This window comes from Muscardinus avellanarius (assembly GCF_963383645.1).
Source record: "Muscardinus avellanarius genome assembly, chromosome: 10".
NCBI classification, from domain to species: Eukaryota; Metazoa; Chordata; class Mammalia; order Rodentia; family Gliridae; genus Muscardinus; species Muscardinus avellanarius.
This window is the reverse complement of record NC_137796.1, coordinates 34960051-35032139: the sequence shown is the minus strand read 5'-3', so window position 1 is coordinate 35032139 and position 72089 is coordinate 34960051. Positions and strand designations below refer to the sequence as shown.

At 37.8% G+C, this 72089-nt stretch overlaps 1 protein-coding gene across 3 annotated transcripts; it reads left to right on the top strand.

Moving 5' to 3' along the window:
- Positions 1–13375: 13375 nt before the first annotated feature.
- Positions 13376–70352, top strand: CYLD (CYLD lysine 63 deubiquitinase; the record flags this gene model as incomplete). Of its 3 annotated transcripts, none has more annotated exons than XM_080704384.1 (16): positions 13376–13879; positions 15427–15729; positions 18052–18157; positions 39374–39472; positions 41329–41445; positions 46880–47229; positions 48254–48419; positions 49520–49661; positions 54488–54610; positions 56636–56727; positions 57977–58043; positions 62995–63127; positions 66742–66850; positions 67821–67939; positions 68207–68423; positions 70168–70352. In XM_080704384.1, 16 exons carry the CDS (start codon positions 13376–13378, stop codon positions 70350–70352), a joined length of 2832 nt encoding a protein of 943 aa, XP_080560510.1. The 3 variants fall into 3 exon arrangements, with proteins under 3 accessions (XP_080560510.1, XP_080560509.1, XP_080560511.1); XM_080704383.1 differs by having other exon boundaries at positions 46850–47229; XM_080704385.1 differs by lacking the exons at positions 46880–47229; positions 48254–48419.
- Positions 70353–72089: the final 1737 nt, after the last annotated feature.

The window sequence follows — 72089 nt, the reverse complement described above, 5'->3', positions numbered from 1 at the left end:
GCTGAGATGAGAGGGCTGAGGGAAAGGGAAGAATCAAGAATGACTCTTAGATTTCTGACTTGGGTACCTAGGGACCAGGGACAATGGGTGGGAAACCAGTTTGGAAATGAGACGGACTTCTGGAGTTTGAGACACTTAAGTAGTGAAGTCAAGTGGAGATGTAAGGTATGGCGTGAGTCTGGAGCCCTGGAAGTAATTGCTGAAGGTAATGGCATGGACATTCTCAGCATCACAAAGGCCATGGGGTCTTTGGGCTTGGATTATATAACCCAGGGAGAGATTACAGAGAAAGAGGAGGATGAAAGGACCTAGGTGAGGGTGGCATTGATATCTTAGAGGTGAATACTATCAGAGTTCAGAGCAGAAGAAATTTTACAGCTTTCAGAAGTCCAGCAGAAACCACCAAAAGCATTCTGGGCCTGTGTAGGTACCAGTGAGCTGAGATTTGTAATCTTACATTTCTCTGATAAGAAAGTTACCTCAAAGGTATGTGCTTGCTGCCAGTGGCTTACATAGGAGCTGGCAGATTCCAGATTTGTGTCTAAGAATACATAATTCTCTGTGCAGAAAAACAAGGTATTAATGCAGGAGAATTTTCCAAAGAGCCTCAGGTTTTAATTATATTTGCTATCATTCTGAAAGAGAAAAAGTGTCAGTCTGAGTGTTTTTGTTAGTGTTCCAGCCCTCGCTAGAGTGCCCAAACAGGATACTGGAATAAACACACCCCACTGAAATGTGAGAGGTGGGATCACATCCCAGCAGGCTGAGCTGAGTCTACAGCATCGTCTCATTGACGTATCAACACATATTCAAGCCTCTCTCCCCACTCAGGCGATTGGTCCAGCCCAGTGGGGAAAGCACACAGAAATCAGAGCAACACCCCCGGCAGAGTGTGGGCAGGAGGAAGTGCAGCCTTGGGCCCTGGGTAGCCATGACAGGTGAACAGTGAAGTCATCCAGAACCCTAGGACTGACCTAAGTCGTTTCCCCTTGGAGAGTTACATTCCAAGAGACTGCAGCTGTTCGGGCTGGAAATCTAAGATCTTTAGCTTATTATTCCTCAAGATTACATCCTCTTGCTCTAAATTTAATCCCAAACTCATCAGTTCCCAACCAATCTACTAAGCCAATCCTCTAAGCATCAAGTTCCCCCCATCATTCTCTTTGAAAATCCTTCCTCTCAGGAGCACTGCACCTGTTTCCGCTTGGGAAGACTCCTTTCTTGACATCTTAAGTTTCACATCCCCTTCCACTCTCTCTTCTCACCTGTTCCATTCCCACTCTCAGGAAATGAGGACCCTGAGAGCCCCCTAGCCCGTTGCCTGGATACCTCAGCAATCTCTTGACTGGCCTTCCAGCCTCTGCCCTGACCTGTAAGCTGGATCAGCCACTAGGTTGCATGCTGGCTGGGCACCCTGTGTCCTCTCTGGCTGACGCTGGCCACTCACGCGCTCTCGTCTCTATGTGCCAGTCACCTCGCCTCTTTGCCACTCCCTGCTGGTGCCAAGCAGCGTGTTGTTTCTGGACCTCTGTGCTTGCCTGATTCCTCTTATGGAGATGCGGTTCCCCTAGGCAGTACTGAGGCTTGCTTCATTTCTTTCAGGCCTTGGTTCAAATACCATCTCATTGAGGGAGTTTTCCTGAATGGATCTACCTAAACCCAGCCACTCTTTTTTCTCTTCTACCCAGCTTAATTGTGTCTTCTTGGTGTGCACTACCAGGTATACATTGGTTTGATTTTGGTCCTGGGGATTGAATACAGGGGCATTCTACTTTCAAATCATCCCATCATCTCTTTAAATATTTATTTATTTATGTACTGGAGATTGAACCCAGGGCTATTCTACCTTCGGATTACAAGCTATTTATTTGATACTTGGAATTGAATCCAGGTGCATTCTAACTCAGGGAGATACTCCCAGTCCTTTTAATTTTTTTTTTTTTGGTGGTACTGGGGTTCCTGGAAGCCCTTCTATCTCTGGGCTACCCAGATCTATTTTATATTTGGAAATAGGGTCTCTTAAGCCAGCGAGGCTGGCTTTGAACCAGCACGATCCTCCTGTCTCTGCCTCCCAAGCATGGGGATTACAAGTGTGCGCAACGCCCAGCCCAGCCCTTTTAATTTTGAAACAGGTTATCACTAAGTTGGTGAGGGTTTCAACAAGTTGCTGAGGTTGGCCTCAAATCTAAGATCCTCCTATCTCAGCCTCCAAAGAAACATTTGTTTCTTTGTGCTATAGTTTGATTTTGAATGTCCCCAAAGGGCCATATACTAAAAGGCTCGTTGCTACCCTCTGGCACTAGTGGGAGGTAGTGGACCCTTTAGGAGGTGGGGCCTAGGGGAACAGGCTTCTTCTACCATATAGTCCCACTATGATGTACTGCCACAGACCCAGAGCAACAGGGCCAAGTAACCATGGACTTAAGTCTTTGAAACTGTGAGCCCAAATAAATTTTCTTCCCTATATGTTGATTTCTTTCAGGCATTTTGTCATAGTGACAGAAAGCTGATTATCAAATTTCCCCTTCAGAACAGGGGCCATGCTCACTGTCGTGTCTTCAAGAGTCTAGAAAGGTGCTTAGTACATAGTAGATACTTACTGAATATTTATTAACTAAGTGAATAATCTATTCTACCTAGAGGGAGCAGAAAAACAAAATTGGGACAACTTGTAAGAGTGATTCACTTCTTCCTGACACTGCTGGTGCCTCCTTCCTAAGGGAGGAAGGTTTTGCTAGACACGAAACCATTCCTAATGCATTCACTGCCCCAAATGGGATTCCAGGTGTACCACAAAGGTCTCAGTGGTAAGCATTAAGCCTTTTCCTCTGTGTTTTTGAAATCACGTGAAGAAATAATTTATTGTCAATAACAAAGAATAGCTCAAACAGGAGAGCATGGGTTTAGTTTAGCTGGCTTAAGTTAAAGATGATTAAAGTAATCCCTTTTATCTCATCATAAAGAGCTTTTAGGTGACCTGAGTAAAAGCCCAGACAGGCTGCCCAGTTGCATCAGGAGTTTCCCTCCCTGAAAGATAATATATCTCTGAGATGGAAGACTATCAGCTCTTCATCCACTGATAGAGATTCCAGGCTGGGCTACTATGGAGAAAGCATTGGTACCTTATCCTTGCCTGTGGGGATACCTAGTGCAGGTAACCCCTTGGCTGAGAGCTCTGAATGGCCACACTCACAGGATTGCTGGGAAAATGCCTGGAAGCCCCCAGCCTGGGTGAACAACTGCAATGGGGAGGGCAAAAAAATTGCAGTGGGGCTGGGGGAGATGTGGAGTAGGCAGAAAACTAGAAATGAACGTGAGATTTGACAAGACTGAAAGGAGAAGCCTGTGGTTGCCATTGGGAGTTCAGGGCATGGCCTGTTCAGTGACCATGGCTAGTGCTATGGATAAGGTTTCTGGGAGCCTTGACTCTGTGTTACCGTGCATCATAGGCTTCTATGATATTACCTGGAATTCCAACTCCTACAGGACCCTCTTGCTGGTTTGTGTTCTGCCTTCTTTAGTTCCTTATCCTCAGCCACAACTGCCAGTCATCTTTCCTGCCTTATCCTCAAATAGGCCTTCCTGGAGCACACCATCACCCTGCATGTGTGCTCAGAGCAGCTCTCCTCCTGCACCTAGTGTAATTGTAATTAAGTTATGTGACTGTGTAGTTAGCTGTTTAGAGTTACCTTCCTTGTTAGAAGGAGGTTGACCATCTCTCTGGTTCATTGCTGTGTTTCCTGTCCCTGCTCAGTGACAACCACCATTTGTATGAATCTTTGGGTCAGGCTGGATGGAACAGGTGGTCAGAGGTGATCAGTAGAGGCTGGAGTTATCTACAAAGATCCTTGGAAGAGGCTGAACTTGGCAAGGTCTTACATGAAGGTATGATTTGGAAGACATATATGAGAATTTAGGTTAGAAAATACATTTAAAAGGAGATGGGTGGAACCCTGGGTTGGACTCAGCGGAATCTGGGTCTTAGCCCATCTCCTGCATTGCTGGAGGAAGTTATTTTCCCTCTCTGGATCTTAATCTCCCGTCTGTAAAATGAGAGGCTTGTTGACGAAGGCCTGCAAACAATAATAGCATGATGACTCTATTCTCCCATCCCACCCACTGGCAAACTTCTTTCTTGCTTGTGAGTCTCAATATACAGCTTCAAGATTGTCAACACACAGCCGGGCATGGTGGTGCACACTTGTAATTCCAGTACTTGGGAGGCTGAGACAGGAAAATCACAGATTTGCAGCCAGCCTCAGCTACTTAGTGAGGCCCTCTGCAGCTTAGTAAAACCCTGTTTCAAAATAGAGAATATAAAACAGAGCTGGGGTGTACCTCAGAGGTAGAATTCCCCTAGGTTCAGCTCCTAGTACTGCAAGAAAAAAAGATTGTCAAAACACAGTTCTAGGCAGTCATCACCCATTAATAGGAGATGGTAACTGAGATAAGCCTGACAAACAGGCTTAGTGATGATTTCTTGGATGAAGGCAGGCCCTTACACTGATTCAGTGAACATGTGACAGGAGGGCCGAGCAAGGTATCTGGCCCCTGCTACTGGGAATGAAAGCCCTACTGAAGCAAAGAGGTCAGCAGCACCAGACACCATCATCAGAAAGGACATGAGGATGCTCTAGTTCAGGCATAGCAAATGCGAATGCCTTCAGTGGCCCACAGATAATGCAAACGAGAGAAGTGTTCCAGGAGCACTAAATAGGGAATGATGAGGAGTATGGCAAACTGGAGAAAGTGTGAGTGCTTGATTTGTCCAAAGGATTCAGAGCCTCCCACTCCACTTGTTGAAAATTTCTCTCAGACAACCAGACTGAGACTGATTACTTCTTAAACTATCCCATCTTTACTGGAGAATGTATAGATCTATAGGGGAGTGGGCTGTCACCTAGGCTTACACTGCAAGCCAGGCTTGTGGACTCCCACCATATTGCTTCTTTCTGGAGTGTGCTTATAAAGCCTGGGAAACAGGAAAGAGAAAAGGAAAGAAAGGAGTGGGTGGAGGCTTAGGTTTTCAAAAATGTCTATGTCATTCTGTGTTATTATGATAAGAGAGAGGAGTGGCCTGTTTAGGGTTACTATTAGTAATCACTCATGAGACTGCTTATAGGTAGTGGTTGGTTTGAATTCCCCAGATTCTCAGAAACATGTCACTTTCCACTAGGGAAATTTGTAATGATTAAACACACACACACACACACACACACACACACACACACACACACACACCCTCCCCCTTTCTCAGTATTAATCACCTTCTCCCATAATTAGTACTTAAAATGTCAGAGGAGAAGAAATTAATTAACAGGAGTATCCAGTGCAGCAAGGCCTGCTGCAAGGCTCTGGGACTGAGTATAAAAAGCATTTCCTTAAATATTTTGAGTACTTTGGGGAATAGAAAGCCTCCTTTCTAATTGAAAGATTCTTAACTACACCCGAAGTCCTGCTTGGTGGCCAGGGGTACAGTGCTGAACGGTACTGCATGCGGAAATCCCTTCTTCACTACTCACAGGAGACCTCCCATCAAACTGGATGGGTGGCAACCGAAGTTCTGACGCAGCATGGGATCCTGGGCGCCTCTGAGGGGAAAGCAAGAGCTTCCAGCTTTACTGAGCACCTACTGCGTGGCATGAACTTTAACAGGGCATTTCACAATAGTCCTAGGAAATTGAGGCTCAGCCTGGTTGTGTTTCCCATGTCAGACGTCGACTAATTGAGAGAGAAAAGGATTAAATCTTAGGTATGAGTCTAAAACTTTGCTCTTTCATGAAATTCTGGAAAAGTATTCCCAGCTGTTGCCTGGAGTGCTTCCCACCCCAGTTTTGACAGCTAGAGCTGTAGCGAAGACCCGACCCCGGGAGGTAGAGCTGGAGAAGAACGCCCCGCCCCGGTTCCGCCATCAGCCAATAGTAATGCGGCATCCGCAGCCTGTCGTCCAATCCGCCGGAGCATCCCGCCCCCATCTCCGCTCTTCCCCGCCCCTTTCCTCCGCTTTCCCTTTGGCTCCACCGAGCTTGATGGAGCGGAAAGTCCCTTTAGCCGGAGCCGCTCCGGCAGCCATTGGAGGAAGGTCTGTCACTGGGAGACCCAATCGGGGCGCGCGCAGGAACGCAACTCGGGTTATGATTGGCTAATGTGGCTGTAGTCCTCCGCCCCCGCTCCCCCCCACGGCTCGGAGGCGGGGCAGGTGGGGGCGGGCCCAGGTAGCAGGTTCGGCTGAGCGGGGGCCCGCGCTTCGGAGGTAAATACTGGGCAGTGGGTGTGGGGAGCCTGGCAGCCCTAGGCTCGGGCCGGGGCGGAGCGAGTGGCGACGCCTGGCCGCCCGAGGTGGTGAGTGAGCGGGCGGCCAGCGGCGGGAGGCTGGGTCCCTCGGGCGCCCCTCCCGGGCCTCAGGGCGCCTCCAGCCGCCTCGGCGTTGGCCGTTAGTTGCCCCGGCCCGCCGAGCCGGCCAGGCCCGAGGGGTGCCGAGGCCGCTGACGTCAGCCCGGCTCCTCCTCACCACCTCGAGTCTTCCCCCGAAGGCTCCCGAGTCGCAGGTGCGGGTGGCCGTCGCCCGGACCGCGGGAGGAGAGAGGACTTGGGGTAGGGGCAGCGCAGGACTCAGCCTCCCGCTTTGCCTCTCTCCATTTACAGATGGGGAAACCGAGGCACGGGCCTCTCGGTCGCTCGCGATGGCCCCAGCCGGGAGCCCGGGGTTGTGGGGCATATGGATCAATGGTTGTGGGAGATTTGTGGTTCTGGTCTGGGGAGTGCGATCGGGGTTCTGGCCTTCTCAATGGCGTGCTCTGCATTTTTCTTTCAGTTTCCTCCTATCCAGGGTGAGGATGGTTTTATACAACTCGCAGTTCTTTAGTTGAGAGGTGTGCCCTGTGGAGACAGGTATTCTTAATTCCTTTCTGTTTTTACTGTCATATTAATGATCTTTGGGGAAATTGTGAACTCTTGGGGGAAGATGGTGTTCCTGAGTTTGGTGCTCAGCTGGGTCATTTGCCAGGTTATTCATGTCCATGGTATCCCTTTTTTTCTACCCCTTGTCATTTGCATGTTTTAGGATGGTTGTCAGCTTCCAACCACCAAGCGCTTGGCCTTACAGTTTCCCAACCCCTACCATCCCTGCCATCTTCCTCTCCCTAATTTTTCCTGGAAAGTTGGCTCTTAAAGCATAGTTAAGGAGCATTCATACCTTTCTTTTGAATTGGGCTTGATTAGGGAATCTTAATAAGACTGCTCAGTTTGCAATCATTGGCTCCCAGAGAAAAGCCCAGGCTTCAAGAGGGTGTGCATTTAAGTGTTGATTTTTCTGCACACCCCCTCATTCCCTAAGTAGGTTGAATGGTCCTAAGAATTTAGCCTGCTGGCCCCCACTGGGTAGTGGGTGGATTTGAACTAGAACAGTATTAGGAGAAAATGATTTGCTGGAAATTCTCATTCAAGCTCTTGTATTCTGAGTGTTGATAATACACAGAACATTCTCTAATGTTCTGCTGAAAAAATTTTAAGGTATTCTTGGCAAAGAAGCCTGATTTTGAGTGGTAACTTTTGTGAGGAGCCGATAAGGCCAAGGCACTTGTTACATAAAACAACAGACATCAAGCAACAGTGATTTCTGTGGTATGGAACGCCTAAGCTGTGATTCTGTTTGATTTAAGGAAGCCTCTTATACAAAAAGAGAGCAGCGTTTATGATATTCATTAAATCATACTAGTACTTTGTTCCTTATTTTCACACTGTGATCTTGCATTTGTCAGGGGGTTTTACATTTATGCAGGATGTAGAAGAGTCATGCACACTGTGAAGTTTGAGGAAGCTAATTTCAAGTAAACCTCAATACAGTTTGGTTTCATAATCGAAATTTTTTAATTTGCCTCTCTTTATGTGTAATAATGAAATAGTGTAAAAGTTGGTCATGGTTTTATTTGTTCAGAAAATTAGTGACATTTTAGGCAAAAATCATTAAATACTCCTAATTCTTCAGTGCACCTCCCCAACCCCCCCCCCCCCACACTTGAAAGAAACTTTGAATCATTTAATCAGTGAAGATGGAGAAATGGCATTTTGGCTTGCACTGTGGTCACTTGTGTTGGCTAGGTTTCCTTTTTGGGCCCTGGGGATACAAAGCCAAGAGAATGAGGGAGTCCACAGTTGAGAGTGCAGTGGCTAGGTTTAACTCTAGTGAGACAGCCGTGTTCCTTGTCCTTCTGACAGGAACATGCAGATGCAAGAGCCAGCCCCCCCCCCAACCTTCTAAGTCCCACTCATTTTAGGGTCGGTGCACTTGGAACACAAATTAATCTATGAGGAAAATTAAAACCTAAGACTCTATTCTGGTTCCAGCATAATTCATTCCTATTTAGATGTTTAGGAATATAACAACTTGTTCCTTTAGTGAGAGATGTTCTTTCTTAAAATGGTAATAGTTCTAACTATGTAGAAGCATTTGGAAAAATGCTCCTGTGTCTTCTTTCTTGGATATTCATGCTGACCTTCCCATCTCTTTGCCATTTATAATTAGAGGCAGTATTTTAGTATTGTAATTTCTGATTTAGGTAGCCTTCTGTGTTTTTTTTTTAAACAAGCAAGATATCTTAGGAGATGCTAGAAGTTCTTATATTACACTTGTCTTTGTGAGGTTCCTATGAATGGTGTAACCTGATAACTTGAGCATCAACATGACATTTTATCTCCGAGATAAACTAACCATTGACAATTTTATGTAGGTAATGATCATTTGTACTATGTATTGTCTTTTAGAACTTGTGATTCTGATCTTTTTCTGTGTATAAAACTTATTTCTTGATCATCTCTTTTCCATTTCATTCATGGCAAACTGATGAGCATTTGTGCTTTGCAGCCCCCATCTTGGTTTCATGATTTTATCTTAATACAGTTGAATCCCCTTTTAACCCAAATGCAGATCAACAAGCTCACATAACCAGATATGATTTCAGATCCATTTGACACCGAATTGTTCCTTTATCTAAAGCATCCTCAAAAGAAAGGGCCTTCTGATCAGCATGGTTTTGGGTTTAATATGTTATTGTATTCCGGCTCTTTGGTAATCTTCATTAAAAACTTAGAGTAATTATCAAAATATTTAGGATATGATCACTCAATTATCCAGCCTGAAATAAGTTAGTATTTGGATGAGTCATATGTGATTTACTCACCTTCAAAGTAATTCCACCTGCAAAGTAATAAGAGCATATAGAAAGCATACAAATAAGAGCATACAAATTCCTTTACACCGGTCCCTCCCATTTTAAATTTGTCTGTGTTGCTGCTTCCTTGTTTTGTCTCACTGCTCCTGTGACCTTTACTCAAAGGCAGAAGTTGAGTGAAGTGGGATGACTTGTTGAAGCGGTCATCCGATCTTAAATCTCTGTACTTTTCAGTGTCTTAACACTGTATTCCGTGACTCAAAATACTAAACCCACAAACCAGCTTTCCTGATTGATAGAGAACTCATTTACAGTATGATTTAAATCTCTCCCTTCATTGTGTGTTGAGTCAATTTTTATTGTTTGAGGTTGTTCTTAAACTTTATATAACTATTGTGCGTAGCCCAGTAAAAGAAAAATGTTAGCATTATGTTCATATTGCAGTGGGAGGAAATATGTGTGAGCATATTTCTCTTATAATGCTAGTGTTTTGAGAATATTAATGATAATTTATCATCATGAGCTCTGGCATGGTGACTTATGCCTAAAATCCCAGTGTATGGGAGACAGAGGCAGAAGGATCACAGGTTCGAGGCCAGCCTCAGTGACTTAGTGAAACTCTTTTTCAAAATAAAAATAAATAAAAAGGGCTGGGGGTGTAGCTTAGAGGAAGAACAACCCTGGTTTTAATCTGTAGTACATAAAAAAGCTTAAAAATTACAATTACTTTTGTTTCTAGAGCCATAAAATTTCCCATTCAACTCTCAGTTGCAATGAAGAGAATTTTTAATACAATAGTTTCAAATCTTTTTTTTTTCCTAAAAGAGGGAGGGCCACAGGCTTTTTTATTTGGGGCTAATGCTTTTGGAATATTTTATAACTTTAGCTTTGCTAATTGTTTTACCATGCTATTATTGAGTCTAAGTTCATCCCACTTGTGCTGTTACTAATTCACAAAAGTTACCACTGTATGTGTACTTAATTTTAAATAATGATACTTGAAAACTATTTATTGCCCTTAGAATTGTTTATAAACAATGATATAGTTCTATCAGTTTATATTGTAGACTACCTCTCTTAAATGAGTTGTAAAATGTAACATTGTATTCATTGTATTTAAGTTTATTTAAAATAATGTGTCCTAATGCCTTGATAATTTTTTATTGGTACTAATTTTTAAATTTTAGGTTGTGACATGGATTGTTAAGCTAGAGAACCAAGAGAGTAGGAATTATTGGCATATAAATCATTATTAAAACTCAAGGAAGTTTCTGATCTTAATATAACTAGTTTTAGAAAAATTTAAAAAGAATTTCTTTTGAAAATAAAATTTTTACCCTTAAAATGCTTTATTTATGAAAAACACTTAAGTACATTTTATTTATTTTTATATTTTTATTTTTTGGTGGTACTGGGGTTCCTGGAAACCCTTCTACCTCTGGGCTACACTCCCAGACCTATTTTATATTTTAATTTGGAAACAGCGTCTCTTAAGCCAGTGAGGCTGGCTTCGAACTTGTGCGATCCTCCTGTCTCCACCTCCCAAGTGTGGGGATTACAAGCCTGTGCCACCACGCCCGGCTTAAGTACATTTTAAAGAGAACCAAAACAAAGTTCACTGTTTTGGACATTACTTTTTTTGACTACTTCAGCCTTCTGGGAGTAATCAAAATAATATCTCTGCAATAAAGTCTGTGTACTTTACTCCTAAAGATCCTTTTGGAATTTGTATATCCCTCTTTTTGTTATTGTTGCTTTCTTCTTTTTAAACACACAGACATATCCGATCACCTGGCTCCTTAGGCTGATTGGAAGGAATAAGTTGGAAGGCAACAAGGCTGTAAAAGGAGCCAAGTGCATACTGCAGGAAACCACAGAAAATGGCTGATAGAGAAAGAGAGAGAGAGAGAGAATTAAGGAAGAAAGGGGTGGGGGAAGAGATCTATCTCTCTCTTTCTAGAGTGTAGATCAGTTGAAAGCGGGCACCAGAGTTCAGGAAGGGTGGCATAAGGCCTTTTGACAGAGTCACAGATAGCCTTCATACCGAGAGCCACACATATGATTTATATTCCTAATGATAGTTGAGTGATCAAGAAAAAATAATTTCCTTGTTGAAAAGTTGAAAACGCTGACATTTTAAAAGCATTTTAGTTTTTACAAAAAAGCAAATACTTTATTTTGGTACTTGAAAGGCAACTTAAGGGGTTGGGTTGCTATTTTGGCAGCCCTTCTAAGGGGTTTTGTTTATGTGGTACCAGGAGCAAGGTTTCCACAGGTGCCTTATATAAGTGGCAGAAATCAATTGATTCCATTCCTACTGAAGTAGACAGTGCCCTCAAGTGGAATTAAAGCGAGCATATTACAAAAGAAGATAAAAGAAGAGAACCACTTCATAATACCCTGGCCTTTGTCCTCACTGAATGTTGCACAGATATTACAATCATCTTGGTTTGAAGGGGTGCCAGCCTCTTAGCCTGTCCTACATATCTCATTTTGGCTTTTAGAGGAACAGACGTGTATAAACTTAATCATGATGGAATACCTCATTACTTAACAGAGCTATCTAAAATATATGTTATCCCATGTATAGATTTGCCAGGTATATCATTGTTAAGTTAAAAGATTAAACTTAAAATTTGGTTCTTCAGTTTTAGGAGTGTTTATGTTTTAATTTCCAGAATAAAAGAGATAAGTATGATAGTGATATCAATTCTGCCGTTAGTCAGGATAATGGAAATTGATACCTCCATCTCAAAAGTAGGATGAAATAAGCACTGTATTTAGAAACAAAGTGGCCACATTCTTGTGACAGAGAATGCATAGGAACTATTATTTTCAGCAAAATAATTACCACAGTGGAGTAAAGCCCTAATTTGGATGAATTAAATTGTATAATTGTTAACTATCAGTTAAAGTAGATTTGAAAATGAAGCTACTTCTTTGTGAAATACTATTTTTTAATTTTTTTTGTGGTGCTGGAGATTGAACCCAGGGGCATTATACCTCCAAGCTACACCCCAGCCTGATTTTTTATTCTTTATTTTGAAACAGGGTCTCACTAAGTTGCAGAGGACCACGTGCTAAGTAGCTGAGGCCGGCCCAGAACCTGGATCTGCCATCTCAGCCTCCCAAGTACTGGGATTACAATCATGCACCACCATGCCCAGCTTTGTAAAAATTTTAAATGAAAAATTGAGGTTGAAAAAATAAATCTTTTCTATATTTCTTCTTTGTATATGTAGTTAAATTGTGATAGAAAAAACTTATATTTGATATAAACATCTGTAATTTAGTACCATACTGCAATTATGTTTCTCTGTAATGTGGTCTGAATTCTGATGTTACAAAATTGATTTTTTAGCTATCTTTAATATAATAATAGCATAACATATTTGTGATTGTGAGAAACTAAATGATACTATGATTAATATGATTAGCACTTGCCCAGGAACAAAATGTTCACGATTAAGGAAATGAAATCCAGTCAGAGATAAAATGTCCCATTATCAAAACAGAGCATGGAGATAAATGAATGGTGGTCATAGTCTTAGAATGTTCTATCTCTTATTGATAAAAGATATTCAACACTATTATATATAACTTTAAATTTAACCTGTGTTCACAAATGATAGATTTTATATAAGAATTTTATGTGTGTTTTTCTCAAACTTAATCTATTTGTTAGTGGAATCCATTTAAAATACTAGTTTTTAAAGTTTAAGATGTCAGAATATGCATATATATGTATATGCTTTTTATTACATGTGTCATTTAAATTTTTTCCATATATGTGAGGGTAACCTTTAAATTTTTTTTTTTTGCTAGAATCTGACAGTATAAATCTCAGATTCTTGGAAAAAAATCATTATTGTATTTTCTTTAAAGGTACTTTATAATTTGATTTCCTTCATTATGCACATTATAATAGATTCAAGTTGTATATGTATTTTAGCCTCTTGGAAATATTTATGTGTGTGTGTAAACCTTTAACCTTCATTTTAATGAAATTTAGTTCATGAAGAATAAAGTCTAAAGTTTATTTTTGCTTGTTCACTAGGCATTTAGATTTGCTATCTTTAAACAGCATGGACACCAAATTGCTAAAAACATACTTGGGGACTGCCAGTGAGTTTATCTTTTGCAACTTTACAACAGACTTACAAGTGGATCGTTTTTTAAGTTAATGCTCTGAAGTTACTATCACAATGAATTCAGGCTTATGGAGCCAAGAAAAAGTTACTTCACCCTACTGGGAAGAGCGGATTTTCTATTTACTTCTTCAAGAATGCAGTGTCACAGACAAGCAGACGCAAAAACTCCTTAAAGTACCAAAGGGGAGTATAGGACAGTATATCCAAGACCGTTCTGTGGGGCATTCAAGAATTCCTTCTGCAAAAGGCAAGAAGAATCAAATTGGATTAAAAATTCTAGAGCAACCTCATGCGGTTCTCTTTGTTGATGAAAAGGATGTTGTAGAAATAAATGAAAAATTTACAGAGTTACTATTGGCAATTACCAACTGTGAGGAGAGGCTCAGCCTGTTTAAAAACAGAAGCAGACTGAGTAAAGGCCTCCAGGTAGATGTGGGCTGCCCTGTGAAAGTGCAGCTGAGATCTGGGGAAGAGAAATTTCCAGGAGTTGTACGCTTCAGAGGACCCTTACTAGCAGAGAGAACGGTGTCAGGAATATTCTTTGGAGTAGAATTGCTGGTAAGTTTGATGAATGACTTTAATGGGCTGTATATATTCCTATGTGTCTGTGTGTATTTTTATACACATATACTTTTTCTTCCTTAAATGCAAGATAATTTACCAGAAGTCTCCTGTAATTTTTAATACTCATGATGCTTATTTTATTTTTGTGGTGCTATTTTTGTGACCTTGAATCCAAGGCCCCATATGTGTTAGGCGTGCATTGTATCACTGAGTTATAACCTCAACTCCAGGATTACTTTTTAATGACAAACTGAGACGATATGAAGATGATACTTTAAAACTTTAAAAAGCTACTTAATACGGTATGGACATAATTATAGGCTTTAATATCTTAGAAAAAAGTTTTTGTATGTGGTACTGGGGATGGAACCCAGGAACATTCTATTTCTGAGCTACACACCCAGTCCTTTTTAATTCTTTTATTTTGAAACAGGGTTTCATAAATTATGGAGGGCCTTACTAAGTTGCTGAGGCTGGCTGTGAACCTAAGATCCTGTCTCAGTCTCCCCTTGTACTGGAATTATAAGCATGTGCCACCATGCCCATCTAAAAATTTTAATATTGCTTACATTAAAAATCAACTCCAGTTATAATTGATCAATTAACAAAGTATTATCTTGTGACATTATAAGTTTCTCAGTTCTTCTTGAGTTCTATTAGGTAATAACAATTTAGATATAAGATTTTGAAAGACAAGTTCCAACATTTTACACTTGCTTATAGATGTCCTTGGTAATATGTACATATATGTGTTTGTGCATGTGTGACATAATTTTCTTGAAACTTAATTTCTACTTAATATACTCAAGAGCTTAAATGTCAACTACATTTTGACATTCTTGAGAAGAGAATTACATACATTCTTGGTTTAATTTTGTTGTTCTTAGCTCGTTTTCTGGGTCTTTTTAAAAAAATCTTTTTAGACCTGGGGATCAAACCCAGGGCACTACACTTGGTTGCACTTTGCCACTGAGCTACATCTGAGCCTCTTGATTTAATTTTTAAGCAGTAAAACAATTGGGTATTTGGATGCCAGTTATATCATTTAATAGCATTGGGTGCCAGGTTACCTAACCAGTCTAGTTGACTTCTAAATAAGCTTGGTCATCTGTAAAGTGTTGGTAATCCTACACAACTTGTAGTATCATTGTGATACATTGATATAGAATTTAGCACAGTAGGTGAAATATAGTAAGTGTTCACTTAATAAGTGGAGCGAACATTGCTAATTTAAGGTGGATTTTTCTTTCTGGACAAAAATAATGTTAGAATCATGATGTAGAAGGTAGTCCAATTTTTTCACAGTCCAACTGTGATTTGAAATAATCTGGTAATTTTATTCTAGCATCAAATATAGGTTTTTCCTTATGTTTTAAAATCCTAAACCCAACAGCAAGTACTAAGCTTATATTATCTTTATATTATCTTATATTTATTATACACGTCATTTAGAAATTTCCCAAAGTAATTTCCCTGAAATCCCTAGGATAGACCCTTTTTTCTGCGGATAATCTTTCTGTAATCTCTCTTCTAAAAACTAGGAAGAAGGTCGCGGTCAAGGTTTCACTGATGGGGTATATCAAGGGAAACAGCTTTTTCAGTGTGATGAAGATTGTGGAGTGTTTGTTGCATTGGACAAGCTAGAAATCATAGAAGATGATGACAATGGACTGGAAAGTGATTATGCAGGTCCTGTGGACACAATGCAGGTTGAACTTCCCCCCTTGGAGATCAACTCCAGAGTTTCTTTGAAGGTTGGCGAAACTATAGAATCTGGAACGGTTATATTCTGTGATGTTTTACCAGGCAAAGAGAGCTTAGGATATTTTGTTGGAGTTGACATGGTAAGAAACATTTGGATCCTATTATCATTGCAAATATATGTATTAGTTTTATGACCAATTTAGGTGCAAATTGAATACTTTGGATGTTTAAAATAGACTGATTTGTAGGGAACATGTTCTAATTTATCTTCGGTAAAGGAATATTGAAAGGGGACAGGAGTCTAGATATAGAATTACATTCACCTTTTTTTTTAGTTGGAATAAATTGAAATAATGTTCTTAATCTTTACGTTTGCTTAACTATAGCTGACCAGTAGATATACACACTCATAAAAACACCAACCAAAGGGGAGAAAAATCCCCACCAAACCCCAATATATTACATATCTTATTTTATTTAATTTGGAAAGTTTATTTTTGTAATTTTTGTTTTTCCATTTGTAATATTTTACAGAACTCATTGACTGGTCTGATTTTTATGAGTAATGTTAAAAATTATTTGTAGAAAATATCTGAGTAGAGGAAAGCAACACTGCTTTTGAAGAATAGAGTATTCTCCTAGGATATTATTCATTAAAATTTTTATTTTAGTAATATATATAACAAAGTTTTTTTTATCATTTTAATCATTTTAAGTGTATGGTTCAGTGGCATGAAGTATGTGCTCATCACTCTTCATCTCCAGACCCTTGTTAGCATTCCAGACTGAAATTGTGCCCTGTTAGATACATTCTTCACACTCTCCTCACTCTCTCAACTGCTCTTCTGCTTTCCATCCCTATGTATTTTCCTAGGTACTTCATAGAAGTGGAATCACACAATATTTGCCTTTTTCCCTTCTGTTTGTGCCACTCATTTTTTTTTTTTTTTTTTTGTGGTACAAAGGATTGAACCTGTCCTACCTCTGAGCTACACCCCCAGCCCTTTCTTTCTTTGTATCAGCCTTTCAACTACTGGGATTACAGGCATGTACCATCACACCCAGCTTGTATCATTCATTTTAATGTTACCTTATAACCATACTTGTTAATAATGGGTACATTCCAGTGTGGTAAGTTGAATTATGTGGCATTAAGAGGAAAAAAATGCTGGGAACATTTTTATCATACTTTGAAAATATGGGCAACAATGTGTTAGGTATAAAGAAGGTGATTCAGACAGAATTATAAAACACTAGCATGAGGTAGGAGAGGATGTGAGTAATGGATTTTTGTACTCACGATGAGTATGTTTTTAGTAATTGTGTTGATCTGTTCAGTTACAATCTGAATTGGTTAGTAGGGTGTAAAGGTTCTTGCATAAGTTTCTATTATTCTGTGTTTGGAAATTCTAGGAAATTCTGTTTGGTGTTCATTAGTTAGCTATTAAACAAACATTTGCTGAACTCTTACTATGTGAAGTTAGAGCCAGAGGATAACATGTGGGTCCCTCAGGATTGCTAACAATAAAGAACTCCTTTTGACGGTTTTCTTTAAAAATTTCTTCAACATTTTAGAGGAGAAGTTGTAGGATGGGTGGAGGGAAGGTTGGAGACAGAGAACCAGTAGCCATAGCATTGGTCTCTCCTTGTCTCAGGTCATTTGGCTTGAGCCTCCAACTTGGCAAACACTGTGTAGGCCTGATATAGTCACTGATGGTGGGCAGTGATGGTGGGCAGTGGCTCTTCTTGCTTACCCAGGGCAGCTGCCTACAGGTTTGCCCTGCCAGCTCCTCCCCCTGCCTCCACCCACTCCCCAGTTGGCTTGTGCAGGCATTGATTCCAAACACTTCTAAGTATACTCTTCGAGAGGAGGGTTCTGGCCAAGACAACTTTCTTTATACATTTGGATTTCCAGGGACATTTTAGCATACTGTACACATTGGTGCTAAGGGCACTTGTCTGGCCAGTCTTTTAATCTAGCTCCACGAACAGTGCTCTGCTAGTTGGCACTATTTTGGAATAGAAATTAAATAGAAAAAAATCCATTTTGAAGGAAGTTCTTTTATACCTATAAATGACAAAAGAACAATTTAAAATAGACATATGCACAAAAAGGCATACAATAGTTCAAACTAAGTGCTCAGGGAATATAAAGGTATGACATTTATATGTCTTTTTAAACCTCAGATGGATGTTTTTTCATAGATTAGTTTCACTTTTGATTCTTTATTCATCTATGAGTTTACCATAACTCGATTATTCTTAGTTTTAATTTTTCCAAAAAAACAAAAAAGTTTTATTACTTTGACAGTTATTTCTAACATATTCTTATTTTCTTTTTGGCAAAATAGTTAGAATTTAACAATGTAAATATTTTGGAGGATCCTTTGGTGGAAAATACAGACTTTCATATTTACATTTTAATGAGAGTTTCCAAGTTAATTTTATTATATAATTTATAGGATAACCCTATTGGCAACTGGGATGGAAAATTTGATGGAGTACAGCTTTGTAGTTTTGCAAGTGTGGAAAGTACAGTTCTCTTGCACATCAATGATATCATCCCAGGTATGTTTTCTGTATGTTTTATACAAATATAAGGCAGAATTTCTAACATGTATTTTGTTATAATAATGTAGATATATGCTTCAAGATGCATGTTTAAAATTTGACCTTTATATTATAGAATTGTTATTAAATAGACTATCCTTTCTTACCCCCAAATGAAGTTTCCAGAAGTCAGTGTAGAGTGACATTTTACTTTATTTTTCATCTCTGAGCTATTCTAAGGGTGGGGGAGCCCTTTTTGATAATTAGAAGGCTCAAAATATAATAAGCTGGTATGTGTTAGAGTGAGAAAGTTTTGTTTAAACTGGGAGCTTTTAAGCAGAAAATGGTCATATCTGATCTAATATACTGTGGAGAGAATTCTGTTTTGAGATGACATAATTGTTTATACATCAGAACTGTAGTCAGAAACAGATTACTCAACCTTCCATCTTAAACAAAACAAAACAAAACAAAACTAGGAACATTTTATTTTGCCTCAAATACATAGCACCTAATGGCAGCTGTTAAATAATTGACAGGTTCTTAGGGATAGCAACATCAACAGTACCATCTTCCTGCTTTAGAATTCCCAATGATAGGCTAGTCCAGTAAAACTAACAGGCAGTAGGAACTGGTGGTGCTTATTGAGTGGTCTGCAACTTCCTGAATACAATGTCTGAAAGTCTGCAGGCCGACTTTAGCTAGGGATGTGCCAGGCCCTGAAGAGAGTACCTGTTCTCTTCACATTCTTGAAAATTTATAAGGTAGATCTCAACAATCCCCATTTTGTGAATTGAAAAACTGGGGCTCAAGTAGAACTAGGAATGCCTAATATCAAAGTTAAGTGGTAGAGGCAGAATTCAAATCAGACCCGACTATCAGGCTGTGCCCTTTTCCATACTTCATATGATGTGCAGATCTGCATTGGAAACTGTACTTCTCAGACTCACATACTGTTTCCATGGAGATATATTTTGTCTCTAGTTCTATAAAAGCTGAATTTTTACTGTAGTAAGGATTCTAACTGAAGCTACATTGTTTATTTCCTTCTAGTGTTTTCCAATTATTGTTAATTTTGACACAGAAATTTTGGGCTTCCTACAAGTCATTTCAGGGCCTCAGTTTCTTGTTTTGTAGAAATGAAGGGCTAATATTAGATGAACCTTAAGGCTCTTTCTTGCCTGTTTGCACTTTCTGGATCAGCATGGCAAGTCTTAAACACTTGTTTTATAGTTAGAAATTGCTTTCTACTTTAGCTTTGTAAAAAGAGCACATTCATTTAATTGGAGGTATGGGATTCAAATGATAACTTTATTTTGATTTTGCCTTGGAAAAGTCTGACATACTTTGCTTTTCTTGATTTTTTTAAAATCCATTTTTAATTTCTTGCAAATTATATTTCTAGCTATTTCTTTACTTCTCTTTGGAAACAAATGGTTTATATGGAGAGAAAAACATACATGTGCCTCATATTTTATTTAGTGATATTGAATTTATTTTTCATGCTTGTTTATGGAGATAACACAATTTATGATTTTATGAATTAAAATCCTTTTTATGTAATAAATGCTTATTGTTTAAAAGGTGGTGTTATAAAAGGTCATTCATTCAGATATTGGTAAGCCCTTCTTTCTCTTAGATGTTGGGGATATAGTTAGAAGTAAAACATAAAACTTCTCACATGGAACTTTCATTGTAGTTAGTGGAAGCAAAATAAATAAAAGGAAATAAAATATATGAGCAATTAGATGGTGATGAGGTTAGAGAACAATAAACAAGTTAAGGAGGAAGGAGTGAGGGGATTTTTAAAATTTCATATAAAGCAGTGTGAGTGGACCTCTGGGTTGACACTTGAACTTTTGACATGAAGGAAATTGGAGAGTGAGCATATGGGTTCAAGGGAGGCCCCTGGCCCCAGATAGCCTCAAGAGTGTTTAGTGATTGTAGCTGACTGGAGAGAGGGAGAAAGATACAGAGACAGAGAGACAGACACCAGAAATAGTGGAATCTGGCACAGGTAGGACTACATGAATTGTTGGATGGATTCTTGGCTTTTATCCTTGGGGAGATGGAGCTATTGGTGGGTTTTGTGCCAAGAACACTTTCCCTAATTTACATTTTAAAATGATCTCTCTGGCTGCATGCTATAAATGGACTAGATAGAGGACAGAAACAGGGGAACCCAGAAGGAGAACAGTGCAGTTATCATGTGAGAGATGATGGTGGCATGGACTGTGTTGGTCTGATATGGTGGATGAGAAGTGAGGGGAGTTTGGGATATATTTTAACTTAAAGAAAATATTTTAGCCGAGCATGGTGGTACACACTTGTAATCCCAGTATTTGGAGGATCTGGGTTTGTGGCCAGCCTCAGCTACTTAGTGAGGTACTCCGCAATTTAATGAGACCCCGTTTCAAAATAAAGAATAAAAAATAGGGCTGGGGGTATAGCTTGAAGATAGAATGACCCTGGGTTCAATCCCCAGTAACACACACACACACACACACACACACACACACACACACACACGACAATAAAGAGAATGTTTCAGTCAGTATTCTCACTGCCATGTCCCAGTAAGTCTGATCACACACAACTTGGAGGAAATACTTATTTGTTCACATTTCTGGAGATTTCAGAAGTGCAGTCCATGTCAGGCCAGTTCTTTGGAATGGAGAGCATGGTGATGGGAAGCAAAAAGAGGGAAAGAGCAAAGGCTTTTCTCTTACATCATGGAAGCCAGAAACAAGGCAGCAAGGGGAGGAAGGACCATATATAATCTCCAAGGCCATATCCCCTCCTCAATAAGCCCCAACTCCAGCACAGCTGCCTTGTTTCTGTGAGGGCTAGGGGCGACATTCTAAATCCAAACCATTCTAGAGAGCTAACAAGATTTACAGATAGTTTGGATATGGGGTTTGAGTGAAAGAGAAAGAAATTCAGGATGATACTAAGGTTTGTTTGGAGCAACAGGAAATCTATAGAGGCTTGTAGAGGCTATTTGCTGAAGTGGGGAATATGGTAGGAAGAGTAGGAATAAATGCGTGTTTGCACATATGTGTGTGTGTTGGGGGAAGGTGTTGGAATTAAGGATTTTGAGTTTGAATATGTTAAAACAGATTATTAATTCATTTAATTTGAATGCTTTAATCTTTAAAATAGGTAATAGTGCTGAAGTTTTCACATTAAAAAACTTTTATTGTGGAATATATTTGCAAATGATGTAAAAAACATATATCAAGAATAATGGGAATTGGGTAAGGGCTAATTGAGTGATATGTGTATGTATGCCTCTCCTATCTTGTACTTCATTAAGATGTATGACTACAATGCACCAATAAAAAATTTTAAAAAGGAATAATAATGAACACTTATGTAACTTGCCAACAGGTTAAGAAATAGGACTTATTAGTATGTTAGAAACTATACGTGTATCTTTCCCTTATTATAATTGCAATATACCACTGTTTTTATTTTTTCATTAAAAATTTCCTTGATTTTTTAGTAGTTTTATCATATCTTTCTAATTAATATATAGTATAGCCTGTTTTTGAAACAATATAAATAGAATCATACTGACTTCTCTTTAATTCACATAATTTACTTAAACTTTATCTTGAGATTATTTTCTATGGGTGAGGGCATTAATAGTTCATTCACTGTCACTGCCTCACAGTATATTTCCTTGTGTGATTATCCCAAGATTTAGTGACCCATCCTAGTGTTAATAGACATTTGGGTTTGGAGTTGCTTCCATATCTTCTTCTACACTTGGTACTGATTAAAGTTTTTGCTACTTTAATGGCTGAGAAATGGTATCTCAACTACTAATAGTGTTTTATTAAGATATAAATACGATTGACTTCTCAAAAAATGCTATTAGTGTGTTGTATTTATACATCTTAATGTCACACAAGAGGCAGAGGCATACATGCACACATCACTCCTTTAGCCCTTCTCCAGTTCCACCCTATGCCTTCCCCCCTCCCTCATGCTTGGCTTAGTGATTGATATGTTTGTGAATGTACAGCATGTACATTAGGGAATTTCCCTCTTCTCTCCGCCCATTCCCCAGTTAGGTCTCCTTATTTGCTCATCTTTGGTTTCTCCTCCTTTGTCTAGAGTATCTCCTCTGACCCTTCCACATATCAGGGAGAGCATTCAATTTTTTACTTTTTGTGACTTGGTATAATGTTCTCTAGTTCTATCTTGTAATGACATATTTTTTTCTTCTGTAAATGACATAATTTTTTCTTCTTTATGACTGAGTAAAATTCCATTATGTACATATCCCACAGTTTTGTAGTTTTGTAATCTGTTCATCTGTTGATGGCTACCTTGGCTGGTACTATAGTTTGGCCGTTGTGAATTGTGCAGCTATGAACATAGATATGAAAATTGATCCATGTAATTCAACACATAAACACAACCAAAGACAAAAGTCACAAGAACATTTTAGTAGTTGCTGAAAAAGCATTTGACAAAATCCAACACCCATTTATGCTAAAAGCACTGCAGAGAATTGGAATAGAAAGAACATACCTCAACATCAAAAAGATGATGTACAATAGGCCCACAGACAACATCATATTAAGTGTGGAAAAATTGGGAGAATTCCTCCTAAAAATAACAAGACAAGGATGTCTACTCTCACCACTTCTTTTTAACATAGTACTAGAGACTCTAGCCAGAGCAATAAGGCAAGAGAAGGAAATCAATGGAGTACAAATAGGAAAAGAAGAATGAAAACTATCACTATTTGCAGATGACATATTATACTTAGAAGACCCAAAAAACTCAACCAAAAAGTGTATAGAACTGATCAACAAATTCATCAAAGTGTCTAGATACAAAATCTTAAAAAATCTTAAGCTTTCCTATCTGCCAACCATAATCCATTGAAAAAGAAATCCAGAAAACACTTCCACTCATGTATCCCCCCTCACAAAAATAAAATACTTAGGAATAAACCTAACCAAGGAGGTAAAAGACCTCTCCAAAGAAAATTATAAAACACTGAAAAAAGAAGTTGAAGAAGACCTTCTTCTATATTCTTGGGAGTATAAATATTATCAAAATGGCCATTCTTTCAAAAATATACATTCAACCCTATAAATTCAACCCTATCTCAATAAATCACCAATGTCATTCCTCACAGACATAAAAAAATCAGTCCTTAAATTCATTTGGCCCCAGCACCGGCCTCACGCAGTGCTGGGGCCTGCTGAGCTTCAAGGCAGGTGCCAGACCCTGCTGCACAGCAAAGGGCCAGTGTGTTTCTGCAATCGTGTGGTTAGGAAGCACTTGAAGCTGCCACTGCCTTATCTCATTTCCCAGCAGATTCCCAGATCCAAGTGACTTCTATTAAAAAGTGGGTGTGAGGCCGGGCATGGTGGTGCGGGCTTGTAATCCCCGTGCTTGGGAGGCGGAGACAGGAGGATCATGCTGGTTTGAAAATCAGCCTCACTGGCTAAGAGACCCTGTTTCCAAATAAAAATATAAAATAGGTCTGGGAGTGTAGCCTGGAGGTAGAAGGGTTTCCAGGAACCCCAGTACCACCAAAACCAACCAAACAAACAAAAACAACAACAACAAAAAAATGAGTGTGAGTGGATCATCTCGTCAAAGTCACTCACCTTCTGGTGGTCAGGATTTCAGCAAATGGGAATCAGTGTGGAAAATAAAAGAAGGACTTCCAAGGAAGAGATAAACTGTAATTGATCAGATGTGGAGAAGTAGAAACTCTAATACATTATTGGTGGGATTGCAAATTAATGCAAACATTTTGAAAAACAGTAGGGAAGATCCTCAGAAGAATGAAAACAAACTTACCATATGACCCATAAGTGGTATTCACTTATGGGTATCTACCCAAAAGAATGAAAACCAAACTACCAAACCAATGCATGAGTATCTATGTTCATAGCCTCACAATTCATCATTCTCAAACTATGAAACCAGCTAAGATGTCCATCAACAGATGAGTGGATTACAAAACTATGGGATATGTACACAATGGAATTTTACCTAGCCATAAAGGAGAACAAAATTATGGTATCTACAAGGAAATATCACACACACACACACAAAAATCATATGCTTTCCCTAATATGCCAAAACTAAGGAGAAATGGGTAATAGGAGGAACTCTAGATGAAAAAGGGACCCTATAGAGGAGCAATTAAGGTGACCTATCTTAGGGGATGGGTGGGGGGAAGATGGAAACTCTTAAAGCACATGATATACTTAAACATATAAAAATCAATCACTAAATCAAGCATGGGAAGGAGAGAGAGGGAGGTAACAATAGGATGGGTATTAGATAAGGGCTAATTGGGTGATGTGTGCATGTATATCTCCACAAGTATTTTTATTCTATTAAGATGTATGACTACAATGTACCAATAGAAATATATTAAAAAATTCATTTGGAACAACAAAAAAACCCAAGAATAGCCAAAGTAGTTTTCAGCAACAAAAACCACCAGGAGGCACCATAATACCTGACTTCAAACTATACTATAAAGCCATAGCAATTAACTCTTTTTAAAAGACAGTTTTAATGCCAGCTGTGGTGGCACACACTTGTAATCCCTGTGCTGGGGAGGCGGAGACAGGAGGATTGCGCAGGTTCGAAGCCAGCCCGCTGGCTTAAGAGACCCTGTTTCCAAATAAAAAGTATAAAATAGGTCTAGGAGTGTAGCCTGGAGGTAGAAGGTCTTCCAGGAACGCCAGTACCACCAAAACAAAACGAAACAAAACAAAAAAACAGTTTTATTGAGAACTATTCCATATACTTAAAATTCACTCATTTAAAATGTACAATTCAGTGTACTTCATTATATGTATAGATATGTGAAATCAATTCTGTATTTAATTTAGAATATTTTCATCACCTTATAAATAAACCACACACACAAAAACAATATATATATATATGTATAGTGTGTGTGTGTGTGTGTGTGTGTGTGTGTGTGTGTGTGTTACTAGGAACTGAACCCAGGGTCCTTCTACCTCCAAGCTACACCCCCAGCCCTATTTTATTCTTTCTTTTGAAACAGGGTCTCACTAAGTAGTAGAGGGCCTCACTAAGTAGCTGAGGCTAGCCTCGAACCTGTTATCCTCCTGTCTCAAATCAATCATGAATCCACTGAAAAAGAAATCCAGGAAATAATTTCACATTCACAATAGCCTCCAAAACCAACCAACCAAACAAACAATAAAATAAAACAATTTAGAAATTAATCTAACCGAGAATGTAAAAGATCTCTACAAAAAAAATTATAGAACACTGAAGAAATTGAAGAAGACATGTTCATGGATGGGCAGAAAAAATACTGTCAAAATGGCCATACTGCCAAAAGTAATCTGTAGAATCAATGAAATCTTGTCAAAATACCAATGTCCTTCTTCACAGAGCTAGAAAAAGCAGACCTGAAATTCATATGGATGAATAACAACCCCTGAATAGCCAAAGTTATTCAGAGCAATAAAAACCATGCTGAAGGCATGATTTCAAATTCTACTATAAAGCTATAGTAACAAAACAGCATCGTTTTAGCATAAAAACAGTCTTGCTCCTTTGATACCAGCTCAGTGTGGTGAGAACTCACTTGATGAAGCTAGCATTGATCTCCTTCAGGGATGGTAGCCTCAGTGACCAAATTGCCTTCCACTAGGCCTTGCCTCTTGAGGGTTCTGCCACCTGTCACTCTATACTGGGGACACACTCAAACTTTACCAAACCTCATAGCATCATTCAATAAATTATTTTTTCAGATACTGTATTTTTAATGCTTTCTATCTGGATTTTTGTTTAAATAGTTTCTCTCTCTTTGACCAGAGATTTTCTTTTATTCTTATATTGTGAGCACATTTACTTTTATATCCTTGAGCATAATTATGATTGCTGCTTATTAGATACTTTCCTGTTTAATTCCAACACCTGAATTATTTGTGGATTGATAGTGATTGTGAATTTTTTATGGTGCTTGGGATTGAACCTAGGGCATGTTACTGCTGAGCTATACTTCTATTTTATTTTTTAAATAAAATTTATTTTATTCTTTAGATTTGGAAATAGATTCTCTAAGTTGTTGACAGCCTCACTAAGTTGCTGAGGCTGGCTTCAAACCTGTGATCTTACTGTCTCAGCCTCCCAAGAACTGGGATTACAGGCATGCAGCATCATGCCCAGCTTTGATTTTTTTTTCCTTTGAGAATAAGGTGAACAGTATTGAATATATCTCTATACCATTTCTTTCTTCCAAATATCGAGCCCTCTTACAATCTACCTGCTTTATTTCACTCAACAGTGCCTGCACATAGTTGTTTTTATGTTTTGTCAATGTTTATGTATCGATAGGTCTGGTAGGAACTATCATAACAATCACATTTAAAATTAGTGTACATTTTGGAATACAGAGAAATTTACTAAAGAAAAAGGAGGAGTTTTTCTGTGATGTGGTGACACTAGATTTTATATTTACAGCTTTTTGTTATTTGGAATGTAGTCCTAATTTAAATCACTGTGTAACTATTAAAAATTTAAGGTTTTTTGTTCTGTTTTCTTTCTTTCTTTCCTGTTTTCCCCTATAGCTTTAGTACAAAATCTTTGTTAACAAGAAGGTCCTTTTAGGTGGAAGCCAGTAGTTCTTAATTTGGGATGATTTTTCCTTCAGGGGACATTTGGCAAAGCTAGAGACATTTTTTTTTATTATCACATTGTGAGGAGATGCTACTGATATCTAGAGATTAGAGATGCTTAAACATTCTATAGTGCGCAGGGTAGCCCCATACAACAAAAAATTATCCAGTCTAAAATGTCAGTAGAGCCGAGATGAGACAGCTTGTCCTAAACATATTTTGAGAGTTATGTTAATTTTATAATGCTAACTTGCTGGATGGCTAAAGAGAATCCTTTGCAAAAGTTTCTCTTTATTTATGTATTCTTGTAAGGTAACCAATTCTGGCTAATATTGTTTCTCCAGAATCATATAGTTAAATATAATTTCACTTTATTTATTGAATCAAATATGTTTGGGGGCTCCTTTTTAATTTTTTTAGGGGGGAGGAATATTCAAAGGTCATTTTATATTTTTTATTATTTTAGTCCTGGAAATTGATTGAACCTGGAGCATTCTACCTCCAAGTTAGATACTCCCAGCTTTTTTTATTTTTTAAATTTTGAAATAAGGTCTTTCTTTTTTTTTTAAATTTCTCTTGAACACCTTTATTATTATGCAAATTTTTAATAGTTTATATCTGTTAAGCTACATGAATCAGATTATTTAATATAAAATAAAGCAGAAAATATATACCTAATCTTAGGACAAATCTCTCTCTCTCTCTCTCTCTCTCTCTCTCTCTCTCTCTCTCTCTATATATATATATATATATATATATATATATTATCCCTATTTCTTAATTATCATAATTATAGATTCTTTATTAATGTAGTAGATACTGAAATTTAGCCTTTTTCATCCCTCCAAAAGACCTTGAATGCGAGCAAGAAACAATGAAATTTGATACAAAAATCTGTAAATGTTATGCTATACATCATAAATAGATATGAGAGGATTGAAAAAGAGAAATGTCTGAAAGTGTAATAAATAATACAAATATAAATGAAAAGCTAAATATTACTATGGAAGTCATTCTCTCCTCACATCATCCAGTAATACATAGTAATGAATGAACTTCGGCTGCTAGTTATGTAAAAGAAATGAATAATTGATCACTTATAATACTTTTTTTTAGATGAATAATGACATTTTATTTAACCACCAAATACTTTTTTTTTTTTTTTTTTGCAAACTAGTTGAAATAAGGTCTTTCTACGTTGCGGAGGCTGGCCTGTAACCTACAATCCTTCTGTCTTAGCCTCCCAAGTACTTGAATTAAAGGCATGCACAACTGTACCCAGCTACTTTTTTTTTTTTTGAAATGGTCTCATTAGGTTACCATGTATTCTCCTCGAATCTGGTATCCTCCTGTCTCAGCCTTCTGAGTACTAGGAATACAAGCGTGCATCAACATTCATGACCCTCAAAGGGTATTTTGGAAAGCTCAAAATCTTACAATATTTTTATACTGAGTGTAGTTATATACTATTTATTTACCTTAATTGCATTTCTTTGAATTTCACATTTTATAACTGAATGTAATTCATTATAGTGAGTAATTTGGGAGGTTGGGGAAATACTTAGTTTAATATTACCCTAAAAGAAAGTGATACCTGAGCTATGAAGTTGTTTTATGTATAATTGATTATGTTTTTCTCAGACTGTAGAATAAAGATTTGAAGTGTCTTTTTTTCCCTCATACTCTATACCTTTATTTCTTTCTGTGCCTTTTTTCACATCTCATTTTGTTTTGAAATGTAACCCAACCCTACTATTTCTATTTTTCTGTGATGGTATTGAAAATAACATGACCAAGTATTTTTATTTATTAGTATTTATCTTAAATACTTTTACAGTTATATTTTACTTAAACATTGACATAAGATTAAAATAATAAAAATTAGTTAGGTGACTCTCTTGGGAGTGACTTTTCAGGGACACTGTGGGCTTCTAGAGCCATAGTGTCATTGACATTAATGCTGTTTCATGAGAGCAGTAATCAGAAAGGAAGAAAATGCTTTTTTTCTTTCTTTTAAAGCTTGATATTCATAAACCCTGAATAGGAGATAATTAAAAATGATGCCAGCCTTTATAGTATAATACATAAATTATGCTTATTTGCCAACAAAATAAAACATTCAAATAGGCCCTAAAAACTAAAGTTGCTTAAGTGAAAATTAAGTTAGTTTATTTGAATGAGTCTTCATCTCTATTGCATGTCATCATTAGCACTCTTTTCTTGAGAGGAAAAAAAGAATCATAGTGTCATCTTTATTTCTTTAGTTTCTTTTTCTTGGCCAATTACCTTCATTACCTTCATTTGTGGAACAAAATTAATACTTCCAGCATTTAAGAGAGATTCTTTTTGGAGAGTTGAACAGCTGGTGAGATTTGGAAGGAATTCTTCCCAGGAAATTTCTTGTTGCTATTGGCTTCTGGATACCTTTGACTAAAAGATGCAGGAAACTTAAACCTGCTATAAAAATGTTTCTCTCTTCATTGATGTTTCAGGTGGTTAAACATGCTGACACATCTGATCTGACAATGATGTTCAGGTTCTTGGAGCTGTTATGAGAAAGCATATCAATTAGTGCCACCCTGAAATTACACATTTCTACTTTTTTAGCTCAGTGTGTGTGTCTTCTTTTCTGGTTGTGAAGGTTAAGAGTATAATTATATATTTATTTAATTTAGACCATGTAGTACCTTCAGAATTTTAAAAAGGGATCTTGTGAGAACTTTCCTTCCTAATATCAGTCCCATGTACCACACTTCCTTTTGTACCCTTCTGGATCATTTTTCTTTGTGTTATTTAGCATTTTCATGTCTTTATACTCGATGTGCTGCCTTTAAAAAAATGTTTATGAGCTTTATTGAGATGAGTTGACATGTAATGAGCTGAACCTATTTAAAGTATTCAGTTTGGTAAGATGTGACATGTGTACACCTACCCATGTGAGACTATCACGCAGTCACGACAGTGAACATACTCATCGCCCTGAAGTACGCCCTTGGGAATCCCTCCTACCACCTCTGGCCTTCCCACCTAACCCAAGCAACCACGGATCTTTCTGTCACTATACATTTGTTCATATTTTTCTAAAATCTAATGTAAATGACTCAGATGTAATTTTTTCTTCACTCAGCATTATTACTATTTGATGCATCTCTGTTGTCTTTTATATTGCTGAGGAGTATTCCAGTTTGTATATCCATTTACTGATGGAAATTGGGTTGTTTGCAGTTTGGAGCCATTATAAGTAATGCTGCTATGAAAATTTTATAAGTATTTCATGGGAATATGCTTTCATTGCTTTTGCATACATACCTGGATGTTAAATGGCTGACACCATTGTAGATGATTAACTTACAGAAATATCTCTAAACCCGCCATCATGTCTTTCCAAAGTAATTGCATTATTTTATGTTCTAAACAACTATGTATGAGAGTTCCAGTTCTTTCACAACCTTGCCAATACTTACTGTGGTCTGTCTTTTAAATTTTAGCTTATCATAGATGTCTAGTGACATTTAATTGGGATTTTAATTTGCATTCCACTACCAGTGATGTCAAACACCCTCTTGGGTGCTTATTTGTCATCTATATATCTTTCTTGATGTAGTATCTGCAAATCTTTTGACATTTTAATTTTTTATTATTGAGTTTTGGGATTTACTTATAAATTCCAAATATAATCCCTTTATCAGATACATGATTTGTCAGTACTTGAGATTGTTACTTGCCCTTTATCTAATTTGCCCCAACAGTAACATCTTGTAAGATCATAGTACAGGGGCCAGGCGTGGTGGCGCACGCTTGTAATCCCCGCACTTGGGAGGCTAAGGCAGGAGGATCGCACAGGTTCGAAGCCAGCCTCAGCAACTTAGTGAGACCCTGTTTCCAAATAAATATAAAAAAGGTCTGGAAGTATAGCCAAGAGGTAGAAAGCGTCTGGGTTCCACCCCCAGTACCACCAAAAAAAAAAAAAAAAAGATCATAGTACAGTATTCCGCCCAGGGTGTTGACACTGTGCAGAGCATGTGCAGGATGTGTCTCCTCACCACAGGCTTCCTTATGTCACTCCTTATTAGTATGGTATTGGCCTCCGAATCCTAGTCCTCACTGTCTTCTGACAACCGCTAATCTGCACATTTTTCTTAAGTTTATCATTTTAAGAATGTTAATGAGTGGACTTCCGGGAAGATGGCGATGGAGAAAAGCAGGGCTGACGAGCCCCGCTAACAACCAATCTCTATTACCACAAAATCAGCGCCTTTCATTGCCAGAAAACACCATCAGCAGAGAAACAAAAAATGTAATTACAAGGGACAGAGAAAAAGGGGGCTGGAAAAACGAGACACCAGAAAGAAACCAGATCACAGTGCTGCAGCCGGAGCCGTGGCACGAAGCGGCGGGCGCCATTTTCCCTTGCAGCACCAGGCTCCAGAGAGGAGGGGAACTCATAATGGAGCTCAGAACCAGAGAGGAGAAAAGCCGGCCTCACGCCCGAGGACGTGGCAGCAGCGCCTTACTGCCGGCAGCAGTGGCGAGCTCACCGGACGGCACCAGACCAACGCACTCAACAGCCCACCAGGCTCCAGAGAGGAGCGGCGGACAGTGAGCCGAGGTGAGCCGCTGCAGATCAGCCGGGAGGAATTCGGCAGATTTCTTGGCGCAGGGAGCATCTAAAGCTCCCAGAGGCTGGGCTCATCACACCCTGCAGGGACTCAAAGCGGAGCTTAAAAACAGAAAAGAAATACGCCAGCCTCACGGCCGAGGGCGTGGCAGCAGCACCTTATTGCCACTGTTGGCAGCAGCAGCGAATTCACCGAGTCCACTACAGCTCCATCTGTGCACTCAACAACAGTGAGTCAAATTGCGGCCCCTAGAGGAGAAATCCCAGTACTGTACTCCCAGGGACTTGACCCAGTGGGGGAGTGGTGGTGGCAGAGATATCACACCATAGGAGAACGCCCAACCTGACACCCCTCATGGTCTAAAGCAGCCTTGATTGACTCCCAGGGTCTGAGACTCTGCAATACAACCCAGTAAAGTAGTAGAGGGACCGAGATACCACAGACTCGAGATCTAGAGCACCTTAAGTGAAGTCATAGTGACCCAAGGAAAGAACCCAGAGAAGGCACAAACTTCCTAAATCATGGGAAAGAGGAATAACAATGGAGCAATGAATGCCCACAACCCCACAACATCAGAAGCTGATAAAACAGAAATTCAGAGATTTCTAGAAGATCAAATCAGGAAAATAACTGTAGAAATAATAGAGGTGCTTCAAAAAGAACTCAGAGAGAGCCAAAAAGAGATAAAGGATGCAATTAATGAAGTAAAGGCCTCAATTCAAAGCACAAACAACCGATTAGACCACATGGAGAACAGAATATCGCTCTTAGAAGATGATCATTCAAAAAATGAATGCATAGTTTCTAATTTAGAAAAAAAAATCCGACAGCAGGAATCTGATATTGAAGAAATATGGGCCCATTTTAAGAGAGCTAACCAAGAGTAATTGGAACAGAGGAGGGAAAAGAAGGTGAAACCAAAGGGATCCACAATCTCTTCAAGGAAGTAATAGCAGAAAATTTTCCAAACATAGAGCAAGAGGTCAATACACAGGTCCAGGAAACTTATAGAAACCCCTTTAGAAAGGATCAGAGAAGAGGATCCCCATGCCACATAATTGTCAAAATGACCAATGTGGAAGCCAAGCAGAGAATCTTAAAGGCAACAAAAGCAAAGGGCCAAGTGGCATTCAGAGGCAAACCAATTAGAATCACTCCAGACTTCCCAAACCAAGTTATGAGAGCCAGAAGGGCTTGGAGTAACATATTCCAAACTCTGAAAGAAAACAACTTCCAGCCAAAAATTTCCTACCCAGAAAAACTTTCTACCAAATTAGATGGAGAAATAAGAAGCTTCCATGACAAACAGAAACTGAAGGAATTTATGTCTTCAAAACCAGCATTAGAGAAAATACTGAAAGAGATTAACTACAAAGAAGAAATAGGTAACACACACCAGAACCAGAGAAACAAGATTTTCCAAAGAACAGACAACTAAGATTGGTTATCTGTGGAGATTCATTATTTATGTTAGTCTTTTACCTATCTCTAAATTGTATTGTTTGCTTTTATTACTGCTAATTTTTAGGATTTCTATTTGGAATATTACTATACCTTCAGATATAGCATTTGGAAATATTTTATCCCATTCTATCAGTAACTTTTAACTCTGTTTACTTTGTCTTTGGATATACAATATTTTTTTTTTTAGGGAGTTTGTTTACCCTTTTGTTGCCTGTGCTATTGAAATCATATCCAAGAAATCACTGCCAATTTCAATGTTGTGAGGTTTTATGACCCAGATTTTCTTCTAAAAGTTTATAGTCTTAAGATTTATATTTAGGTCTTTTATCTATTTTGAGTTAATATTTGTATATGGTGTTAGGTAAGGGTCCGATTTTATTCTTTTTCATGTAATTATTATTTTTCAACAATATTTAGTTAAAAGATTATTATTTCCTCCACCAAATGTTTGTGGAAACCTAGTCAAAAATAACTTGACAATATAGGGAAGAATTTATCTCTAGGCTTTTATTTAACTCCAATGGTTTATAGATCTGCCTTTAGAACAGTACTACACTGTTTCAATTATTGTAGCTTTATATGGTTTGAAATTAGAAAATATATATCTTCTAGCTTTGTTCTTTTTCGAGATTGTTTTGGGTGTCTAGAGTCCATATTCCATATCAGGATAGCCTTTTTTCTGAAAAATAAATAAATAAATGTATGATAGTTTCACCTAAAAAAAAAAGAAAAAAATATTCTCTGGTAAGAAAGAAAGCAAAAAGAAATATTGAAATGTTATCTTTAAGTCATCAAAAGCTTGGTATCAGACAAATGAAACTGTTCTGTGAGACTATCATCGTTAATATTGGATAAATTGCTATAAAATTAGATGTCAACCACTAAGCCAAGCATGGGAAGGAGGGATGGGGAGGGAACGCAGTGGGGATCGAGTAGGGGCTAACTGGGTGATGTGTGCATGTAAGTCTACAAAAGTATTTTCTTTATACCATTATGATGTATGAATACAGTGCACCAGTCCAAAAAAAAAAAAGAATGTTAATGAGTGGAATTGTTTAGGGTGTAACTTTTGGGGTTGACCTTTCCACTGAGCGTAACTCTCCGGGGATTGATCTGTGCTGTGTGTACCACTGGTTCTTCTTTCTGTTGCTGAGCAGTCGTCCCTGTTGTGGGTATACTACAGTTTGCCTAATGACGCTGGTTCATGCAGAAATGACTTACTCATTGAAGTACATTTAGTTTTTTCCCAGTTTGGGGCCATTATAAACAACGCTTCTTATAAAACATTTGTGTACAGGTGTTTGAGTACGCACCTGTCTTCATTTCTCTGGTGTTAATGTCCAGGTGTGCAGTTGCAGGTCTTGTGATACTTGTATAGTTAGTCTTTTAAAGAAATGGTTACACACTTTGCCGGAATAACTGCACTACTTTACTTGACCACCAGCAATATATAAGTGATACAGTCATTTCACATCCGCAGAGGCCTTTGGTGGTATCACTGCTTTCAAGTTTAGCTTTTCTGAGCAGTTGTGGAGTTTCCCTGGTAGCTCATAATGTTGAGCATCTTTTCATGTGCTTATTGCCATACATGTGTCTTCTTCAGTAAAATGTTTCCCCATCTGTTTTGCCCAGGTCCTAATTGGATTGTTTGTTCCCCCCCTTTTTTGTGGTACTGGGGGTGGAACCCAGAGGCTTTCTACCTCCAGGCTACAGCCCCAACCTATTTTATACTTTATTTGAAAACAGGGTCTCACTAAGTTGCTGAGAGCCTCACTAAGTAGCTGAGGCTGGCTTTGAACCTTGTGATCCTCCTGTCTCAGCCTCCCAAGAACTGGGATTACAAGCATGCGCCACCATGCCTGGCTGGACTGTTAGCTCTTACATTGTTGAATTTTGAGAAATCCTTATATATTCTAGATACTACCCCTTTTTGGATAGATGATTTACAAATATTTTCTCCTCCTCTGTTACTTATCTTCATCCTATTAACAGGGTCTTTCACACAGCAAAAGATTTTGCTTTTCATGAGGTTGGGAATATTTTTTTAATTAAAAATTTTTTTATTGGTGCACTGTATTCATACATCATAATGGGATTAAAAAAACTTTTGTAGACATACATGCACGCATCGCCCAGTCAGCTCCCACCCGATCTCCACCCCATCCCCTCCCCATCCCTCCCTCCCATGCTTGGCTTAGTAGTTGACATCTAGTATTATAGCAATTTATCCAAAATTAACAATGATAATCTCACATAACAGTTTCATTTGTCTGATACCAAGCTTTTGATGACTTAAAGATAACATTTCAATATTTCTTTTTGCTTTCTTTCTTACCAGAGGATAATTTTTAAGGTGAAACTATCATACATTTATTGGAATATTTTTGTGGGTCTATTTCTTGGTTCTCAGTTCTGTTCCATTGATCCGTGTGTTCTGTCCCACTGCCAATACCACATAGTCTTAATTACTGTAGCTAAAGAGTAAGTCTTGCAACAGGTAAACTGAGTCTTCTTACTTTATTCTTATTTTTCAAATTACTCTAGATTTTTCTAAAGTATACTAAAAAAAGAGATCCTCTAGATACCTAGAAGTACTCTAGATCTTTTTCTTCTCTATGTATAGATTGTAGAATAATCTTATGTACGTCTACATGAAATCCTGAGACTTTGATAGGAAGTACATTAAACCTATATGTGACTTTGGGAGAATTGACATCCTTTGGCTAGAGAGAGCTTAGTTTTGTTGGGGTTTTGTCTGTGCCCACGAGTGTTTCTAAGTTGCATCTCTAAGTCTAGGATATTTATGAAGCAAGAAGAATACCCAGGGAAGTCTCTACCAAGTTGTTACTGGGGTCTTGAGGTCCCTAGTTGGTCTACCTTCTCCTTTCCACCTTTCAGAGTCTTTTCATATTTGTTTTATATTTTTGTGGTAATGGGGAATTGAACCCAGGTGTGTTCTACCGTTGAACTACACCCATAACCCTATTTTTTATTTTGAAACATGGCATCACTAAGTTGATAAGAGCCTTGCTAAGTTGTGAAGGCTGGCCTCTAAACTGTGATCCTCCTGTATTAGCCTCCCAAGTATTTAGATATGATAGACATGCACCGCTGTGCCTGGCTACTATAATGTAGAATTTTTAGTTGTATGTAGCAGGAGGAATAGGGAAACGTATGTTTATTCTATCTTCCCAGAGGTGGACATTGTACCTTCCTTTTTAAGTTAAAAATATTCAGAATTATTTCATATTAGTACATAAATTATGTAATTACCTTTTGTTTAAATTATTACATTGTGTTTCATCTTATGAATGTACCTTAAGCTTTTAAAGTCTAATCCCCTGTTTATGAGCATTTAGATTGTTGTCAATCTTCTGCTATTATAAACTGTACTTACATTAACAGTTTCATATGTGTGTCTGTATATGCGCCTGGGCAATATAGTTAAAAGATAACTTCCTAGAAGTAGAAATGTTAGGTCAAAGCGATATGCATTTTACATTTTGGTAGATTAGATTTCCACAGAGATTGACCATCGATACATGTTGTTGTTTATATAGAAAGGACTTTGGGTCATTTGAGAGAGAGCCCCAAAGAAGGATCGTTTGAGGTACCAGATCTCAGTGTGCAATTGTGACAATGCCAGGTCCAAGGATACAGTTTTTATGTGCAGCTGTCCAAATGCAAGGAAGGCATTCCGACGAGTGACCAGTCTTGTAGAGATTTTTGAATGCTTGCTATCAAGCTTTATACTATCTCATTCTAGTCAAATAAACTTGTAGTTCCCTTGCGAGATTTTTCTCTGGATGTTAAATTACCATTTCAGTCTGAATTATGCTTTGTGCCTGGCACCTCATTTAAAAAATTTACCTCAATTTAATGGGACATTCAGACTCACAAACTTTCTTTTGCTTTGTGTAGTAACCTTACGAATTTACTGTTAGTATTTGTAGCCTAAAATCTTTAACAGGATTTTTCCTGATTTTATCAATAGGAATAATGGATAAGCTACTAATTTTATCATTTAGAATATAGTTCTGCTGTGGCTATATTCTGCATACTTTAGGTTTTGTTTTGTTTGCTCAACACAGGGTTCGTACTGTTGTGTTTATGAGTAGTTCCTTTTTATTGCTATATAGTATCCCATAGCATGCACAGACCACAATTTATTTATCTATCATTCTGTAGAATAGATTGTTCCCAGCTTTTCACTATCATGAATAGGGTTGCCATCTACATTTTTTGTACATGAGACTTGGTGGTTATATCTTATATCTCCTTTAATATCTTTAATCAAGATCATTTTAATCTCACAAAATTGCTGAATTTATTCCTTCCTCATGTGCTATCCCACATTTACCATTTCCTTAGTTGGTAATCTTCTAACATTTATTTAAGTCAGAGGACTTTGCTTTATAATTCAAGTAGTTTTGTATCATTAACATAGTTGTGACAAAGTAATACAAACTATTTGGTATATAATTATTCTGGAGGATAAGTTAGATGTGGTATGTGAGCACTTAACTGCATAGTCTTCTGTTGGAATGTCCTATTTCTCAAAGTGGGTATTTGATCCCTCTCTCTGAAAAAGTCTTTGGCAAAAGGTGACCTCAGTTCCAACGCCATTGCCCTCCCCAAGCATCACCAGCAGAGGGGGCACCATTGGCTCATGCGTTTGGCCCTGTGCTGCTGCTGGGAGGCATGAACAGCTTAGCAGAGGGAGAACCCTTGGCTAAATGTGTTACAGTAGCTACTAATTGTGTAAGTACACACGTTATGAGATACATGTGAATGTCTTTTTCAAATGGAATTATGTGCAGTTAATTACACTAACAGTGGGGATTAGTTTTCTTTTAGTCAGTTTATCTGGTATAATTTGGGAGCATTTCCTAGTGATAAAGATTTTCTTTTCACAGTAGCTGTCTTCCACAGTAGGTAACAGTTATAGGAATGGCAATATCATAAAAATATTAGCAAATAACATTTTATGTTTGGTATAACTTGTTAAAATCGTGGTTAATCAGTTAATAATTTTTAATTAAAGTAATATTCCACCATTCTGTTTGCTCATATTCTAAGATATGTAAGCTATAGTTTAATAATCTATTCCTGTCCTTCCTCAAACATGAAAAAAGTTATCAATCATCATCTACATATAATTAATTCAGTGTGATTTTCTTTTTTCTAAGTGGCCTTTTCCTTGTATTTAAAATGTAAAAATGTTCCTATTTTTTTCTTTCTTTATTAAAAAATCCCCCGCGGGTGATACCGTTTTTGCTGATTATACAGCTTTATCAGGTATGACTCTTAAGTGTCATGTTGGACCTCATGGATGTGTTGTTGAACTTTTCAAGAGAAAAACTTTCTATATTGACTCTCCTGTATTTATTTGATTAGTATTTAAGAGTATCTTATGAATGTTAATGGGCTTTAACGTTTATTATGGTTTTGTTTCAAAATTTTTTAAATCAAATTTATTATACCTATATTTCAAAGAGAAGTTGAGTGTTTTCTTTAAACATATTACTGTTGTATGTCTCTGGCTCTCTGCATTTTTAATCTGTGTACAGTTCTCTGTGTTTTTCCAGTTTATATGTGTAAAAGGTAGTATATACATTTGTGTTATTTTTAGAATATATATATATTTTAAAGTGGATACATAATCCTAACCAGTGCCTTCCTAACCTTGACACATATACCTACCCAGACTGTGTGCAAACTGTGTTCCATAAAATAAATCAATTTGAGATAGAAAAAGGACAAAAAGGTTGTGGCACTAAAAGTACTATCAAATAAGTTTACTGTATCCATCCTTGAGAGAGTCACTAGAATATTACAGTTCTGTTTTTTTTTTTTCCCCCTGGGTCTGGGGATGGAACCCAGGAGCATTTGACCTCCGAGCTACACTCCTAGCCCTATTTTTTTATTCTTTATTTTGAAACAGGGTCTCACTAAGTTGCAGAGGGCCTCACTAAGTAGCTGAGGCTGTCCGTGAACCTCCAGTCTCAGCCTCCCAAATGCTGGGATTACAAGCATGCGCCACCACGCCCAGCTTAGTTCTGTTTGTATATAGTAAATAAACTGTGCTTTGTATATCTTAGTATCGTCTAGAATATTTGAGGTGAAATAATAATATGTAGAGGTATTGGGCATTCTGACGGGAAATGCTGCAAAAATGGTGAGCAAGGTTTCTTTGTATTTTAAAATTTAGAATAACATTGAATACACATGATTAAAATTTTAAGAGTTTAAGCATTTAGTTGAATTGTATTTGGGGGGTATATTTTTTTTAAAAAATTGAATTTTGAAGGACAGTGTTGATTCCCCCACTCCTGTCCTAGGTATTACCTCTTTCGGTACGTTTGATAGTCCTTAAAAAGAATTTGTAAAACTGTAAGAATTGTCTTTTTTTTTGTCATTGGAGAGATGTTTTTGTTATTGTCATTGCTTATTTCTCTTTTAAAGGAATTTGCTTTTATATTTAAGAAACATGTTTACTGTTTCAGATAGCGTGACACAGGAAAGGAGGCCTCCCAAACTCGCGTTTATGTCAAGAGGTGGTGTGGACAAAGGCTCATCCAGTCATAATAAACCAAAGGTTACAGGTATGGATATGTAAATGTCTGATTTGCCCAGATAGTAAAAGGTTGGCTTACTTACTTCAATCATTTTAAGTAGTTAAATTAAAAACTTCATGTGGATAGTGTTGCTTAAGTCAAGAATTCCCCACTTTTTTTTTCTTTTCCTTTTAACATGGTAAGACATTTACTGTGGGGATGTATATGTTGAGCTTGTCCATAACCATCTGGCTTTTGAAACTGGAAGAAAAGAACTTGACTTCTGTCTGGGTCCTGGAGACCATTTCTCTTTACTTGGTTACTATTGAGGCAGGGTAGTGTTTAGAAATGTCTGTGACAGAGCTATCCTAACTCTTACATTTGATAAATCTAATGGAAAAGAAACAAAGTTTTTCATTTTTTCAAACATGAGAAAATGAGGCAAGAAATTTGATGACCAATAGATCTAAAATGTTTAAACATTAAATCTTTAATTTTATTTATTTTTTGTGGTGCTTGGGGTTGAACCTAGGACTATATCTCCAGAATAAACCTTAAATATATATATAATTTTTGGTGGTACTAGGGGTAGAACCCAGGGGCTTTTCTACCTCTGGGCTATACTCCCAGACCTATTTTATACTTTATTTGGAAACAGGGTCTCACTAAGTTGCTGAGAGAACCTGTGCTATCCTCCTGGCTCAGCTTCCCAAGTGCTGGGATTATAAATGTGCACCACCACGCTTGGCTAAACCTTAAATATTTTAAAACTTAATTTGTACATGGCTTTGTGTATAATATTTGAGGATTTCCTTCTTCTGAAAGGAACTGTTTTAAAATATAGTCATACATCACTTACTAACAGGGATACATGGTGAGAACTCCATATTTAGGTAATTTCATCTTTGCACCACTCTCAGGATGCACAGACCCTGATGGTGTAAGTTGCTCCACACGTAGGCTGTGTGGTGTAACACTGTTGTATGTGTGGTCCATCATTGACCAAAGGTTTATTATGTGGTTCATGACTGGAACTGGTTAAATTTGTGAACCCATAGATTCATCAAATGAAATTAGGAAATGATGATTTTGACATTTAGAGATAAACTACAATATATGGAATGATTTCTTAAATCAATTTGTATAAAAAATGAGTAGGCTTTAACTTACTCCTGTTTCTCTCCTATATTGATTCTAGGAGTGAAAAATCTTTCTTTAATATTGCCAGAATAATTACTGAATTTTTTAAAGCTCAAGAAAGTAATAAAGCCAAGCGTGGTGGCTCACGCTTATACTCCTAGCATTAGGGAGGCTGAGAGGAGGATTGAGGTTCACGGAACTGCCTCAGCTACTTAGTGAGGCCCTTTGCAACTCAGGGAGACCCCGTTTTAAAAATAAAGAATAAGGCTGTGTGTGGTGGCGCACACTTGTAATCCCAGCATTTGGGAGGCCAAGATAGGAGGATGGTGGTTCACGGACAGCCTCAGCTACTTAGTGAGGCCCTGTGCAATGCAGTGAGACCGTTTCAAAAATAAAAAGACTGAGTTGGGCGTGGTGGCACACGCTTGTAATCCCAGCATTCAGGAGGCTGAGACCTGGAGGATTGAAGTTTGCGGACAGCCTCAGCTACTTAGTGAGGCCCTCTGCAACTCAGTGAGACCCGGTTTCAAAATAAAGAATAAAAAATTGGGCAGGGGGTGTAGCTCGGAGGTCAAATGCCTCTGGGTTCCATCCCCAGACCCGCAAAAAAAAAAAAAAAAAAAAAAAGAAAGTAATAAAATATATTGTGTTTGTATATATTTCTTGGTTATAAGAATAGTTTTCAACACCATATTATTTACCTTACAAAAATTCCTTTGCACTGTGTTGACTCAATTTTAAAATGAGCTCTTCTTGTTGTGTAGGATCTACCTCAGACCCTGGAAATAGAAACAGATCTGAATTATTTTATACCTTAAATGGGTCTTCTGTCGACTCACAACCACAATCCAAATCAAAAAATTCATGGTACATTGATGAAGGTAATCTATAATTTAGTGCTCTTTATAATGATCCTGTTCTTTTAATTAATCTTTGCAGTTATTAGAAACAATAAATAGACCTTTATAAATATTGCCAGACTAAAATACATACAGTTTAAACTGCAGGTAGCTTGTTCTTTTCTCTTACTGATCTGCTTAGGATAAAAGATTTGTAGAATATATTAAATCATTTTACTTTATTATTTATTTATTTATTTTGATACTAGGGATTTAACCCAGAGGCATCCTACCTCCAAGATATACCCTCAGCCCGATTTTATATCTTATTTGAAAATAGGATCTCACTAGGTTGCTGAGAGCCTCACTAAGTTGTGAAGGCTGGCTTTGAACCTGAAATCCTCTTGTCTCAGCCTCCCCAGTACTGGAGTTACAAGCGTGCACCATCACATCTGGCTTAAAAGGCTTTTTTGTCCCAGTCTTTCTTGACCTCTTCAAAGTACTCCTTTTTAAAAACTACTTTCATTTCATTCTGGGACATGATTTATGGTTTATTCATTTTTTTGTGTTCATCCATTCAACAAATATCATTTATTGTTATTTGTTAATTGGCATGAGGGACTTTTTATTTATTTAGGAGTACTAGGAATTGAACCCAGGCATTCTACTTTTGAGTTTTGTTTTTGAAATGGTCTTGCTAGGTACTGAGAGTCTGCTAAGTTGCCAAGACTGTCCTTGAACCTTAATCCTCCTGGCTCAACCTCCCCAATATGGGGATTACAGGTATGCATAACCGTACCTGGGTAACAAATATTTATTGAGGCTTACTATGTTCCAGGAATTCTCTGAGGTGAGAAAAATAGGTGTGCCCCTGTCCTTTTGGAGTCTTTGGTCAAATTGTTTAGATCGAACTTGATCAGACAGAGAGAAACAGATGTAGGATGTGGGGGAAGAGGGTTCAGGCATGTTTCCCTGAGGCAGTGATCTGTGCTTGAGCTTACCAGAGGAGTGACTGATAATAGTGACAGAGGACAAAGTGCCTTTTAGGCCAAGGCCCCAGGGAAGAATGGACTCTAGTCTTTGCTAAGGCTGAAAAAAGCTGGAGTAGTTACAATAGGGACAGGCACAACATTTTCTGGGGTCTGCCTTTTGGAAAGATTCTTCTGGCAGCAGCGAAGGTAGTAAATAGGTTCCAGTAATTGATTGTAGTATCTGGGCCAAGATTTGGGGAAGGAGTAGGGAGACGTAGATGAAGAGAAGAGATATTTGGGAGTTGAACTGACAGGATTTACATAAGGATTGGAAGGAAGAGTTGAGGAAGAAAGACATGTTATGGTGACTCCTGGTTTTCTTGCATATTTAGGTGGTGGTTGAAGGTGCTGAATTGGGTTTTATTTATTTATTTTTATTTTTGGTGCTACTGGGGTTCCTGGAAGCCCTTCTACTTCCAGTCTACACTCCCAGAACTATTTTATTTTTGGAAACAGGGTCTCTTAAGCCAGCGCATCTGGCTTCCATCCTCCTGTCTCCGCCTCCTAAGTGCGGGGATTACCACCACGTGTGCCACCACGCCCGGCCATGAATTGGGTTTTAAATGTGTTGTGTTGAGGGGTCTTTTAGACTTCTCAGAGGTGAATCATCAAGGAGGCAGTTTAAAGTACAGGTCTGGCATTTAGAAGAGAGGTAAGAGCTAGAGAAATAAATTTGTAGGCTTCAATCCAGGGTGATTGAAGTCCTTTGAATAATATTGCCTATGGAGAGTGAGGGTGGAAGATGTGGGTTGAGACTGAACCTCCGGGATCTTAATGGCTGAGTGAGAGAAAGATAAGTCCATCAGAGGAGACAGACAAAAGGTGATCAGAGAGAGGTAGAGGAAACCAAGAGGCTGTGGGCTAAGAAGCCAAGGAGCAAGTGGACAGCAGTGCTAACTGCTCTGAGAGGGCACATGAGATGAAGACTTCAAAATGCCCATTGGATTTAGTCACCAGAGGCCACTGATGACCTTATTTCTGTTATGTGGAGGGCTTTCATCAAGGGCCAGACTGGAGTGTGCTGAGGGTATGGAATTGGAAGGGAGACACAGGCTAGCATCATAAAATAGAAGTTTGTGTGTTCATTCTGGATCTCCTCCCTCATTATAGTCATATCTAGTTGTCACCTTATACTCTGATTTCCTTCTCTTCAATATCAGTAGATTTTCTCCTCCTTCCCCTACTTCGTCATTTCTGCAACTCTGACCTTAGTTCAAATTCTTTGTTCCTGTCTGGATTAGTATAGTGGCCTCCTACTATCCCTGACTCAGTTTGTTTCCTTTTAAAGTATTCTCAGCAGTCACCACCAACTCCATCATTCTCAATGTTCTGGCAGCTGATGCTTCCTGACCACTTACCACTTGCCACACATTATGCTAAGCACTTTGTGCACATTTATTTTTTACTCACAACAACTTTATGAGGTAGGTACCTCCACATACCCTGTAGTTACAGTGGTTAAACAACTTGCCTGGTGTCACACAGCTGGTAATAGTGGAGCCCGTATTTAACTCAGATCTGTTTAACACCATCATTCACGCTTGTAATTTCTACACTGGTATATATCAGAATTTAATCATTCAATTGACCATTGGTGGGCATCCTGCTATAATTAACATTTCTGCTGTTAACATTCTTTCACATGTCTAGGGCATATAACTAGGAGTAGTATTATTGGGACACAGGATATGTACCTCTTTTCCTTACTAAATAATGCCAAACTGTTTCTTAAAGTAGTTATACAAATTTATAGTCTGTTAGCCCATTTGGACTACCATAACAGAATACCAGAGACTGAGGGGCTTATAAACAACTGACATTTATTTCTCACAGTTCCAGAGGCCAGGATGTCTGAGATCAAAGAACTTGCACACTTGGTATTGGGTGAGGATTCACTTTCTGTTTCAGCGACAGCCATCTTTTTGCTGTGTCCTCACATGGCGGAAGGGCAAGGGAGTTTTCTGAATCCTTTTATAAGGGCACTAGTCTCATTTCGAGGGCTATGCTTTCATGACCCAATCACCTAAACACCTCACCTCCAAATAACCTCACATTGGAGGTTGGGTTTCAACAAATGAATTTTAGGGTAGAAACACTCCATCTACAGCACATTCCCATTAGCATTGTATAAGAGCATCAGTTCATCCTCATTCTTACCAACATCTACTGTTCTGAGACCTCAAGCTTTTGAGATAGTAGCTCAGGCTGGTTTGGGCTTTCACTGATCTATGTACGAATGAGGGTATGAGTCTTTGTTGATTTGTTGGTGACTTGGGTTTCCTCTCATGTGAATTGCCTTTTCAAGTTTTGTCTGTTTTTTTTTTTTTTTTTTACTTTTTGTCATCTTACTGGTTTGCAGTCCTTTTATAAGGTCTAATCTTTTGTCAGCTCTGTGTGTTGTAAATATTTTCTTCTTGTTGCTCTAATTTTTACTTCCTCTATGATGCCTTTTTTTTTTTTCCAGCTCAGGGGCATTCTACCTCTGAGATACACTCCCAGCCCTATTTTTTTATTCTTTACTTTGAGACAGGGTTCTCACTAAGGTGTGGAGTGTCCTCACTCAGTACCCGAGGCTGGCCACAAACTTGCACTCCTCCTGTCTGCCTCCCAAGTACTGGGATTACAATAGTGTACTACCACACCTGGCTTTTGATGCCTTTTAATGAATAAGAAGTTCTTAATCTTAGTGTGGTCTGTTTTATCAATCTTTTCTCCTTTATGGTTTGCATACTTATGTTTAAGAAATTTCTTTCTATCCTGAAGTCATAAAGAACATTCTTCTATACTGTTTTCATGTTTGTTTTTAAGTCATCCGGAACTGATTTTTGTAGAGTATGTCTAGGATTCCAGGTTTTTTTTTTGTTTTGTTTTTGTTTTTTGGTGATACTGGGGATGGGAACCTTCTATCTCCAGGCTACACTACCAGACCTATTTTTATATTTTTTAAATTTGGAAACAGGGTCTCTTAAGCCAGCGAGGCTGGCTTTGCACCTGTGCGATCCTCCTGTCTCCGCCTCCCAAGCGCAGGGATTACAAGCGTGCGCCACCACGCCCGGCATTGTTTTTGTTTTCTTAACATACGGATAACTGATTCTGTCAGTACTATTTATTCAGAGTTCATGTCGCCCTCCCCTACCCCATCTGCAGTGCTGCCTGTCAGCTATACTAGGCATTTTAAGCCTTTGGCTATGATACTGTATTTGTTTTCTTTGTGTTTATTCTGGCTTTTAGCCTTATCATATGTTTGTTTTCTCTTTCATTAATTTTTGTTCATTTATTCTTGTGTACTTTTGGGGGTCTTAGTCTGTTCTAAGTTATATGCTTAGTTCATTAGTATCTATTAATTTTTGTTCATTTATTCTTGTGTACTTTTGGGGGTCTTAGTCTGTTCTAAGTTATATGCTTAGTTCATTAGTATCTAGCATTTCTTTTTTCTAAACAAAAGTGTATACATTTTCTTTGCAGATATTACTTTATTCTTTATTGTGCTATACCAGTTTTCTTTCTTTGTTTTCTGTTGTCTTCTTTCTTTATTTCTCTTCTTTAATTTTTTTTTTTTTTTTGGTGGTACTGGGGTTCCTGGAAACCCTTCTACCTCCAGGCTACACTCCCAGACCTATTTTTATACTTTTTTAAATTTGGAAACAGGGTATCTTAAGCTAGAAAGGCTGGCTTCGAACCTGCGCCATCTTCCTGTTTCTGGCTCCCAAGCGCGGGGATTACAAGTGTGCACCACCACACCCGGCTTTGTTTATTTTTTCCTTTTTTTTTTTTTTTTTTTTGTGGTGCTGAGGGTGGGACCCAGAGGCTTTCTACCTCTGGGCTACACTCCCAGACCTATTTTCTATTTTATTTGGAAATAGGGTCTCACTGAGTTGCTGAGAGCCTCACTAAGTAGCTGAGGCTGGCTTCGAACCTGTGCGATCCTCCTATCTCAGCCTCCCAAGCACTGGGATTATAAGAGTGCACCACTATGCCCAGATCATCTTTTTTTCCTTATTTTTAAAACATATTATCATCATTTCTTCTTTGATCCACTAGTTATATAGAATTATCTTATTAATTTTTTGTACCTTTTGTACTAATTTCTAACTTAATTGTATTATGGGCAGATATTATAACATATATGATGATGATAATAATAATAATAATAATAATAATAATAATAATAATAATAATAGATTTATTTTTAGTTTGAACAGTTGGGTGCCACTTACTGAGGTAGAAAATTCTGGAGGTGGAAAGATAAGCAGGAGCACTGTTTTAAAGATACTGAGTTTTTGATGCCTACAAGAATCCTAATGGAGAGGTCAGGTGGGCAGTTGGACTAGATATTTGTGTGTACTTTAACTATTAGAGATGCAAGCATATTTGATATTCTTGAATACATTTCTCTAAGAATAATTTTTTTGTAGTTGCAGAAGACCCTGCAAAATCACTTACAGAGCTATCTCCAGAGTTTGGACATTCTTCACCACCACTGCAGCCTCCTTCCATGAGCTCCTTATCCAGCGAGAACAGATTCCACTCTCTACCGTTTAGTCTGACAAAGATGCCCAACACCAATGGGAGCATTGGTCACAGTCCACTCTCCCTTTCCGTTCAGTCTGTGATGGGAGAGCTGAACAATGCACCTGTGCAGGAGAGTCCACCTTTGCCTCTGGCTTCTGGCAACTCACATAGCCTAGAAGTGGGTTCTCTGGCTGAGGTTAAAGAGAATCCTCCTTTCTATGGGGTGATCCGTTGGATTGGCCAGCCACCTGGACTGAATGAAGTGCTGGCTGGCCTAGAACTGGTAATTTAATTTGATCTAAAAATTGCAGTTATTTTCTATATAGTGTTTTGTACAGATTTTCCCCTGTTATCTGCTTTTTTTTTTCTTTTTTGCGCAAACCATTCTATTTGTCAGAAAAGTAGAGAAAGTTTTATTACAGTGTTGCCTGGTTTCCCTTTGCCACGCCTTAGGTTTCGGCCTCATTTGTTCCCAATATTAGCTGATCTATGTTCAAGGAATAAAAATTGAATTGGGAGGCGGATATATTTAGGTTCTTTATATTAAACAGAATGCAGTAATGAAAGCAAATCTTTTCTCAGTTTTTCATTTTCATTTTCTTCCTCGGCTTCTTTCCCCCATAAAGCTATATCACTTGCTTTAAAATTAATCACCGTTTTTAGAGCTCTTTTGATATCTATGATAGAGGTAAACATTTTCCCTTTGGAGATCAGGAAAGCATATTGTTTGATATTTTGTAATAAGAATAGGGGAATTTGAATACATTTAGCTCTTATTATAATCTATTTCTTGGTTTGTTGGCTTATTTATTTGCCTCTCTTTTGTGCTAGTGAATACTACTGGGTAAGTAATTAAAACACTCAGCCTCCTCATTACCCTCAGATTTTTTTTATTTATTCGTATATCTATTTACTTATTTTGCATTGCTAGGGATTGAACCCAAAGGCCTTGCACAGCCTAGTCAGGTGTTCTACCCACAGCCCACTGAGCTGCACCCCAGTCCACCCCTGGGTTCTAACACTTGTGAAATGGTACAGGAAAGTCAGGTAACCAGGGAAAGTCTAAGCATATTTTCTGAAAGGAAATGTATTGAGGGATTTCTGTTAGATTAAGGAATTAATTTCTTAAATCATTTGCTGAGGGCTAAAGCACCTACTAGTTAATCCCCTTTTCTTGATAGTTTTCAGGACAAGTGTGAAGAAGGACTGTGGTAAAGGGCAAACCAGGGCCATGTCTAAGATGTCTTGATTCTTGTGTGCTCTTTGTAAGGTGCTATATAACACATATGGATGCCTTTCTTTTTTAGGAAGATGAATGTGCAGGATGTACAGATGGAACCTTTAGGGGCACTCGGTATTTTACCTGTGCCCTGAAGAAGGCGCTGTTTGTTAAACTGAAGAGCTGTCGGCCTGACTCTAGGTTTGCATCCCTGCAGCCTGTTTCCAATCAAATCGAACGCTGTAATTCTTTAGGTATTTGGATACTTTTCATTTACTTACCAATCTGGATGACTTTGTTTTATATCATTTTGCATTAGCTGACAGTGAAAGACTGTTACTGGGTGTGTATGAGAGCTAATAATACTAAGAAGAAACATTTAAAAATGTTAGGAAAGGTATTTGGGACTTAAAAGCTTTAAAGAATGAGATTTGTTTTTCTATTTTTGTTGATTACAGATAACTTAGTGTTCAGCAATACAGGAAGTAGAAACTGAAATGTGTTCCTCATTTTTGGCACTGACTTTTTCCTTAAGTATTGATTTAAGTATGAAAGTCATCATATTCTATCAAAGAAATCCACTGATCTAAGTAGTTTTAGATTGATGGATGATGGATGATTTGTTCTTATCACTTGTAATAGGTAGTATTTCCTGATAGGGTAGTTATCTCTTCTCAGATCTGGAAAATAATGGTTCAGCATTCTGAGGGCTAAGCAGATGTAAATAGGAAAGCCATCTCTATAAATAACATTTTCCTAGCGTTGAATTGTAGTTTGAATTTTTTGTTATCTTTTTAGATGTGAAAATGAAGCATTTTGGATAAATAATAAAAATTTTAGGAGCAAAATATTTTATTTAGCAGACATTTTGTGCACATTCATTTAGACTCTTTAAAATTTTAAATTGTGGAGAGAGTGAAATTGGAAATGAACAATAGTGGTGTGCGTGTGTGTGTGTGTGTGTGTGTGTGTGTGTGTGTGTAAGTGGAAATTGAACCCAGGGGCAGTCTGCCACCAAGCTACACCTAGCTCTATTTTTTATTTTAAAACAGGGTGTCACTAAGTTGTGGAGAGCCTCACTAAGTAGTTAAGGCTGGATGTGAACCTGCAATCCTCCTGTCTCAGCCTCCCAAGTACTTTATAGCATGGGATACCATGCCTGGCTAAAATATAGTTTTTTTTGTTGTTTTTTTTTTTTTTTTTTTTTTTATGAGCCAAGCTGAATAGAGATTAACCAAAAGTTGAAAAAACAAATTTTATGTAAAAATACCAGAAGATATATTAAAATGAAGACAAAGAAATACATATTGTAATAGTTTAAAAGATTTGTTTTTATTTTTGTTATTTTTTTCAGCATTCGGAGGCTATTTAAGTGAAGTAGTAGAAGAAAATACCCCTCCAAAAATGGAAAAAGAAGGTTTGGAGATAATGATTGGAAAGAAGAAAGGCATCCAAGGTCATTACAATTCTTGTTACTTAGACTCGACGTTATTCTGGTAAGTTTCAAATTAATACAGTAGGTAGGGGTAGTACAGTAGGGCATGTATTTGTGTATGGGTGTGTATATATGTATGTATGTAAAAGAAACTTCCAACTACCTCTGAGCAGAGAGACTGGGGTCAGGAAAAAAAAAGAAGATCTACTTTCTGTAATATCCTCCTAGGAAACTATGAAATGTTTCCTGTTCTATATGCAGGAAAATTAATATAAAAAGTTATTCATTGAAATAATGAATAAGATCTGAATGATAGTGATACACAGGGAACATATACACCGAGGGAATCTGAAGTGAATAAGTATAGTTATCTTTGTGTACATATCAAATAACATAACTTCTAATAAGCCATGGGCTTCATGTATGATACATTTGTTTTAGTAGGTAGAGACAATCATAAACTAGTTTATTAAAAATAATTTTCGGACTTCCGGGAAGATGGCGACAGAAAAAAGCGGCATTTACAAGTCCCGCTAACAATGGATCTCTATTACCACAAAATCAGCGCCTTTCATAGCCAGAAAACACCATCAGCAGAGAAATAAAAACTGTAAATACAAGGGACAGAGAAAAAGAGGGCTGGAAGTACAACCTGACACTAGAAAGAAACCAGCCCTCAGTGCCGCAGCCGGAGCCGCGGTGCAGAGCCACGCCGGCACCATCTTCCCTTGCAGCACCAGGCTCCAGAGAGGAGGGGGACTCAGAACGGAGCTCAAAACTAGAGAGGAGATAGGCCGGCCTCACGGCCAAGGACGCAGCAGCAGCATCATACTGCTGGCGGCAGCAGCGAGTTCACTGGATGGCTCCAGATCAGCACACTCAACAACCCACCAGGCTCTAGAGAGGAGGGGTGGACAGCGAGCTGAGGTGAGCAACGGCGGAACAGCTGGGTGGTATTCAGCAGTTTTTTTGGTGCAAGGAGCATCTAAAGCTCCCAGAATTAGGGCTCAGCACACCCTGCAGGGACTCAGAGCGGAGCTCAAAACCAAAGAAGAAATACGCTAGCCTCACGGCTGATGGCGAGGCAGTGGCGCCATATTACCAGCAGCGGCAGCAGTGAGTTCACCGAGTCCAAAACAGCTACATATCAGCGCACTCAACAACCGTGAGTCAGATTGTGGCCCCTAGAGGAGAAATCGCAGTACTGTACTCCCAGGGACTTGCGCAGCATTGATAGTCTCCCTGGGTCTGAGAGATTTGTGCAGTCCAACCCAGTGGGGGAGTGGCGGTTTCAGAGATATCACAGCATAGTCGCAGCTCCCCATGGGAGAACGCCCAGCCTGGCACCCCACATGGTCTCAAGCAGCCTCGATTGATTCCCTGGGTCTGAGACTTTGTGATACAACCCAGTAAAGGAGTAGTGGTAACTGAGATACCACAGACTCGAGATCCAGAGCACCTTAAGTGAAGTCATAGTGACCCAAGGGAAGAACCCAGAGAAGGCACAAACTTCCGAAATCATGGGAAAGAGGAATAACAATGGAGCAATGAATGCCCACAACCCCACAACATCAGAACCTGATAACCCAGAAATTCAGAGATCTCTAGAAGATCAAATCAGGAAAATAACTGTAGAAATAATAGAGGACTTTTAAAAAGAATTCAGAGAGAGTCTAAAAGAGATAAAGGATGCAATCATTGAAGTAAAGGCCTCAATTCAAAGTATAAACAACTGATTAGACCACATGGAAAATAGAAATCTCGCTCCGAAAAGAGGATCACTCCAAAAATGAACACATACTTACTAATTTAGAAAAAAAAATCCAACAGCAGGAATTTGACATTGAAGAAAAATGGGCCCATTTTAAGAGAGCTAACCTAAGAATAATTGGAATAGAGGAGGGAAAAGAAGGGGAAACCAAAGGGATCAACAATCTCTTCAAGGAAGTAATAGCAGAAAATTTTCCAAACATAGAGCAAGAGGTCGATACACAGGTCCAGGAAACTTATAGAACTCCCTTTAGACAGGATCAGAGAAGAGGATCCCCATGCCACATAATTGTCAAAAAGACTAATGTGGAAGCCAAGCAGAGAATCTTAAAGGCAACTAAAACAAAAGGCCAAGTGACATTCAGAGGCAAACCAATTAGAATCACCCCAGACTTCCCAAACCAAGTCATGTAAGCCAGAGAGCATGGAGTAACATATTCCAAACTCTGAAAGAAAACAACTTCCAGCCAAAAATTTCCTACCCAGCAAAACTATCTATCAAATTAGATAGGGAAATAAGAAACTTCCATGACAAACAGAAACTGCAGGAATTTATGTCTTCAAAACCAGCGCTAGAGAAAATATTCAAGGAGATTAACTGCAAAAAGGAATAGGTAATACATTCTAGAAACAAAGAAACTAGATTTCCCGTCCAGCAGACAACTAAGCAAGAAGAATAAACAGTATCTCAAATATATATAAAATCTCAACATGTAAGGAATTAAAAATTATCTCTTTATAGTCACACTGAAGGTACTTGGATGCAAAACTATTAAACAAAATACTAGCAACACGCATTCAAAACCACATCAAGAAAATCATACACCATGACCAGGTAGGGTTCATCCCAGGGATGCAAGGCTGGTTCAACATATGAAAATCAATCTATGTAATTCACCATATAAATAGAATCAAAGGCAAAAATCACATGATCATTTCAATAGACGCTGAAAAAACATTTGATAAAATTCAACATCCATTTATGATAAAAACACTGCAGAGAATTGGAATAGAAGGAACATATCTTAACATATTAAGGCAAACTACAATAAGCCTCCAGTAACAAAATGGGCAAGTGAACTAAATAGACACTTCACAAAAGAAGAAATTCAAATGGCCAATAAGTGCATGAAAAAATGTTCAACATCATTGGCAATCAGAGAGATGCAAATCAAAACTACCCTGAGATTTCACCTAACTCCAACTAGAATGGCAATCATTCAAAACACAAACAACAACAGATACTGGCGAGGATATGGAAAAGTGGGAACTCTTAAAACATTGTTGGTGGGACTGAAAATTAGTGCAACCACTTTGGAAAACAGTATGGAGAATCCTCAGAAGAATGGGAACAAATCTACCATTTGATCCAGCAATACCACTTCTTGGTATCTACCCAAAAGATAGGAAACCAAACTACCAAACTAATGCATATGTATCTATGTTCATAGCTGCACAATTCACCATAGCCAAACTATGGAACCAGCCAAGATGTCCATCAACAGATGAATGGATTACAAAACTGTGGGATATGTACACAATGGAATTTTACTCAGCCATTTAAAAAAACTCAATTACATCATTTTCAGGGAAATGGATGGAAATGGAGGATATTATGCTAAGTGACATTAGTCAGTCACAAAAAATAAGAAATCAGATGCTTTCCCTAATATGTGAGAGTTAGGGAGAAGTGGGTCATAGGAGGAACTCTAGATGAAAAAGGAAATTCTATAGAGGAGCAAACAAGACAACCTAAAGGAGGAGAAAGGAGGTGGGAAGAGGAAAATCTCTAAAACACACAAAGTACTTAAACATATCGAAGTCAACCACTAAGCCAAGCAAGGGAAGGAGGGGCGGGGAGGGAATGGGGTGAGAATTGGGTAGGGGTTAAATCAGTGATGTGTACATGTATGTACACACAAGTTCTTTACCCCAATATGATGTATGAATATAATGCACTAATAAATGAAAAAAAAAGTGAAAAAAAAAGAAAGCACTTTAAGTGTGAAAGATAGATGCCATGATTTCAACACACAACAACACTGGAAGTAATTTAATATCTTTTTTGTTTATTTTAGCAACATATTAAGTATAATTTATCCAGATAAAGAAATGTATTTCCTAGATTAGCTCAAAGTCAGACATGAAGAATTCTAATTATGCCAGTCAATACCACAGTGAGATCACTTCAAACCTGTTGGGATGGCTATAAAAAGATGAAAAGATAAAAGTGTTGACTGTGAGGCAGAAAGAAGAGAACCCTTGTACTCTATAGGCAGGAATGTAAATAGGGAAAAAATAATTTTCAATAAAGCACATGTGCCACCGCTGCTTCCTCTTCCTCGGTCACGCACACACACATGTCCTCAAATATATGTTTTTTCCAAAGTGGAACAACTTAAAATAGCAAGAATTATTAGACTTCTGAAGATTTAACTAAAAATCTTTAGTTTCCTGAGGTACTATACAGTGCCAGTTAAATTGAGTATAACTTGCTAGCTCAGTACATCTTTGTCATAAGAACTAGGAAGTTAACCAAATGTTAAAATTTTAAAAGCAGGGCTAGTGTGGTGGTGTATGCCTGTCTTCCCAGTACTTGGGAAGCTAAGACAGGAGGATCACATTGCAGGTTCAAAGCCAGTGAGCAGTCATTTAGTGAAGCCCTGCTTCAAAATAAAAAATAATGTATCTCAGTGGTAGAGTGCCTCTGGATTCAATCCCCAGTACCACAAGCAAACAAAGAAACACAAAAAGTAGGGGAAAAAAATGAAGATTGTAGGCCATTTTGTTGGCAGAATACTTTGTCTCAGACATGTAGACAAAAAGAAGCCCTATAGAATTGATATAATATTCTTTATATTTCCTGATCAAAATCTGTGTTAGTCTATAGTTTGCCTTCTTGGCATTAGTATTCTCCTTGACCTGGAAGGTTCTCTTGGCCCTGATGATGGCACCATGGGACTCTTCACAGGGCTCTTAGGTACCTATCTTCATGAATAAACAATTGTTTTTGTTTGTTCTCTAGTCTTTTTTTCCTCTCCTGATTCTCTTTAGAATCCATTTCTCAAAAAATGTTATGTTTATAGCTTGAGGAAAAATAATGTTTTTATTTTACAGCTTATTTGCTTTCAGTTCTGTTCTGGATACTGTATTACTTAGACCCAAAGAAAAGAATGATGTAGAATATTATAGTGAAACTCAAGAGCTACTGAGGACAGAAATTGTCAATCCTCTGAGACTGTAAGTAGAAGATAAATGTTTTGCCTTTAGATGGTAATCAGGTTGCTTTTATCTGGCCCATGAATTTATACCTATAATAAAAAAATGGCAACAATGAGCTCCTATGGTCAAATAACTGATTTTTTAAACCTTTGTTTCTTGTACCTCCATTGCTTATTTAGCTTCTTAAGTCCAATGGATAGAACATAGTTTATTTTATGAAATGACTTGAAATATTGACTCTACCACTTGGTAGAATATACTGCAAGTTAGCAATTGCAGTAGGTTTAGAAAAGCTGATACATAACTACTTGGGCTTCTTATCTTTTGAAATCGTTTAACGCTCCTACTAACAGTAATCATGCTTATTAGTCAAATTGGTGTATTCTGGCTTCTTAGACCTAATTTATCTAAAAGAAAGAAAGTAAGGAATAGTATTTAATACTTCTGTACTAGAAACAGATGAGATATATTTTAGTGGCATATTTTTGTTTAAGGAAATGTATTTAAACCTCTATTTCCCTTAATAAGGTGATTCTTTTTAATTTTTCTAGTTTAGAAATGATAAATATGTCAATTTTTGTTTTTGTTTTTTGTTTTTGTTTTTGCCACAGAAAACAATTTGTGATGGCACAAGCCCAAGTGACGTATGACCATCTTTTAAAGAGTTTTGATAAGTAGTAATAGTGATATGTGATAATGTCACATTATAAAATTTAAACTGTGAAGAATTAGGGCCATAGATAAAAAAAATTGTTCCTTCAGGAATACAGAGAGAAAACTAAATAATTTAAAATCTATATCAAGATAAATTTAAATTTTGTTACATATTTTCTTATTTAACAATTAAAACAAAAAATAGTCATAGAGTATTTTGACCAAAAAAGGAGAAGAGTAATGAGTTTTCCTAATGACTTACTAAATCATGTGACTAGAAAAGTCAATTATAAGAGGATAAGTAACCTCAGTTATATCTTGTTTTCCTTAAATTCTGTAATGAATTCTGTCATTGTTTTACCCTTTAGGATAATTATAAATCTTGGTCTTCACATTAATTACTTTGTCTTATGCAAACTTATAAACTCTTTTCCTCCTGAAGTGATTGATAATAGAACAAGGCAGGTCAAATTCAAAACTCAAGAGTGTTGCCATTTCTTTCCTTCTATCCAAAATATCAAAAGTCCTTTGATAAGGCTGGGCGTGGTAGCGCACACTTGTAATCCCAGCACTGGGGAGGCTGATACAGGAGGATCATGGTTTGAGGATAGTCTCAGCTACTTAGGTCTTTTGCAACTCAGCATTGCAAATAATAAATAAAGAATAAAAAATAGGGCTGGGACTGTAGCTCAGAGGTAGAATGCCTCTGGGTTCCAAGTCCATTGATAAACATTCTCTGGATACTGTTGTCCTACTGTTGAGAATAATAGTAAATTATTCTTTGTCAACCCTGTTCATGAGAAGAAACTTGTCCAATGACCTGTTGTGATAAAGATCCCTGTGTCTATAGCATTCACATCTTGGTTGAATAAAAACAGTTGGCTTTGGTAATGAAACCCTGCTTTCTTCATTGCAAGCTTTCCCAAAGCAGTGACCCTGTCTTTTTCACCTTACTCCTTTTGTCTTCCCAGTGGCCAGCAGGTTAGGCTACTATGTAAGTGGTAGATGTTCAATATATGTTGGTTGCAGAGAGTTAATTAGTGGATATAAATTAGTATAATAATAGATCCACTAGTTCTGACTTGCCCTTGTTAAGCCCATTGTGGATCCTAAGGTCTCTTCTGAAGTCAGTTTTAGAATTAGAGTTTTGTCAAGGTTTGGCATTGACTGTATCTTGTATTCAGAGAAAGATGAGAGAAAATGGTGTGTTGGTTTGTTTGCTGATTGGTTTGATTGTAGATTTTAGATTTTCAGTATCTTAGTAATCTCTCTTCCCATTGCTTTATGACATGCTGGAGTTATATAAGAAATATGTTATTATTAAGAGGTGTAATATGATTTACTGTACATGCCAGAATCAGTTAATTAATAGTTTTTTTCCTAACATAGATATGGTTATGTATGTGCCACGAAAATTATGAAATTGAGGAAAATACTTGAAAAAGTTGAGGCTGCATCAGGATTTACTTCTGAAGAAAAAGGTGACTACTTAATTTATACTATATGCATTGAAAATAACTCAAAAGCCTACAAATATACTCAATAATTAGCTGAAATGTATGTCTGTGTATTTTGGAGTTTAATTTTAAATGAGATTTTGGAGGAGGCTGGGATGTAGCTAAGAGGTAGAATGCTAGCCCAGCATGTAAGAAGCCTGGATTCAACCCCAGGACCATAAAAACAAACAGAAACAAAGAGAATTCTTTTCCTATGTGGCATACAATTTTCTCCCCATTTTGTAAATTCTTATTTTCCTTGAAAAGTGAATGGTTACATGCAATAATGAACCCCTCAAGTAGCTGGTTGGTTCTACTGTATTAAAAAAAATTGGTGAAAAGTGCTTTTCTTTTCATTTGGTAGTTATGCCTGAGTTGTTTCTTTTTCCATGGTAGAGGAGTACACTGAGTTCTTTACATTGACCACTTAGTTTTCCATATAAAATGGAGCTATTGCTGGGCGTGGTGGCGCACGCTTGTAATTCCTGCGCTTGGGAGGCTGAGACAGGAGGATCGCACAGGTTCGAAGCCAGCCTCAGCTACTTAGTGAGGCTTTCAGCAACTTAGTGAGACCCTGTTTCCAAATAAAATATAAAATAGGTCTGGGAGTATAGCCCAGAGGTAGAAAGCCTCTGGGTTCTACCCCTCAGTACCACAAAAAAATAAAATAAAATAAATAAAAAATAATAATAAAAATAGGGGGTGTAACTCGGAGGTCAAATGCCCCTGGGTTCCATCCCCAGACCCATAAAATAAATAAATAAATAAATAAATAAAATAAATAAAATGGAGCTACAAAATGGCTAAGATTAAGATTATAGTCAGTGTTCTAATTTATTCATAGCTAATGGATTTACTCTTGACTTTGAACTTGTCAACACTGTACTATAACCAACTATGTTATTTAGAGGCTTGATAATTATTTAAATAGGAAAATGCAGGGGATATTTCAGGGTTTTTTCTACTTAATGTTAACCCCCCAAGAGAAAAAAATATTTCACTGTGCAAAAATGATTATTCCCTTTGAAATGCAATAAAGTTACAACAAAATTGAAACTACTTTATCAGAATCTTTAAATATCCTTTGTACTTTTCCTTGGCCAGGAAAACTTGAAAGCCATACTTCTCATTGAAATAATAATGAATTAGTAAGATTGAGTTATTTATAGAAATATGATTGTTTTCATTATTTTTAAAATTTGCCTGTGACTGACTTGATTTTTTTATATTCTAGATCCTGAAGAATTCTTAAATATCCTGTTTCATCATATTTTAAGGGTAGAGCCATTGTTAAAAATAAGGTAACTTTTAAATTACTATAGAAGCATTGGAAAAAATAACCTATCCTCGTTTCCCCTGCCATTGTTAAGTAGTAATGATTACAGTTATATTTGTTTAGGGCTCTTAATTATTCTAGGCAGGTATAAATTCAAATTAAATGTAATCGTTTTCCACTCTGTAGTGTTATACTTAACTTGAACGGCAAACCCAATGTAAATTTGTACTTTTAATTTTAACCCTAGTAATACAAATTATTATAGTTCATTTTATTATGAAACTGTATATGAATATTTTTATAATTTGAATTAATGAACCTTTTAAGAGGATCTAATTCTAATCTAGTCACACACTGGAAGCACATCATTTTAGACTACCCATCACTTAAAGAATTAAATTAACTTTAAGCTGGGCATGGTGGAGGCTGAGACAGGAGGATCGCACAGGTTAGAAGCCAGCCTCAGCTACTTAGTGAGGCTCCCAGCAACTTAGTGAGACCCTGTTTCCAAATAAAGTATAAAATAGTCTGGGAGTATAGCCCGGAGGTAGAAAAGCCCCTGGGTTAAACCCTCACCACAAAAATAAATAAATTAATTAACTTTAAATTAGCTCTCTTGTTCAGTTTTGCTACTTGACTTTTTTCTTCCCTCCACATTCAGTAAAAGCCTGAGTTTAAGGCAGTAAAGTTCTTAGTGAGATGTTTTAAATGGCTGAATTTCCCAGATAGCTTGAGTATCCACAGTCTAAATTTTGGCCTTAAAAGCTAATTGTAGATGGGTTATTCTTAAGTGATGTTGTTTGCTGTCAGTGTAAAGAATGACTGATGAGGGAAGGGTGAAATGCCACAGTTAGGGTTTGATGTTTGGGAAGTTCCAGCACATAAGACATGAAACATAAACTACATATTTATTACTAGTTTAACATGGTAATATTCATGTGTCTATCTAGACTATCCTTCACAATTGTGAAGAAACTACTAGAATTTTGAAAAGAATTTGTAATTTAGCCATGTAAAACATAACCAATAGGACTTGTGTATACTTTCAAGTAGACAGGGAAAAGTAATAATTTCATATTTCATGAAAGTAAAATACCAGCCAGGCATAGTGCATGTGTGTAATCCACGTATTTGAGAGGTGAAACAGGAGGATAGCAGGTTCTTGGCCAGCCTCAGCAATTTAGTGAGACCCTGTTTCAAAATAAGAAAATAAAATAGGGCTGAGGGTGTAGCTCAGAGTTCTACCTCTGAGTAGTAGTACCCCTGGGTTCAATCCCCAGTACTACCCCCCCAAAAAAAAAAAAAAAAAAAAAAAAATAAATAAATAAATAAATAAATAAAATAAAACAAAATACCAAGCACTTAATTTTATTGAACTAGATTTAAAATGCAGATCTGCAAGGTGATTTATTAATTAGTTAGATGATATTTTAGATAAAATTAAATGATCTAAAGATGCTAATTTTTTTTACAAAATAATTTGTACATGAGCAGGATTTTTAATCTTTTTTTCTTTTAGAATGCAAGCAAATGATTTTAGAGTTCTCTACAAAATGAAGTGGGTGACACATTGAATAATTATTTTGGCAATACTGCTATAAAATTAGAGATATCGATCAGTAGAACTGAATGGAAAGCTCAGTTAGATGTCCGCCTCAAACACAAATGGGGAAGGATACATATAATACATGATGTGGGATATCTAGCAGGCAGTTGTGGAGGAAAAGGTCAGTTTTGGTTTTTCATCTTTTAAAGAAATAAATTCCAGGTGCTAAAGACAGATGTTTTCATACCCACCCCACCCCCAGCCAAACATACTTAAGGGATATCATATTTTTTCTGTGTTCACTTAGGTGAATACTATAATGGTTCTAAAGGGATAGGCATTTCTCAAGAGTCTGAAGGCCTTGTGGAGTTTGGAAAGTGCCCTAGGGAGTTTTTACAAATGGAGAGGTCCACTGTCTTCCCTTTTCCCCCAGGCAGTGTCTTCATATTGCAAATTATTGTTTAAAGACTAACCATTTTCTTTTCCCTCCCTCCCTCCCTCCTTCCCTCCCTCCCTCCCTCCTTCCCTTCCCTTTCCTTTCCTTCCTTCCTTCCTTCCTTCCTTCCTTCCTTGTGCTGGGGCTTGAGCTTAGGGACATTGTACCTCCACGATAAATCCCTATCCCATTTTACTTTTTATTTGGAAACAAAATCTCGCTAAGTTGCTGAAAGCCTCACTAAGTTGCCAAAGCTGGCTTTCAACATGAGATCTTGTCTTAGCTTCTCAAGTACTGGGATTTACAGGTATGTGCCAACATGCCTGGCTAACAAGATATTTTAAGTTAGTTGTTTTTCCCTAAGTGTCATTCTTCCTCTGTACTCTTCTTTTTTCTTACGGATATCAGCTGGTGCAGCAAATAGGAAGATTAGTACCTTACAACCAGAAGTAATAAAGCAGTCCCAAAAGGGCTAGATGACATTTTTAAACAATTGAAGAGACAATAGAAGGAATAAATACTAATGGAGGTTAAAAGCAGATTTGATGAACAAAATCAAATAAACAGGCCAGGCCAGGCGCACACTTGTAATCCCAGCATTTGGGAGGCTGAGACTGGAGGATCGCAGTTCACGAACAGCCTCAGCTACTTAGGGAGGCTCTCTGCAACTTAGTGAGATATCCTGGTTTCAAAATAAAGAATAAAAAATAGGGCAGGGGATGTGCTTGAGGTCAAATGCCTCTGGGTTCCATCCCCAGACCTGCCAAAAAAAAAAAAAAAGGAAAGGAAAAGAAAAGAAAAAAAAATCAAATAAAGAGGCAAAAGTAGAATTTCCAGAAATAGGAAATATGTCATGGGAGGAGGAGGAACCTGGCTGGAGGCAGTGTGCACAGTTGGAGAGGGGATCGCACACTGGAAGATAAATCTAAAAAATATCCAGAGTGAAGCCAGGTATAAAGAGTGGGAAAACAGGAAAGAGTAGATGAGAAGCATGGAAGATAGATTCGAATTGCAGTTTCTGAAGGAGATGCTGGAGAGAATTGGGCAGAAACAGTGTTTCATGAGATTTTCAGAATTCTTGACAGACTTAAATTCTAAGAATAAACATGTAGAGAATTCCCTAAGAACCAGGATTAACTTACCACTCAGGGACTTATTACAAAATGTACTTTAGTAGGACAAACTGAATTTAGTATAAAGGAGTCTGATATAAAAAGCGGGGAAGAATGAAGAAATTGATAAACTTGGATAAATTAATCCTTCATAGTTAGAAAACAATTCCAATGATGGTAGTAATAGTGACTAATTGTATATGTAGCTTTAAAGTGAAACTGAAGTCACAACCACTAACAAGATGATAGTGATTGGAAGCAGAGGAAAAAAAGTGGGATAATATCAGCAATCAGGAAGCAAAGGTATAGGGGGGATTTTCAGATTGCATTCTGAGTCTCACATGGTATGGTCTGAATAGTCTTCCATAGACGTATCATATCTGTATTATGTTCCATGCCGTGGGGAAGCCCATAACTGATAAAGACTTTTGTGGCTACCCATTATGGTCTGTATCACAAAGACAGATGGACATAAATTATATTAATCCACGAGTGTTTTAATCTTCTGTGTAGATGTCCATTTTCTTTTAAAGTACACCCATTTGTACTCTTCTGCCCTTGGATTTTCCTAGAGTGGAGACTATAGTTTAAGTTGTAGAGTTTGGTACAATTCTGTAGGATTTTAGAAGGCTAAAGTCCTTGAGGAGTCAGTTTTATGTGGTGGTGTTCTTCCTTCCACTCTTCTATCTCAACATTACAAACTTGTGTGTCTTTTACTACCATGTTTCTGGTAGCTTCTCTGTGTTTGCCACTTATGGCCACCATCCTTCCTCTCCTTCCTCCAGCTTTATTTCTACTTGTTTTAACTACTTACCTTCACTGATTTCAACTTTCGTAGTTTCTGCTCTTATTTTTTTCTGTTACTTAGTAATTTTTTATGCTTTTTGGCACTCACAGAAAAATGTTGGCCTTTTGTAGTCATTAATTTCCAATTATAGTATTGGAATAGCATGGGCCCTGGGCTTTTAGGTTATCATTTGTTTTTATTGTTCTGGTTCTCAAGAATCTGCTGCCTTGTTACCAAATAACTTTTGTTTATTTGGGGGGATAATTTGATTTGGGAAGTGGAAGGTTTCTGCAGGCTGGTCTCTGAATTGCTGAGGACTATGTTAATATTTCCCCTAAAAATCTTGAAATTTAGAATAAACAGTCTAACTCTAAACCTAGAAATTATGCTAAAAAGGCAAGTGGTAAACTTAATGATTATTAATCCTTTGGTAGAGATAGTACTATAGATTAATGGCATTTTATAGTAAGACATTTTGAAGGGGAAATGTTCACTCTAAGGGTTTTACTGTGATGGCCATATAGTAGGTGCTTACTTGGTATTTGTTGAATGAATGAGTGACCATCTAAAGAGACAGCAGGCTTTTGCAGAAAGCATGAGATAAATAGCTGTGAGGACCCTTGGTTTCTGTATCTTGCTCTGCTTTCAATTCTCTGAGTAATGACTTCCCAGGACCTTCAATTTTTTTTTTTTTTTAAGGGGAGGTGAGGAGAAGTTTGGTCTAGAAGATCTTTTAAGAGTCTGCCACATTTAGTCATATCAGAATTTATTTTCCCGTGTTAAGCACCAAATGCAGTTTGCTATTTACTAGAGTTGGACGTGAAGCTAAACCAGTTTGATTTTAAGTTCTGGTTATTGTTCACCCAGTAGATTGGGTATATTATTCCATAATCTTTCTCCTGATCACTGAAAGCTTTTCAACATAAAACTAAAGCAAGAAATCATTTATCAGGTGCATAAGTTGGGACTATCCAAAGCTATAATATCATTTCCTGGGGTTCTGTTCTTAGATCCTTCTGGAACGAACAACTTCACATTCTGATTAAGCATTTAATCAATAAGTTCCATGTGTATTTTTTTTTTGCATGCCCTTAGGTCAGCAGGTCAAAAAGTACAAGATTGTTACTTCTATCAGATTTTCATGGAAAAAAATGAGAAAGTTGGAGTTCCTACAATTCAGCAGTTGTTGGAATGGTCTTTTATCAACAGTAACCTGAAATTTGCAGAGGTTAGTGATGCTGTGTTTTATGTGACTCTTAAGACTACTAGTAAATTCATTGTCTGTGGACTTTAGCTTACTGAGAATAGTTTGAAACACACATTATTAAGAAAATTCAGGACTTCCGGGAAGATGGCGACCGAGAAAAGCGGGGCTTAAGAGCCCCACTAACAACCAGTCTCCATTACCACAAAATCAGCGCCTTCATAGCCAGAAAACACCATCACCAGAGAAACAAAAAAATCACCAGGCTCCAGAGAGAAAGCAGACCGAGAACAGAGCTCAGAGCCACAGAGGAGATAACTGGCCTCACACCCGAGGATGCGGCAGCAGTGCCATACTGCCGGCGGCAGCGGTGACTTCACCGGACGGCTACAGCAAGCCGAGGTGAGCCGCTGCGGAACAGCCAGGCAGGATTTCTTGGCACAGGTAAAATCTAAAGCTCCCAGTGGCTGAGCTCAGCACATGCCGCAGGGATTCAGAGTAGAAATCAAAACCAAGAAGAAATACGCCAGCCTCACGGCCGAGGGCGTGGCAGCGGCGCCATATTGCCACCGGCGGCAGCAGCAGAGAATTCACCGAAGCCAGTATAGCTACATCTGCGTACTCAAGAACAGTGAGTCAAATTGCGGGCCACAGAGGAGAAATCCCAGTACTGTACTCCCTGGGACTTGACCCAGTGGGGGAGGGGCGGTGGCAGAGATATCACACCATAGGAGAACGTGCAACCTGGCACCCCCCACAGTCTAAAGCAGCCCCTATCGACTCTCTGGGTCAGAGACTCTGTGATACAACCCAGAAAAGGAGTAGTGGGGTCTGAGATACTACTGACTCGAGATCCAGAACACCTTAAGTGAAGTCATAGTGACCCAAGGGAAGAACCCAGAGAAGGCACAAACCTCCGAAATCATGGGAAAGAGGAATAATACTGGAGCAATGAATGCCCACAACCCCACAACATCAGAACCCGATAAAACAGAAAATCAGAGATTTCTAGAAGATCAAATCAGGAAAATAACTGTAGAAATAATAGAGGTGCTTCAAAAAGAACTCAGAGAGAGCCAAAAAGAGATAAAGGATGCAATTAATGAAGTAAAGGCCTCAATTCAAAGCACAAACAACCGATTAGACCACATGGAGAACAGAATATCGCTCTTAGAAGATGATCATTCCAAAAATGAATGCATAGTTTCTAATCTAGGAAAAAATATCCGACAGCAGGAATCTGATATTGAAGAAATATGGGCCCATTTTAAGAGAGCTAACCTAAGAATAATTGGAATAGAGGAGGGAAAAGAAAGTGAAACCAAAGGGATCCACAATCTCTTCAAGGAAGTAATAGCAGAAAATTTTCCAAACATAGAGCCAGAGGTTGATACACAGGTCCAGGAAACTTATAGAACTCCCTTTAGACAATTTCGGAGAAGAGGATCCCCATGCCACATAATTGTCAAAATGACCAATGTGGAAGCCAAGCAGAGAATCTTGAAGGCAACCAAAACAAAGGGCCAAGTGACATTCAGAGGCAAACCAATTAGAATCACTCTAGACTTCCCAAACCAAGTCATGAGAGCCAGAAGGGCTTGGAGTAACATATTCCAAACTCTGAAATAAAACAACTTCCAGCCAAAAATTTCCTACCCAGCAAAACTTTCTATCAAATTAGATGGAGAAATAAGAAGCTTCCATGACAAACAGAAACTGAAGAAATTTATGTCTTCAAAACCAGCACTAGAGAAAATACTGAAAGAGATTAACTACAAAGAAGAAATAGGTAACACACACCAGAACCAGAGAAACAAGAGTTTCCATCCAACAGTCAACTAAGATTGGTTATCTGTGGAGATTCATTACTTATGTTAGTCTTTTACCTATCTCTAAATGGTATTGTTTGCCTTTATTGTTGTTAATTTTTAGGATTTCTAGTTGGAATATTAATATACCTCCAGATATAGCATTTGGAAATATTTTATCCCATTCTATTAGTAACTGTTAACTCTGTTTACATTGTCTTTGGATATACAATATTTTTTTTTTTTTAGGGAGTTTATATACTCTTCTGTTGCCTGTGCCATTGAAATAATATCCAAGAAATCACTGCCAATTTCAGTGTTGTGAGGTTTTATGACCCAGATTTTCTCCTAAAAGTTTATAGTCTTAAGATTTATATTTAGGTCTTTTATCTATTTTGAATTAATATTTGTATATGGGATTAGGTAAGGGTCCAACTTTATTCTTTTCCATGTAATTATTATGTTTCAACAATATTTAGTTAAAATATTATTATTTCTACCACCAAATGTTCGTGGAAACCTTGTCAAAAATAACTTGACAATACAGGGAAGAATTTATCTCTAGGCTTTTATTTAACTCCAATGGTTTATATATCTGCCTTTAGAATAGTACTACACTGTTTCAATTATTGCAGCTTTATATGGTTTGAAATCAGAAAATATATATCTTCTAGCTTTGTTCTTTTTCAAGATCGTTTTGGGTATTTAGAGTCCATATTCCATATTAGGATAGATTTTTTTTCTGAAAAATAAATATATAAATATATGATAGTTTCACCTAAAAAATATAGAAAAAAATATTCTCTGGTAAGAAAGAAAGTAAAAAGAAATATTGAAATGTTATCTTTAAGTCATCAAAAGCTTGGTATCAGACAAATGAAACTGTTATGTGAGATTATCATTTTTAATTTTGGATAAATTGCTATAATACTAGATGTCAACCACTAAGCCAAGCATGGGAGGGAGGGATGGGGAGGGAATGGGGTGGGGATCAGGTGGGGGCTGACTGGGCGATGTGTGCATGTATGTCTACAAAAGTTTGTATCCCACTATGATGTATGAATACAGTGCACCAATAAAAAAAAAAAGAAAAAAAATTTGAAGATATTTTAGGGTTGTGAGAGGAAATCTATAGTTTAAAACATTATTAAACTTATAATAATTCTTTGTTATTCCTTTTTAAAATTTTTTATTGGTGCATTTAATCATACTTCTTAATGGAGAACAAGATGGTAGAGACATATATGCCTATATCACTCAATTAGCCCTAACACAATTCCCACTTCAATCCCTTCTCCCTCCCTTCTCATGTTTGGCTTAGTGATTGACTTTGATATGTTTGTGAATGTACATCATGTATATTTCTTCTCTCCCCATCCCATTACCCTCAGTTAGGCCTCTTTATTTGCTCATCTCTGGTTTCTCCTACTTCTAGAATTTCTCTTATGTCCCTTTTTCTTCCCAGCTTCCACATATTAGGGAGAGCATTCGATTGCTTACTTTTTGTGACTGACTAATCTCACTTAGCATAATGTTCTTCAGTTTCATCCATTTCCCTGTAAATGATGTAATTTTGTTCTTCTTTATTCCTGAGTAAAATTCCATTGTTTAAGTAAAAAAAAAAAAATTCAAATTAAAAAGAAATGCAGTTCATTCTCATAGAAAATACCATAGATTTAAGATTAAACTTTTTAGATTTTGGGTGTCAAAGAAAACAAAAAGGTATTTGTAGCTTAAAAATGTTTACGTAGTTTAATGCAAAAAGACAATTCAATTGCCAGTACTAAAAAACAAAAAAATAAATAAAACCATGTATATATTCTCTTTTAGGCACCATCCTGTCTGATTATTCAGATGCCTCGATTTGGGAAAGACTTTAAACTATTTAAAAAAATTTTTCCTTCTTTGGAATTAAATATAACAGATTTACTTGAAGATAGTAAGTATACAAATTTTTAGTTGTTTTTTTTTGAAATAATCTGTCAGGTTATTCTTATTGGCTGTGACTATAATACTTCTAAAAGGCAATTCAGTATTGGAGAACTTGGACATATTAAGTAGTAACTTTAGTTCTGGGAATTTTGAAAAAATAAATGAAAATAAACATTTTATATACAGAAATGCTTATTGTTGTATGATTAAGAAATTAGACACAACCAATATTATAATAAGAAGGGAATAGGAAAATGAATTGTATATCCATACAATGAAACTACAAAATTCATATTTTTGAAGACTACCTTATATGAACCTGGTCATGATGTAATATTGAGTGAGTTTCATTAATAGGTTCTGTAGAGGAGCTTAATACAGATATGTGTTTATATAAACACCCCCCACACATAGTTACATAAATATTCAGATTTAAAATTATTAGAGAATTCATAATATTGATAGCAATTATGTTGTCTTTTGCTAACTACAATGTTAGTACTTTCAGGGTTTTTATACTTCTTTTTATCTTTGAATTTTTATCAAAAGATATTTTAATAGTCAGAGGGGAAACCACTCTAGAATACACTATTAGAAGAAAAATAGTGTAGGCTAAGACAGGAGGATCACAGGTTTGGGGCTAGTCTCAGCTACTTAGAAATACCCTCTGCAACTTTACCCTCTGTAAGTCCCTGAGACCCTATTTCAAAATAAAGAATAAAAAATAGAGCTGGGGGATGTGGTTGGGATGTGGTTGGGAGGTAGAACGTCCCTGAGTTCAACCCCAGTCCCCCCACACACAAAGTTACAAATCCAAGAAAATATCCAGTTCAAGTTTAAGAGAACACAAGAGGGATAGACTTTTTTAGAAGCAGCCCCGGACACCATCCAAAGCACAATTTTCTTTTAGAAATTTTTAATGAAGAAATGTGTTTTTTAAAGGCCTCTCTACCCCCTCCCTGTCTTCCCCACTGCAGCGCCCAGGCAGTGCCGGATCTGTGGGGGGCTGGCCATGTATGAGTGCAGGGAATGCTATGATGATCCCGACATCTCAGCCGGCAAGATCAAGCAGTTCTGTAAAACCTGCAACACTCAAGTAAGTTTGCCTCCACACAATGGATGTGAAATAGTAAATGATTCGTAGTTGAAAGCAGATTTCAGGTTTTGAAGGCTTTTACGATATAATTAACTTTAAAAATCCACATGAAATGGTATTATTTATGCCTCTTCTGTTGACTTGAAAGACAACTGTGAAGCAATTCATTTGCTGTTTGTAAGGGATCTTGTCAGGAAGAGGTAAGTTCACCATTCGAAACATGGAGTCTAGCTCATTCATAACATTCTTTTCATTTGTCCATTTTAGGTCCACCTTCATCCCAAGAGGTTGAATCATAAATATAATCCAGTGTCACTTCCCAAAGATTTACCTGACTGGAACTGGAGACATGGCTGCATCCCCTGTCAGAATATGGAGTTATTTGCTGTTCTCTGCATAGAAACAAGCCACTATGTTGCTTTTGTGAAGTATGGGAAAGACGATTCTGCCTGGCTCTTCTTTGACAGCATGGCTGATCGGGATGGTATTTAAAAGATCCTTTCTTCCACACATGACAGCATTTTAGTTTGTGGTGGGATAGTTCATAATGGGATATATTCTGTGTTATATTTTATGGCAAAATCCTTTCAGGAATCTTGGCAACACAGACTTAAGTTTTGGGATGTATTAACAACCCTGCTACCTAAACTAAGGGGTAAAATGTTGTGATAGTTTGATTCTTTGTTAAAGAATCCCAAAATTCTTATTTTGGGTCTGAAAGATTTTGTTGCCTCTCATTGTTGTATAAACCATAGTATCCATTTATTAAACAGCTACATGCCAAGTTCTCTGAGAGCACATTACTCATGCTATCAAAATCCTCACAAGATGGGAGTGATTCCAGTTTTTCTGGTAGGAAAGATGAGGTTTAAGGTGGCTAAAGTTACATAGCTTATGTTTAACTCAGTCTTTCTGATCTCATGCTTTTTTTACTTGCTAAACTATGTTCTCTTCTAAACAACAAAAGTTAAGAGCAGAAGTAAATACTCTTTTGGAAAAGTGTTTAATGTTTAAATGAATTTAATATTTCTTCCTGAAATCAGGGATGAACCACTTTCTGGGCCATTTTATAGAATGCTTAGTCATTACTTAATCTGGGCCTGAGAGCCAGGGGCTTGAGGAGGTGTCAGGAGTGAAATGCTTGTCACATCAGCTGACCCTACTGTCTGGAGCTTGCAGGTCTGGGCAAGGTTGGGAAGAATGACTTCCATGTCCCTCCATTCTTCTTGAAGCCCATTTTTCCACTAGCCCAAGTCTTCTAGTGTGGCCCTCTGATAATGACCTTACAGGCTAGCAGTATCAACCTCTTGACTGGAAGCCCAGCCTCTAGACCAAGAGGTCTTAGTCTTTCCTCAGCCCTGCTACCTGAGGGGTGTGACCCTGCCCTTCCTCAGCCAACATTGGTACTTAACAGTATGGCTCAAAAGCATAGGAATTTCATATATTTAGAAAAGCCATTGTGAGAACATTTTTTTTTCCAGACCAGAGGGAATCAGAATATCATGCACAGAGGGTACATATTAAAAACAACTGTTAGAGGTATCCAAATATGTTTTTTAAAATGTAGGGAGATGTGCCGGGCGTGGTGGCGCACGCTTGTAATCCCTGCGCTTGGGAGGCAGAGACAGGAGGAAAGCGCAGGTTCGAAGCCAGCCTCACTGGCTTAAGAGACCCTGTTTCCAAATAAAAATATAAAAATAGGTATGGGAGTGTAGCCCAGAGGTAGAAGGGTTTTCAGGAACCCCAGTACCACATACACACCAAAAAAAAAAAAATGTAGGGAGAGGTAATGTTTATTTTACTAGACCTGCTCCATTGGACAATCTCATGGTAAAGCCTGCTAGGGCGCTTTTGTCTGGACGGTGATATGGAAATGGTGGCACAGAATAGTGTGCATATGTATAGATAGCAATATTCCTTGAATAACTGAATACAGAGAGGAGTCTGGAAAGTAAGTAGTGGGCTTTTTTTCCCCAGGAAATATAACCTTTTACCAATTTTATTTACTCTTGGTCCCAGAATCCTTTCAGGAGCTGAGAGATTAGGATCCTATCACAAGTTAAAGGAGCTTTAACTTGTAGAAATGAAAAGTGAAATAAGGTCTAAGATGCTGAATTTCATTCAGCCTGTACCAGATTCTAGGGTCTTAAGTCTGTATTGCTGGGGCAGGATGGCAAGAAAACTTAGAATTTCACTGCCCTAAAAAGACTTCTCCCTCTTCCTTGTAGGTGGCCAGAATGGTTTCAACATTCCTCAAGTGACCCCCTGCCCAGAAGTGGGAGAATACTTGAAGATGTCTCCAGAGGACCTGCATTCCTTGGACTCCAGAAGAATCCAAGGCTGTGCTCGCAGACTTCTTTGTGATGCATATATGTGCATGTACCAGAGTCCCACCATGAGCTTGTACAAGTAGCTGAGTCCTGCGGCGGAGTGAAAGGAGACTGAGCTCACATTTCCAGCGCCGTCTCCCTTGAGCTGGTAGCTCTGCTCTGCGCCCATTGCCGGCAGTGGGCGCGTTTGTGGTGATGGCCCTTGGGAAAAGGATTCCTGTGTTTCCAAACCAATTGCTTTTGTGTTACTGAAGTATTTAATAAGAAGCATTTTGCACTCTAGAAAGTATGTTTGTGTTGGTTTTTTTAAGAAGTCTAAATGAAGTTATTAATATCTGAAGCTTTAAGTTAAGTGCATTGATCATATGATATTTTTGGAAGCATAAAATTTTAATTGTGACAGTTTAAAAACCTCTCTTAGTCCATTGAGAATATAAATAAATGTTTCTTCTTTATGGACCAAGAATATGAAATCATTTTTCCTTTGTAGGTAATGGTTGCCTTGAGGAAGAAGTAATTTGGTTTTACTAAGAGTCTGCTTTCTATCCAGCTGTTAAAGGCATACTGAGTTTGACGTAACTTTCCCTCTCTAGTGCTGACTCCTGCATGTCTGCAGTATGCTAAGTTTCTGTGTTTCTGCAGTAGTGGTCAGAAAACACTGAAATTCTTTTAATGATGTCGCTTTCTGTGTGTTCTGGTTTTGAGATAAATTAGTGATTCTGTCATAAAATGTCCATTTTTGATGTAATTTTCTTGGAGGTTAGGATACTTGGCAATTGAAGCTCTTTAGTCATATAGTAACTGTCAGGCAATAGGGGTATTTTTTAAGCATTCTAATTATTTTCTGGAACAGGACAGTATATGTTATGAAAGGATTGGAGTGATGAGTAAATAATATATTCTTATACAATTATACAGTTCATAAGAACACAAAATTGGCATATAGAATTGCCCATTAGCATCCCTAAAGACATGTTTAGATGTTTAAAACTCTATTATTTTAAATAAATAAGAGGTTTATTTAAAATAAACCTCAATTATTTTAAATAAGACTTATTTTAAGTTTGATTAGTTAGACTCACTAAATTCAATCTGGTTTCACTTGAGATAATGACAGTTGTGAATCATATTTTATTGAAACGTTAGCAGCTTCATCCTCCTGATTAAATAAGTAGAAAATGGATGTTTTCTTAGGTCCTCTCCATGGTGTGTGTATAGACCCCAGTGGATGTTGTAGACTAGAACCACAAATCATAAATGTCAGTGCTGTGGAATGTATATTATCTGAAATGTTGTGTTGTGGTGGTGTTGTCTCTCTGGAATGACTTCCTAACCTTGCAGAAAGACAGAAAAAATATCATATGCAAATAGCATATCACTGTAAAATACATATTGTCCAGAAAAGTGGAAGGAGTCTTTAAAACCTGTAGTTATTTTTAAAGGCACGTTTACCCTTTGTTTTTGTCATTCCATTTTGCTTAGTAAGGTACAAATACTGAACTTGTAACCTTTTCATCTTTGAAACGAAAACTGTGCACACATTTTGCTAAATGCACAGGTCTGTGGATGATTGGAGAGGGTATGGAGGCTCAGAGTCCTGGGCCAGGGACTGGCCCTGCCTCCACTTCCTGTGAGACAGGGAAGAGTGTGGGGTGCCACGTGCAGGCTCCTTCTAGCTCTGACCATCCTCAGCCCAAACACTGCATGACAAATATGTACTGAGTGAGGAAATGGAAATGGATGAATGAGCCTATCAGAATGATTCTAAAAGGTTATCTGGAGAATGATTAGGAATCTATGTGTAGATAACACTGGACTTA